The sequence below is a fragment of the Lynx canadensis genome, chromosome E3, assembly GCF_007474595.2.
Source record: "Lynx canadensis isolate LIC74 chromosome E3, mLynCan4.pri.v2, whole genome shotgun sequence".
In the NCBI taxonomy this organism is placed as follows: domain Eukaryota; kingdom Metazoa; phylum Chordata; class Mammalia; order Carnivora; family Felidae; genus Lynx; species Lynx canadensis.
Window position 1 is genome coordinate 24,131,602 of NC_044318.1, and position 69,637 is coordinate 24,201,238.

Consider the following 69,637-nt stretch of genomic DNA (forward strand, 5'->3'; position numbering starts at 1 on the left):
GACAACCTCTTCTAGAGACACAAAACCTGAGTGGGCCCCATAGGGGCACTTCCTGTCCTGCCCAAGGAAATAATAAAATAGTTATTTCTTTCTGGAAGCTGTACATCTTGAAGGAGGGTGAGAGAGAAAAGGACGTTTATTCATGCCTATTATGTTCCAGATGAAGTTACAGGTGATTTGCAAATGGAAATATCATTTGATATTCACAACTGATCTACAAGGTCACTTTCTTCTATTCCTGTTTTGAGTGGTATGAAGTAAGAGTCTTTTTATGCCTCAAGGCCTCTGCTTAGGATGGTATGGATTTTGTCCTACAGAAAAGCTAATTGGGGCAGAGTGAAATTCAGCTCCTGGCTGGGGCGCTTGGCTGGCTTAGTCAGTAGAGCGTGCAACTCTTAATATCAGGATTGTGAGTTTGAGTCCCAAATTGGGAGTAGAGATTACTTACAAAGGGAAAAAAATTTTTTTTAATTAAAAAAAAAAAAAAGGAAAGAAACTTAGCTCCTGCTCCTTTCCCCAAGGCTTCAGCCCTGCATTTGTCACATTGGCCTAGAGGAAGGAATGAGTTTCTCTACTTAGCACTGCAGGCTGGAAGTGGCCCAGGTCTGGTCTACAGCCCTAACACTATCCCTCCACACTGTTCCTCAGGCTCAGTGAACACTCCTGAGGGACATTTTCAGTTCTTCCTTCTGGATCTTGTAGACAGGGACCCAGCCAAAGTGCAAGGCCAGGACAAGAATTCAGTCAAGTTGTCTCCTCCCTCCTTCCTCTGTTCTCGCTGGATTTAGGCTGATAAACTCCAAGCTGAAATGTCATCACCTCAGGGAAGGATAACCCATTATATTCTACTCAATGCAAAACTAATCACCCCTCTCATCCTAATGGTCCCATTCTGTAAAATCCTTTTACCATCTTTGCTGTGCTGCTCTGTAAAAGTCAATTTCTTTTTTGTAATTTCTTTTTTGAATTGGTCAATATACATTCATAGTAAGAAATTAAAATATAAAAGAGGATCCAGGAAAAAGTGAGTTTCCTTTAAACACTTCATATATATAAAAAAAATGAAGAAATGGGGCACCTGGGTGGCTCAGTTGGTTCTGACTTCCAGCTCTGGTCATGATCTTGTGGTTTGTGACTTTGAGCCCCATGTGGGGCTCTGTGCTGACAGCTAGGAGCCTGGAGCCAGCTTCCAATTCTGTGTCTCCCTCTCTCTCTCTGCTCCTCCTCCTCCCCCGCTCTGTCTCTTTCAAAAATAAATAAACATTAAAAAATAAAAAAAAAATAGGGGGTCCTGGGTGGCTCAGTTGTTTAAGCATCCAACTTCGGCTCAGGTCATGATCTCATGGTTCGTGGGTTCAAGCCCTGCATTGGGCTTTGTGGTGATAGCTCAGAGCCTAGAGCCTGCTTTGGATTCTGTGTCTCCCTCTCTCTCTCTGCTCCTTCCCCGCTCACGCTTTGTCTCTCTGTCTCTCTCAAAAATAAGTAAACATTAAAAATTTTTTTAATTAAAAAAATAAAATTATAAAATAAAAAATAAAGACAAATGAAATTATTCCTGGTACACATGCCATGCAGATTTTCCTTTTCAAATTACCTTTGATATGGGTTCTAGAAGTTCCTTTGTAGGTTTGATACTTTTTACTACAGAAAAAATTGAGGGCTGTGCCCTAGGCTTTCCCACAAACTCCTACTAATTTAAGCCCTTTTGGTTCAACACCCTTCATCCACCCCATTGGAAGGTCAGTGTGACTCTGGAGTAAGACAAAGGGAAGTCCATCACTCATTCATTCATTAATTCTACAACTATTTACCAAGCACCTACAGTTTTCCAGGCACTGTTCTGGATACATTAGTGTGCAAAACAGATGAAGCAATTTGGTAACAAAACTAATATTTAATAATGATAATTTTATTTATCTTATTCTTCACAATAAAAGGTTGATGTGAGGATTGCATCTTGCAGATGAGCAAATAGGAACAGAAATGTCCAAAGCTATGCCCAGGGCTATACAGAAGGTAGCAAAGCCAGAAAGCCAGGTCACCTGGTCATAGTTCCTGCTCTTAACTTTTATGCTTCAGCAAACATGGTTAAAGCACTGCATAATATGTACTGAGCATGTGGCAGACTTGAGAGAGGAAGATGAAGAAGATCCAGTCCCTGAATCACAGAACTCCAATCAACATATTTCTTTTTTTTTTTTTTAATTTTAATGTTTTATTTATTTATTTATTTATTTATTTATTTATAGAGCATGAGCAGGGAAGGGGCAGAAAGAGAGGGAGACAGAATCCAAAGGAGGCTTTGCATTGTCAGCATAAGGCCCGATGTAGGGCTCGAACCCATGAATCGTGAGATCATATCTCAAGCTGAAGTCGGATGCTCAACCAACTGAGGCACCCAGACACCCCCTGATCAACATATTTCTTCCTTTTTTTAATGTGTATTTATTTTTGAGAGAGACAGAGACAGAATGCAAGTGAGTTAGGGGCAGAGAGAGAGGGAGACACAGAATCAGAAGCAGGCTCCAGGCTCTGAGCTGTCAGCCCAGAGCCTGATGCGGGCTTGAGCTCATGAGCCATGGGATCACGACCTGAGCCGAAGTCAGATGCTCAACCAACTGAGCCACCCAGGCGCCCCAACATATTTCTTAAAAACATCTTTGTGGGGGCACCTGGATTGCTCAATCGGTTGAGCTACTATGATTTGTTGTCTATAGACACCATATTGAGAAAAATGCTAAATGCCAATTGGAGGTTAGTAAAAAAAAAAAAAAAAGTAATATTTTTCTGTCCAAATTTGTTATTCCCTGGATGCTATTTTCAAACCCCTAGTGGGGACTCCAGGTTAAAAACTAGGTCTAGACAATCTTATCCACATTATGCCTTCAGCTCCCGGATGTGTATGTCCAGCCATGACCCTCTCAAGTTCCATGTGTGTCTCTTAATCATCTCCTGTCCAATTTTGTCAAGCAGATGCATCACACAAGATTGGAGACAGCAACCATTTGTGGGAAGTTCAGATATTCTGGCCAGCATAGTATCTCAAGCTTTTGGTCTGTCACAAGTAGCTCTTATGGAGGTTATAACATCCCTAGTATAATTTACGTCAATGGCATGAGGTGACAGCACTGGAATTTATTTCTACCGGAAAAGGTCTCTGTGGTGTCATTGGACCTTTGGACTGCTATGTGTTATTGGCTAGGAAGCATCCAGGCTTGATTTTGACTCTATCAGAAATGTGGTAACTGTCTATGACATTTTTTTTTTCTGCTTAAACTAAAGTGGATTATGTCATCTGCAACAAAGAACTCCCAATTTATACCACTGTCATTACAGGATGGTCTATATATCAAAATATTATAAGTCATCTAAGTACCTATCCATAGGGAATCTGGTCATCTTTATTATATGGCAAGGTTTCTCAATCTCAGCACTATTGGCATCTTGGGCCTTGTTGTGGCAGAACTACTCTGCATATTGTAGGGATATTTAGCAGCATTCCTGGCCTCTACCCATATTTTTAAAGTGTTTTACTTTTTTTCTCCCCCCCCCATTTTTTAACAGTTAATTTACATATTTTGAGAAAGAGAGAGAAAGAGCATGCATGTGTGCATGCTAGAGAGAGAGCAGGGAAGGGTCAGAGAGAGAGGGAGAGACGGAGAGAAAATCCCAAGCACTCCGGCTCAAACTCACAAACTGTGAGCTCATGACCTGAGCCAAAATCAAGAGTTGCTTAACTAACTGAGCCACCTAGGTGCCCCTCTATCTTATTTACTTATAGAGCATGTGGGGGCTGGGGAGAGTGCAGAAGGAGAGAGAGAATCCCAAGTAGGCTCCTCCCCGTCAGCTCAGAGCCCCACACCGGCTGGATCCCACCAACCATGAGATCACAACCTGAGCTGAAATCAAGAGTTGAATGCTTAACAGACTGAGCCACCCAGGCGCCCCTGTCTTGTTTTATTTAATACTTTAAAATTTACTTCTTTAGGCAAGGCTGCTTAAAATTCAAATTGCAAGTTAATTTGAATTTCACTTTTTGTCCTTGTACTCACAGGGAGTGAACAGGCTTCAGAGCACTGCAAAGTGTTCATTTAACCAACTAAAGCAGTGTTTTGTGGCTACAAAGACCTCTGCTCCAATCAGGTTAAACCTTTAGCCACTCTATAATCTGTATTGCACTTGGTCTTAGTCTCCTTTCTTGTCTATAAAATGGAGACACCTTTACCTTCTTCATAAGATTGTGATGGAAAAGCAGTTGATTACACTTTTTTTTTTTTTAAGATTTTATTTTTAAATAATCTGTACACCAATATGGGGCTGGAACTCACAACCCTAAGATCAAGAGTTGCAGGCTTCACCAACTGAGCCAGCCAGGCGCCCCTGATTGTACATTTTGAAACCACTTAAGCTCTATCTAAATATCAGTTATTACTGGATATTCCCATTGGTTCCTTGCTAGGGCTTCAAGAAAATAAAAAGCTCCGTATCAGTAGAAGGCTGGGAGACCGGAAACTAATCCCAACGCTCTCTGAGGTCCAGAGGGCCTGGGCTTTCTGGTCCTACCGCTAGTCAAGGGCAAAACCCTGAGGGTTTGGTGGGGTACCAGTGCTGGACCAGATTAGGACAACTCTATTCCTTCTTTCAGGTCAGCCGTCACAATCCACAAATCCTAGCAAGGACTAAGGAAATGCGACCCCGAAAGACGATGAAATCGAGATACAGGAAGGGAGAGGTTCGGTGTGTGTTTCGGGGGAGGAATGTTTGAGCCAGAGAAGGTTAGCGCCGGAGTTACCAAGCTCCTGGGGCAGTGGATGGGCTATAGAGCGCAAGAGCTTGCCATCCTGAGTGAAAGTGGGGCCCAGTGAAATGGGCCAGCCAGAAGAATTTCGGTTCCCGCCCCACGACTCCCGGCTTTGACTACAGTTGCGTTCGCAGACGCCCTAGGCTCCTTGCCCCGCCCCCAGAGGGTAATCAGACCGTATCATTATACCTTTATAGGGGTGAAGGTGGATAGTGGGCTAGTTCCACAGGGCGAGTCGAAGTGCTTTGCCAGAAAAAATAGGATTATATACGTTATTTGCAAGTTTCTTAGTTAATATGCCTCTCCTCTGTCTGTTCGGGCTCTTTATACTCCCTGAAGATTGGTAGGAATCCGGCCACGCTCCCCCCTTTCTTTCCAGCATTTGGTACATTCCTCCGCGGTACGTAGGCGGGGAGGACTACATAAGCCTCGACGCAGGAGGCGGGGCTGCTCAGTCCTCGAGGCGTCGGTGCTCTGTGGTGTTGGAATTTTGTTGCTTGTCGGCCTGTGCGCGCGTGCGCGGACATGGCCTCAAACGGTATGTAAGGGCGGGAGGCGGCGGTGGCGCGCCGGCGTGGGGCTTCGTTCCCTCCAGTTGGGCTTTTGTTTTTCGGTGGGACCCGGGCGACGATCGCATGTAGGGTCTTCTCGCACCACTGTGGCGGGAAGCAGCGAGAGGGGTGGAAGGGGGAGGCCGATGTCGCCATTTTGTTTCGCTCCTCTGGCGCCTTGTGCGGGGCAGGGGATTTTCCCTTCGTAGTCCCTTTACTTGAGGTGAGATTTGAGAGGGACGTTTTTTGGTGATTTGAAACGTGAGACACGGATGGAAATGCTCGGTCCTCGAAGCTTTTTTTCCTCTCATTCCCAGCCCCGAGCTCGGCCCCGCTTTGTCGCAGTGCTGCATCCGGGCATTCAGTGCGCGCACGCGCTCTGCTGGCCCCTCCCCCCTTTTTCGCGGCGCGAACCCCCTCCCGCCTCGTGTTAGCCCTGCTTTTTGTCGCGATACCCTCCGCTGGAGACTCCGCGGCGCGCGTCCGGTGTGGGCCTCGCCCCCGGGGTCCCTTGGGAAGGGGCGGGACCGCCTGGTTCCCGCCTCGGTTGCCACGCGGCCGGGGGCGGAGGCTGGGGATCGGGGCAGTGCGCCCGCTTAACGGTTTGGGGGAAGGCCTGGGGGGGGGTCGTCTAACGGACTTGGGACCTGGCCGAGGGTTTTCCCGCCTAAATTTCCGCTTTCTATGGTGGGAACCAAAGGAATGACTGCTTGAGGCCACACCCTCTCCCGGTCCTTTACCCTTTTCCTGCGGGGGAAGCGGCCTCGTTTCCTGTACTGAGGAGACGAGTTGATCTGCGCGTTCGGTGTGGCGGTTTAAAAGCGCTTTCGCTGTCTTTGGTTTTCGAGTCTCCTCACAGCCCCGAGGAAAGCAAGGTAGATGAAAAAACCGAATCGGAGCCACGGGACTGGGGACTTGGGTACCCAGATTGGGCTCCTAGGGAGAACTCTGATGATCTCTGTCATTTGGGGTCAAAGCGTTCTCTTGGTTACCTGGTTTTCCTCTAAGAGCCAACTTTGCCATTCTCCAAAATTGGGCAAAGGGTGAAGCTTGGCCTTGGTCGAGAGAGTGGGGAGGCCCATCCTGATCATTGCTGTCTCCTGCTTGCGTTAAAACCTGTCCCACTTAGGTAGATCTGTGACTTTAGTTTGACTACTGGTGATCCCTTCCTCTTAGAGTGGGTATGAAAATAAAACGTGTGTAGGTTTGTGCAGTTCCTGGCATCAGTTGAATTTGCAGAAAATTGTAGTGTTCCACCAAGATACTAGTTTATTCCAGTAGTCAAGACTTAGTGGTGTCTGTAAAGATTTGCTTTTTTTTCCCCCTTTCTTTTCTTTATTGTAAGTAAACTTGATTATGACCTGCCACCTTGTCCTTCCGCTCAACTAGTGTTTCATGAGGGAATTTCTGCCTTTTTCCAAACATAGTTGATATTATCTGGAGGCCCTAGGGGTTGAGTTAAGAGATTTAATTCCTTTCCACTCATGTAGGGATGGCTGAGGTAATGTAACTATATTTTTCTTTTGCAGACTATACCCAACAAGCAACCCAAAGGTGAGTGTCATTTCAGGGCTTTCAGGAGTTTGTACAGGGGCAGGGGAGGCTAAGGTATCTTTTCCTGATTGCAGTTTCTTTTTCTCCAGCTATGGGGCGTACCCCACCCAGCCTGGGCAGGGCTATTCCCAGCAGAGCAATCAGCCCTATGGACAGCAGAGTTACAGTGGTTATGGCCAGTCAGACACTTCAGGCTATGGCCAGAGCAGCTATGGTTCTTCTTATGGACAGACCCAGAACAGTGAGTCTCTTTGAGTGGGTTACCCTGCCTCTTCCTGCTCTTTTTGAATGTTGCTTTCCTTAAACTTAAGTGGTGCTCTAATGTTGGAATTGTCATATGTTTTTTTTCCCTTAACCAGTCTGTAACCCTTAAAACATTTTGGAGTCCGAATCTTTTCTTCTTTCTTTTCTGTTTTTCTTTCTTGGAGTCTGAATCTTTATTCAGAGTCCAGTCTTTTCAAACAAATACTAGTTTGTAATTCTGGTTTCTTTTTTTCACTTATTTTTCTGTTCATGGTCTACTTTTCCCTGTTTTCCCTCAGCACGACAGTGAAATGTGGGGGTGAGGATTTCCTAAAGGGAGAAAGTTTTAGGCTTTTCATACAGGGAGAAAATATTAAAAACACTGTTAATGAATAGGGATCTCTTGGGTTGTGGGTTGTGATTAGTAGTGGTCCTGGAAACTGGCTTTGGGGTAGGTGGGATGAGATGGGAACTCTGAAGCTGGTAGAAGTTAGTTATAAGCCTTAGGGTAGAAGGGGAAGGGCATCTTTGATTTAAAAGATTTGCAAGCAGCTTCTAAGAGGCTGACTTTTCAAGTATGGGTAGCATTAAGTGGTACATAATGATTCTTCAACCTATTACCTGTCTTTTTTCTCATAGTATTTGACTTCCTTTCTTTTCCTTGTTAGCAGGCTATGGCACTCAGTCAGCTCCCCAAGGATATGGCTCAACTGGTGGCTATGGCAGTAGCCAGAGTTCTCAGTCATCTTATGGGCAACAGTCCTCTTATCCTGGCTATGGCCAGCAGCCAGCTCCTAGCAGCACCTCGGGAAGGTAAGGTGTTTGGGGAGGGGGAGGCCTGGAATATGGTTAGGTGTGAATTGATAAGAATTCATTTCTCCCTAGGAGTAATGTCGGGGGGAGGAGTCTTTGTAACGGGGGTGGGTACAGGGAATGGAATGTGCCAAAAATGAAGTTTTGGACATACTGGCATTATGATTCTGTTTTTTTCTTTCTCCTTAGTTACGGTGGTAGTTCTCAGAGCAGCAGCTATGGGCAGCCCCAAAGTGGGGGCTATGGCCAGCAGTCTGGCTATGGTGGACAGCAGCAAGGCTATGGACAGCAGCAAAGCTCCTATAATCCCCCTCAAGGCTATGGACAGCAGAACCAGTACAACAGTAGCACTGGAGGTGGTGGTGGAGGGGGTGGTGGAGGTGAGGTGTCTTCAGTTTTGTCTCATGCCTGTTTTCTGTAGAGACTTCTGTTCTACCGTTTGGCCCCTTATCCTAAAAGGTTCTTAACATTTTGTTTTCTTGTTCCTTAGCTGTCTTTTTATTTCTGTTGTCTAAGTGTTGGCACTGTTTTTTCCCACTTCAGTTTTTTCTTTAAAAAATTCTTTCACTTCTGACAGGTAACTATGGCCAAGATCAGTCCTCCATGAGTGGAGGCGGCGGCGGTTATGGCGGTCAGGACCAGAGTGGTGGTGGCGGTGGCTACGGGGGAGGCCAGCAGGACCGTGGGGGCCGCGGCCGGGGCGGTGGCGGTGGTTACAACCGCAGCAGTGGTGGCTATGAACCCAGAGGTCGTGGAGGTGGCCGTGGAGGCAGAGGCGGCATGGGGTAGGTGTTCTTGTGAGCCAGGGAGTAACATCTCTTGGGGACTATGGAGGGTTGCATGAATATCCCTTGAAGCCCAGTTCCTTAGTGCATGATTAGTTTTATTCTAGGGATTTGTGAGGGCTTGGAGTTGGGGACACTGATGGTTTCTTCGTACATTCCCATTTTTTGGTGAGAATTTGGGAGGCTGAACTCTCACCCACACCTTTGAATAGAGATTTGAGTACTGAGGTTTTATTTTCAAAGAAAAAGGAAAAAATATGTGGGTGTATATGGACTGGAGTCATTGATATCCTAGGCAAGAAACATGGAAGTAAAGTCTTCTTTGCAAGGGAAACCGATGATCCCACTCCTGGTAGTAGGGAAACTTGTTAAATGTATTCCCATGTGTCCTCTAAAGGAGTTGTTAATGCTTAACCTGATGACTTTAGCTTCCAGGAATTGGCTACTCTTCCCGCATTTTGTAGTTATTTGAATCCATGTGCTTGATGGCAGTAATTTGACTGGCAGTAATGATTCTGTGTGTGACTTGGTTTATGGAGCTGTCTGAAGTGTGCAGACCTTTTGGACAAAATACGCTTGACAGTGGTATCCCATCTATTTGCTCCACTGTCCCCCTCCTCCTGCTACTTGTCCAGCTGGACCTTCTCTTTCTTCCCCTTCCCGCTGTAGTTGAAGTATAAAACCTTAGATTTGATGTTAAAGCATTGGTCAAATCTGTTGGTAAATATGTTTGAAGGACCTTCCTCTGTCTCCCTTTGAAAAGGGGAGGAATGTCAGTGTGTTAACTCCTTTTTTGGAAAAGTAGGGTTTTTAAATGAGAGTTTGCGTGTGGTAAGTATTCAGAGGTGGGTGGGGGCAATCTCAAAAACCTTACAAAAATAAGGAAAACACTGTTGTGTGCGTGTGTTTAATGCAAAACTTTGAAAAGAAAAACAACTGTTATGTGACTGTTAACTTGCTCTGCATTTTATGTGCCACAGGTATGAAAGGTGACATTGCAAAATACTCCGCTCTTCTCGCAGTGTAGAAGGGGTGACCCCGGGGGTGGGGGGAGATCAAAAACAGCTCAGTAGTTAGGATAGGGCTTAGCGAAGTTTGTCTTGCTTTAAGGGGAAATTGCCTTTGGTTTTGACTTTTTATGGAATGGGGTTGGGTCTGCTTGCTGCTTTCAAAGCAAAAACCACAAAAATGTGTTCAGGGCTACCCCAGCCTGGTGTGAAATGTCTTCTGGGTGAATTGGGGGGTAGGGTTTTTAAACGAACTACTGGGTTGTCAACCACTCGCGACAAGAGGAAAAAACATCTGCTACATCGGAAGAACGACCAAGGAAAATGGGTCATTTTTTTTTTTCCAGAGGAAATAGATACATAACCTTTTAAAGCAAAATCCTTAAAAACTGTGTCTGAGAAATTGCACACGAGTGTGTGACATGCTCAAAGGTCAGACAAGGGGTGGTCAGGAAGGGAAATGGATTTTAGTAGCCACTTGTATCTTTTTCCCAAAACACCAACTCACGTTTGGGGAATGTTAAACAAAATCAAAAAACGCCCTTTTGTAGCCGTTGGAAGCTTCATGTCCTTTCTTCTAACTTGTCTTCTCCAGCGGAAGTGACCGTGGTGGCTTCAATAAATTTGGTGGTAAGTGAACAGAGTTTCCAAAATTCCCAAATCCCAGCAATGCTTTGTCTGATTGTTCATTTGCAGATGTCTTAGCGTGTTTTAAATGTCAAAGGTATTGGAAGTGTCCAGAACCACCTCCAGAAAGGGGTGGGGTAGAATGCCACCTGCTGCCAGATGGGTGCTAACCTGGAGGCAGGCGGGGTAAGACTCAGCAGTCATCTGGTGCCAAATTGGTTTGACCCAGGTTAATAAGAGGTGTTTAGTAGGCCTCTGACAGGACTGTTGCCACACCTGGCACTTAGTGACCACCGTTATGTGAAACTGGAGAGTGTGTGCTGGAACACGTGGTGCCAACTTGGCTTTAGGATCCTTTTGATCAGTGTGTCCAAGGCTAGTGTGTGTGTGTGTAACAATCTCCAAATGTTTTAATTCTGGAAGGGGGATGTGAAATATTGCCCTGCCCTGAAGACGGTGAAGTTGGTATATGTTTATATATTAAATACTGAATGGTGTCAATGCATTTCTACATATATGTACTTAAACTCAATTCAGATGAGCAAATAGAAACTAGCTCTGGGAAGGAAGGTGTGGACTACTACAAGAAAGGTTGGGAGCATGTGTGGCTCATGGGAAATAACCAGGTCTTAACAGCACAAACTGAATTCATGGAAAAATGGCAAATTTGAGAAGTCTCCCAGTAAGCTGGAACTTTTCTGGTTTGGTTAACTAACAAAAGGTTTCTTGATTTGTCTCAACATTTAAAGCCAAAGGCTTGGGTTCATGATTTAGGTGTCATTGAGTGTGGGTACAATATTTATATATGGTGAATTCAGATAAACTTTGGTCAAAGATGGTCTCTGGAAAAAAAATAGAGGCTGCATTATGGAAATAAGATTTCTGGTCTGTTCCCTGGGACATGCTTTAAAAATACAATAGCTGTTATGTATGTTTTTTTATCTTCATGTGGTTGGGGAAACAACATGGTTTTAAGAATGGTTTTCTAAAGATGAAATTAAAAATTGTTCCACAAGGGATAAGTGTCTTTGGTGTTAAAGTTTGGAGAAACTGGATGAATGCATATCACATTGCTGGTGGTGAGCCCATTTCTCTCTGGTGTGAGAGAACAGGGCCAAGCTATGAGTTGGTTTTGTTAACTGCAATGGGTCTCATTCCTGGCCCCCCCCAGTCTGTGCTGAGGACATTTCCCAGCCTGAGCTGGGGGAGGCAGAATTTTCTGAAGTGTGGAGTTGTCCCTGTGGGGACTCAAGTTACATACAGATCTTATGTATGTGTGTCTTCCCCAGCCCTGTCTAGGGTTTTCTCTGGGTAGGTAACCCAGGACAGGGTTTGGATGAGGCTGTGAGCACTTAACCTGATAATTTTGCAAGAGTTTGGATTGGTGTTAATTTTGTTCCTTGTCTGTCTCTCCCTGTTGACTAACAGCCTCTCTTTCCTTGTTTGTTTTTTTTTTTTTTTCATGTCACTTAAGGCCCTCGGGACCAAGGATCACGTCATGACTCTGGTGAGTCCACAGTTGGCATGAAGGAATGGCTAATGTGGTGTCAGAACTTTTATTGGTTGTTCTTCAATACTTAAAGGAGTCTGAAAAAGGTCGGGTAGAGAAGAAGGAAAATGAAGGGAATTTAGGCATAGTTGTAGTTAGCAGTTATCTGTAAATAAATGAGCATATATCAGAAATACTTTCATGAGTGGTTTAATTCCCCAGCAATTTAGTGGGTCTGGGGGGAGCCTGATAATCTGCATTTCCAGTAAGTCTGAGGAGATGGTGATGCATCTGTGTGTAGATCATACTCTGGTACTGCTGATTTAAAGCAGTGGTTTTTACATATGTGGATCATGACTAAATTAGTAAATGAAAAGACCCATAAAGGGAAGGATTTAGTCTCTGTTGGCTGTGTGTTGGATTGTAGTGTAAAAAAGGTTTTTTACTTTGAAAATGGACAAACACTGTATACTTTGTAACCTTGGGCAGTAAACTCCTGAGCCCTGGTTTCTTTAATGCCTATTAACATGTTTCAAAGGATAGTTGTAAAACTAAATTTGTGAAATGGCTAGCATATAGGCACTCAAATACTAGAAGGGAGGTAGGTAGACTTCTGTCTTTTGCCTGACCTTAAATCAGATTGGTTTCTTTAGGATTTTTTTTCTTTGAGAGCTTAATAACAAGTATTAAAGTTGGGTTAAGAGTCACTGTCACCTTTTTTTTTTTTTTTTTTTTTACCTTTGCTAGTGTTCTCCATATTCACATTTCTTTTTTTGTTCAAGCAGAACAGGATAATTCAGACAACAACACCATCTTCGTGCAAGGCTTGGGCGAAAATGTTACAATTGAGTCTGTGGCTGATTACTTCAAGCAGATTGGTATTATTAAGGTACTGTGGAGCATAGTAGTGCTGTCTTTTCTGTCAGTGTTGGAAGTTTTTGGATTTCACACGTTAGTAAAAATAAAAGTCTTAATGGTTGCCAGCTTAATTTTTTGAGGAAAAAACATTAGCTGTTGCCATTTTCTGAAATACATCTTCACGCAGAAAGGCACAATTGAAAAAAGAGGGGGAGTGTCCTAAACTTTCGAATTTGCAGTTTATAATCTTTCAGTATTGAAGTGAGACATAATTGTAGTCAGTGACTTTAATTCAAGTTACGTGATATAGGAAATTGTAACTGGGAAGAGAGGAGCTGAAATATGGTTATGATCAGCCTCAGATTCTTGAAGAAAGGTGGAAGGTGGGTAATGCTGTCTTGTAAGATGTTATCTCATATTGCTTTTTTCAGACAAATAAGAAAACAGGACAGCCCATGATTAATCTGTACACAGACAGAGAAACAGGCAAGCTGAAGGGAGAGGCAACGGTATCATTTGATGACCCACCTTCTGCTAAAGCAGCTATTGACTGGTTTGATGGTATGTATGAGGAGGCTGGTGGAGTGTGTGGGATAGGACAGCTAGCCTTGGGAGATAAGTTACATTTTAATGTTTCCTTTTACATCTTCAATGCTGTTTTTTTTTTCTTGTAATGTTTATTTGTTTTTGAGAGGGTGAGTGGGGGAACGGGTAGAGAGAAGGGGACAGAAGATCTGAAGCTGGTTCTGTGCTGATAGCAAGCAGTGAGCCCAGTGTGGGGCTTGAAGTAATAATGAACCTTGAGATCATGACCTGAGCTGAAGTTGGATGCTCAACTGACTGAGCCACCCACGTGCCCCATGTCTTCAATGCTTTTTACCTGGTGCTTTAGTGTATATACAGTTGACTCTTCAACATTCTGGGGATTTAGGACTGCTGACCTCTTGTGCAATTACAAATCTACGTATAACTTTACTTCCCCAAAACTTAATTATCAGTTGCCTACTGTTGACTGGAAGCCTTACTGATAAGTTGATAAACACATATTTTGTACATTATATGTTACTAAGACAAGTGTAAAGAGAAAATACATTCAATGTACTGTACTGTGTTTATTAAAGAAATACATGTATAAGTGGGTCTGTGCAGTTCTGACCCATGTTCAAGGGTAAACTGTAGTATTTGGCTTCTGTCTCATCTGATGATAAACCTTTTTTAGGAAGGTGTAGAATCTTTTGATTGTACCAAACTTGCTTTTGGATTCATAGGTCTTAATAAAAAGTCTCATTTTAAACCTTTATTTCTTCAGGTAAAGAATTCTCCGGGAATCCCATTAAGGTATCATTTGCTACTCGGCGAGCAGACTTCAATCGGGGTGGTGGCAATGGTCGTGGAGGCCGAGGGCGAGGAGGTGAGGAGCTACTCCCTGCTGGTGGTATAAAGAGATGGGTAGAGTGGAGAGGATGGTAAGGGCTTGCATAGGAAAAGAAAGTTAGGTTAATGAAACTTGGAAGGGGAGCAGACTCCTACTTTTATCTACACTAGGACCCATGGGCCGTGGAGGCTATGGAGGTGGTGGTAGTGGTGGCGGTGGCCGGGGAGGATTCCCCAGTGGAGGTGGTGGTGGCGGTGGACAGCAGCGAGCTGGTGACTGGAAGTGTCCTAATCCGTGAGTGACTTTTTTCCTCAGTCCTGTTAAATGTGTGTCTTTTGATACTATGGCAGAGTTGGATATTTTCTGGACAAATGTCAAGGGTACAGTGATGGGGACAGAATTTGGTTGAGAGCTTACCTAATTAAGGTTGTTATAGTGGGAAAGATACTGCACTGGATTTAGTAATCTGTACTTTCTCTTCCTGGTTCTGTTCCTGAGAAGACTTTTTGCTTTTCTGAGGCCTCTGTTTCCTCGCTGTATCTCTAAAGTCACTAGAATCTTTTCCTAATTCTTGGGTCTTGTTTACTCCCACTTTTCCAAACTAATTGTTTGTCTTTTTCTCAGTATATGTGAGAACATGAACTTCTCTTGGAGGAATGAATGCAACCAGTGTAAGGCCCCTAAACCAGATGGCCCAGGAGGAGGACCAGGAGGCTCTCATATGGGTAAGAAGGGGCAGAACTGGTAATAAGGAGTTGGGATCACAGGGCCCTTAATTTTAAGCAGGGAGGTTAGAGGGAAGGTAGGGATTTGGGGGTGTATGATCTATCCTATTTCTTTTGTCCTAGGGGGTAACTATGGAGACGATCGTCGTGGTGGCAGAGGAGGCTATGATCGGGGCGGCTACCGAGGCCGAGGCGGGGACCGTGGGGGCTTCCGAGGGGGCCGGGGTGGTGGGGACAGAGGTGGCTTTGGCCCTGGCAAGATGGACTCCAGGTAAGACTCTTAAAAAGTAATTGAAGGGAGGTCATATGATAGGAAGGTTTCATTTTGAGAGCTAGATTGGAAAGCTGAGATTATAACCATAGTGGGGGTATGGAAGGAGAGCAGGAGGATTATATTATCTTGGAGAACTAATCTCTAGACCCACATTTATTTATACTCTATACTTGTAGAGAAGAGACCTCTCTTGTTGGTAGGTAGCAGGGGCAGATAGGATTTTGGGGGTTGGATGGGTGGAGAGGTTGGTAATTCAGACCTAATGGATACTCTTTCTTGCAGGGGTGAGCACAGACAGGATCGCAGGGAGAGGCCGTATTAACGTGGCTCCTGAGGTTCTGCAACAGCTTTTCTTCTTGTACCCAGTGTTACCCTCATTATTTTGTAACCTTCCAACTCCTGATCACTCATGGGTTTTTTGTGTCGGACTATGTAATTGTAACCATACCTCTGGTTCCCATTAAAAACCATCATTTTAGTTAAAATTTTTTCCTTCCTCCTCTTCACTCTACTGGAGGATTGATACCTGCCTGGGTCAAGAATGTGGGGAGTTTTTCTCTTTCAGATCATCCTGCTTAGCAGGAACTGGAATAATCTGTTCCTGTTTAGCAGGAACTGGAATAAAGTGTGTGATACTTAGTCCAGGGGAGAAAAAGTTAAGTGGCATCCTTGAAAGTAGAGATTCAAACTTTTCTGTCATGGCAAAAGTTGGATGTATAAATGGGATAAGTGAAACTTGTGATGTCATGACTGTGGCCCCAAAATATGTCCCACTATGTGGGGGTTTTTCTTTTACCACCTTATACCACATTTATTTATGTGTTGGTCTTGGTTTACTAGTCTATCCGTTTTACCCTTTTTAAGGACTTTTGGCTCTGTTGACACTTTTCTAAGGTGGGCTCAAACAAATTAGATTGGTTTTGGGGGCAGTATTCAAAGTAACCATGAAGGAGAGCACATAGCCAGCCAAATTGGGTCTTTTGTAGGAAGGAGTGTGTACCTGCTTATGTCAGAGCTTCTGTGGCCTCACTCACTCTATAGGCAGATGATGATGTGCATGGGGTTATGTGGCTCTCAAATCAGAACATGGTAGAGCCAAGATTGAGGCCTAGTTCTTGGAACTTCATTTTCATTTCTTAGCATTTTCATTCTGAAATCATTGTTCTCAAGGGGATAAACTAAAGCTTTTTTGTTTGCTTAGGTCTTAGGAGGATGCTAAATTTGAGGGAAGAGGGAAGGGAACAAGTTGATGGTAAGAGGGAAGGTTAGCTGGGAAAGGAAGGTAGAAGTAGCTCCTTATTATATTTTCAAGGTGAGTGGGGCCTCCCCCACCCTAGTTTTCCTGAAGGTGGGGCTTGGGTAGATAGGAGACAGGGTGTCACTTTTGTATCCTGCCTGCACTTAGAGGGCTAAGGTCTTGGGTATTTTGAGATTTTAGGCTTGAACCTTAATGATTGGTGGAATTGGTGGTGGAAAGCCCTCCCTTTTCCAGGGGGTGTGTTGGAGATAAGAAAGGAGTAGGGGCAATGAGTTGAAACCTTAGACAGTTCTCAACTTTACCGTATGCATTTCCTGACCCCTCAAACCCTTTGTTTTCTGTGTTTTTTTTGAAAAACTTTTTAATGTTTATTTTTGAGAGAGACAGAGTGTGAATGGGGGGAGGGGCAGAGAGAGAGAGACAGAGACAGAATCTGAAGCAGGCTCTAGGCTCTGAGCTGTCAGCCCAGAACCTGACACGGGGCTCGAACTCACCAACCGCTAGATTGTGACCTGAGCCGAAGTGGTACACTTAACTTGCACCACCCAGGTGCATCTCCATTTTTTTCAACTCTCAAATGGGAGTTTAGAAAACTTGCCTGTACCTGCCAATGAGTTGGTGAGTATGAATTTTAGTTAATATAGGACAGAAAATCACAGCCAGTAGAAAAAGGTATATTGCTGTCAGAAACACAGCTTGTGGAGTTCAGGGACTCTTAGTTTGGAAGTGTTTTCCTCTTTGTTTAGAGTTGTCGAGTGTGCTCAAGGCCTTCTCTATAGAAGGTTGCTTCACCAAATTTCCAAGACAGGGAAGTGGTGGCCTTGGAAGTAATAAATAATTGCTTTACTCTCCCTACTGAGTGGGGGGTGCTCAGTAACCAAGAGTAGGTTGAGATTGGCTGAGGTTCTCCCAGGCAATCCTTTGGCTTGACTGGAATTTGGTACATGTGAGAAGCCTTCATTTTAGAGCCAAGGATGTGGTAGTTCTCTTTGGTGTGATTGGGCTGCCTTTACTATTTCTTTGATCTGTTTTTTGAATCTGCTTAAGTGATTGATTTGAATACTCTTATTCCAAAGGAAGAAAAAAAAAGACTGATTCATGTTTCTAAAAAGTTTGTTTCTGTTTCAACTACTAGGGTTCTGGTGTTAGGGTTCAGTTGTGGTTCCTTGATCCTGCTGCAAGGGGTGAAGGAGGTTGGAGTTTTTTGTGAACTTGATTACTGACTGGGTCTGCTAGTATTACTATCTTATATCCTTTATTAGTATTTTTTAAAAATGCTACATGGGGCACCTGGGTGGCTCAGTTGGTTAAGCTTCTGACTAAAGCTCACATCATGATCTCATGGTTCGTGAGTTTGAGCCCTGCATCGGGCTCTGTGCTGACAGCTCAGAGCCTAGAGCCTAGAGCCTGCTTCGGATTCTGTGTCTCCCTCTCTCTTTGCCCCTTCCATGTTCACGCTCTCTCAAAAATAAACATTAAAGTTTCATTTCATTTGTTTTTGTGAGAGAGGTCGGAGAGGGGCAGAAAGAGGGAGACGGGATCCGATGTGGGGCTGGAGCTTATGAACTGTGAGATCAGGACCTGAGTCGAAGTCGGAAGCTTAAACCGACAGAGCCACCCAGTCTTCTATCCTTTAAAGGGCTTTAGCGATTGGCATTGCTCTTAAAGGAAATAGGGTCCCAGGTGTCTCAGATGTCTGGTTAGTAGGTAGATCCAGTTTGGAGGCTTTCCCAGGACAATGGATGAAGATGGAAATAGCAGAGAGAATGTTGGTTCTGAACATCTTGTTCTTTTTTTCAGCTTATTTTGAGAGAAAGTATGTGGGGGTAGGGGCAAGGGCAGAGAGGGGAGAGAGGACTCCAAGCAGGCTCTGCAGTGTCCTGTGGGGCTCAGAGCCACAAACCCTGAGATCATGACCTGAGCTGAAATCAAGGGTCTGGTGCTAAACCGACTGAGCCACCCAGCTGCCCCCTGAGCAGCTTGTTCTGATTGCAAGTGCATTGGTGAGAAGATGAGACCCATGGGGTTTTGGAATTTGGACCTTCTGTTCTTTGCTGCATTCCCTTGTAAAAGTATGGCCAGCAATAGCTAGTCATGTTTGGTGAGGATTTTTTTTTTTTTTTAATGTTTATTTATTTTGAGACAGACACCGCATGAACGGGGGAGGGGCAGAGAGAGAGGGAGACACAGAATCAGAAGCAGGCTCCAGGCTCCGAGCCATCAGCCCAGAGCGCGACGCGGGGCTCGAACTCGCGGACCGCGAGATCGTGACCTGAGCTGAAGTCAGACGCTCAACCGACTGAGCCACCCAGGCGCCCCATGGTGAGGATTTTAGACTAGTCCTTTTTTTTCTCCTAAAGAATACATACTGAAGTATTGAAAACAATCTGTCTGGAAGCAGGTGTCTGGCAGTTTTTGGATTGAGATTGGGGCAGGCTAACTAGGAAGGAAGGGAGAAGGGTAGGTGGTGAGTGGGGAAAGGTGTGCTGCAGATCTGTTTGCTGCCTTTTGATTTAGTTCTGTGTTAGTCTTCTGAGGTATTTTTTGCCATCATATGCTGCATCTGTCCAGGTTTGAGTACCTTTGGCATGGGGTGAAGTCATCAATGGGTAGGTAGACCGGGAATTAAGGTCTAGGGTGCAACCCTATGAGACAACACATTACATCTTTATGCATGTTTCTTCCCAGCCCACTCCATTCTGTTTGTTGTCCCTTGATCATCCATCATGGGTTTTGTCACCAGATCTCACTTCCACACTAGTCTGCAAGGGAGGCTAGACTCAAGTGTGAGCTGTGGGGTCTTATCTGCAACCATTCCTGCCCCAGTTTTCCAGAACTCAAATTGTTTCCTACCTTGGAGCCCTCAGTACTTAGCCTTTTTCCTTTCATCTTTATTATTAAAAAAAATTTTTTTTAATGTTTATTTTGAGAGAGGGGAAGAGAGAATCTGCTGTCTGTGCAGAGCCTGATGCAGGACTCCATCTCATGAATGTGGAGATCATGACAACTGAAATCAAGAGTCAGACGTTTAACTGAGCCAGCCAGGTGCCCCCGCTCATCTTTAGTTTTTATTTTGAAATACTTAAAATTTTTTAAAAATGTTTATTTTTGAGAGGGGGGATGGGCAGAGAGAGGGAGACACAGAATCTGAAGCAGGCTCCAGGCTCCAAGCTGTCAGCACAGAGCCTGACGTGAGGCTTGAACTCATAAACTGTGAGATCATGACCTGAACCGAAGTTGGACGCTTAACCAACTGAACCACCCAGGCGCCCCTTATTTTGAAATACTTTTAGACTTAGAATTACTTATTAAGTTTATTAAAATCATCTGTTTTACCTTTCCATGAGATAACAATCTTTATGGTACTGACACATAAGAGCTGAAGAAGTAATGTCAAGTAGATCTTGCCAACACATTTGACTTTAGGGCTTGGCTTGTTGAAATTATTGGGCCCGTAATCCCATGGTGTTAGTAGTTAGAAAAGCTTGTGGATGCTGTTCAATCTAAAATCCTGGTGTTGGGGCGCCTGGGTGGCTCAGTTGGTTGAGCGTCTGACTTCGGTTCAGGTTATAATTTTATAGCTTGTAAATTCGAGCCCCGCGTTGGGCTCTGTGCTGGCAGCTCGGAGCCTGGAGCCTGCTTTGGATTCTGTGTCTCCCTCTCTTTCTCTGCCCCTAACCCACTCGCTTTCTGTCTCTCTCAAAAATGAATAAACATTAAAAAATACATTTTTTAAAAATCCTGGTATTGAGGCAGGAATAAGTGAGGAAAGTATTTGCCTCATGAGCAGGAGTTTGGGTCTGGAAATCAGGCACCTTGCTGATGGATCCTGCTCTCTCAGCTCTTTGGACAATGGCTTTAGTCCTAAATCTTGGGGCTGTAGTGCCAGAGAGAAGGGTTCCTTTAACAGAACAATTGAGCCACTAGTGTGAGGAGTGCAGACAAGAGTGGAGCTGGGACTGCTGGATTAAGGATTTGGGATTTCCTGTGCTGTAGTGGGAACCAAATTAGATGGCTAAGTAGAGAACCCCCCAAGGAGGGTGAGTGGGATGGGTATGGGAAGAATAAACACTGAGGGGAGCAGGAGCCAAGCCTTCCAGGTAGCGTCCTGCACACACACCTCAGGGTGGCAGTGTTACACCGTTGTACGCATTCCCTGTAGCTTTTCATCAGTGTCCTGCAGGCCCTGTAGGGAGTGGGGACTTGTCTGTTAGATCTAGACTGACAGGGCTTTTATAACTATTTTTTTTCTAGAGTTTGAGAGAAAACTGGCCTACCCTGTTTACTGTCTCCGAGTGAAAAAGCACATCCAGGGGAGGCCTCTGCAAACCTCAGACTGAGATGGTGGAGCCAGTTCCTCTACAGCAGTGTCTTAAGTTGAACCCATTGAATCATTTGGGAATTTTGTTTGCATGTGGATTCTGATTGTGTAGGTCCAAGTGGGGCATGAATTCTCTGGCAATGTTGATGTTGCTGGTTCAACTGCACACTCAGATCTGTACTGTATAAAAACTTTTGCAGAGATTCCTTTTATGCTAGTTCACTGCACTTTCCACTTGTGAAGAGGAACTTGACATTGTGTGTAAAACATTCTACATAAATGGTGTTAGCTAGGAACTAAGCTAAATGTTCATAGAAGGTTGAGTCCAGCTTACAGAATTTTATTACAATTTTTATTTTATTTTGAAAAATTTTATACTTTTTAGCTATTTAGTTTTGAGAGCATGAGTGAGCGAGGGGCAGAAGGAGAATCCTATGAGGGGCAGAGGGAGAGGGAGAAAGTGTGGAGCCATAAGTGGGGTGTGAGATCATGACCGGAACCGAAGTTGGATGCTTAACTGACTGAGCCACCCAGGCGCCCCTGTTCTTATTTTAAAACAACTATCCTGGGGATAGAATAACAGTCATGGTACTAGGTAGGGGTATATTCAGATCTGCAAGGGTGTTAGTAATACTGTGTTGTTTTCCTTTAAGCTTTTTTTTTTTAATGTTTTTGTTTTTATTTTTGAAAGTACACGTGATAGGGAGGGATACCCAGAATCAAGCTGGCTCCAGGCTCTGAGCTGTCAGAACAGAGCGCGACATGGGCCTTGACCCACGGACCATGAGATCATGACCTGAGCTAAAGTCAGACCCTTAACTGAGCCACCCAGGTGCCCCTAAGATCTTTCTTTTACATAATCTACACCCAGTGTGGGGTTTGAACTTAAAAGTCCTGAGATCGAGATTCACGTGTTCTGCCAACTGAGCCAGCTAGGCGTCTCTGGTCTTTTTTCAGTCTTGGGATGCTTGGAGATTAAAGCAAAAGTTGATTGTTTCCGGTGCTATTTATGTTAAGTCATTGGGTAGGTTAGGAACAAAAACATCCTTTTTTAATTTTTAAAAATGTTTTATTTTTGGGACAGCATGATTGAGGGAGGGGCGGAGAGGGAGACCCAGAATCTGAAGCACAGAGCTGAAGTCGGATGCTTAACCGACTGAGCCACTCCAGGAACCAAAACACTCCAGTGGAGATACTTGCTAATGCTAATTTGTACTAGCTGTGGGCCAGTTACTGTTCCATTCCTATATCCCTATTTGAGAGATGGGGATGCTGAGGCACAAACTGGCCTAAAGTCTCATAACTTGATATGAAGTGGAGCAGGGGTTTGAGTTTATGTCCTTTGGCTGTAGAACTTGTGTCTTTGACTACTATGTTGTACCGTGCTTAAAGACTTCAGGCAGGGGGTGCCTTGGGTGCCTCAGTTGGTTAGGCGGCAGATTATTGATCTCGGCCTAGGTCATGACCTCGTGGTTTACAAATTCGAGCCCCAAACTGAGCTGTACCTGAGACCATGGAGTCTGCTTGGGATTCTGTCTCCCTCTCTGCCATTCTCCACCTCAAAAGTAAGTATTAAAAGCATTAAAAAACCAGACTTAAGGCAGGATTCAGTTCTCCCATGCTTCTCCCTGGCACCCCAAGGGGAAAAAAAGCTCTGGAGAAATTTTGACTTCAGGAGCAGTTTCTTAGAACCATTTCTTTTGTCTCAGGCTTGCAGTTTTTTTTCTTTTTACTATTTGAGTAGAGAGCAAGTGTGGGGGCGGGGGGGGAGGGAGAGAATCCCAAGCAGGCTCAAGTCCACACGCAACCCCACACAGGGCTCAAACTCAAACCGTGAGATTATGACCTGAGCTGGAAAGCAAAAGTTGGTCACTTAACCACCTAGGCACCCCTGTGCTGGTTTTTGTAACTTGTTTTTAAGGATCTCTGTTGTGCAAGCAAATGCTAGCTATGCTCCCATCTGCTGAGACTCCTTAGGTTCATGTGGAGTTTTAGAACAAACCCTCTAGAGATAAACAAGCTACCATTTATTACTTTCTGTATGCAAGGCACTTGTTGGAAAGCTGTCTTTTTTATGGAGGGGGGGGGTCAGTCTAATGGGAGGATCTTAAATAAGAACAAACCAACATGGTTTGCTTTACCATAGTGACATGGAAGAGCTACTGGAACGCAGACAAAGGCATGCCTGTGGGCATGCTAGGACAGGTAGAAGTTTCAAGGTGTCATAGTTAAGGGACCAGCGTGTTCTAGGGATATTTTTGGGATCATGGGATATGTGAAAGGGAGATAGAGGTTGGATGGAGTCTTGAAGGGCCAGGCTGGAAGAGTTTAGGTGTCCTAATGTTAGAAGTGAAGCCATCATCTCCATGATCAGTTTTAATCATTCCAGCCCTTGAAGGTAGACTAGAGGTAGAGAGCCTGTCGCAGGTGAGATGTTAGGCATAAGCCAGGTGGCAGCAGTGAGGTTGAGAAGGCGGTTGGATGGATGTAAGTTAGTCTTGGATTTTTTTTTTTTTTTAACATAGTCTCCATGCCCAACATGGGGCTTGAACTCATTACCTTGAGATCAAAAGAGTCGCATGCTCCAATGACTGAGCCAGCCTTGCCCACCTGGATGTTAGTCTTGGAAGAGCTAGTAGCATCAAGCAAGACTAAATCTGGACTTTTATGGAACATGCTAGGATTTCTTGTTTTCTTTTTACGCTGATACCACCTTATGTCAAGATCCAGGGATGGTGAAAGGAAGACCACTTCAGTTTGAACATGGTGAGGTCCTTGCAGAACATAAGTGAACACATCTCAGGGTTGAGTATGGAATGGGGACCATTAACATTTATTGTATGGGGGGTAGCTGGCTTAAGAATGATGAGCCCACAGGAAACTGAGTGTTAGGGCTGATTGCTGCTTTGGGAAAGCTCTGCTCTTCTGGAGTCCCAAGTAGCATTAGGAACAGTCAGTCCCATGTGACTGGGTGGCCCTGACAGAGGCCACATCTTAGCTTGGTAGCTTCTTATAGCCAACTACGTACTTGCTTTCTCCTGTTGCTCTGGTGATCCAGTAGATCAGGATAGGGACATGTTAATACAGACTGTTCAGGATATTGTGCACACACCTCTGAGGGAGTTCTTGTGTCCTCTAGGTGAGGGTATTCAGAGTGAAGTCTGCACAGCTTTTCATTGTGAACTCGTGTATCATTGTGAGTGGCACAGAAGCAGCCACATTGTACCCGCATACCTGGATCCTGTGTCTGATGATCTAACCGCTAAGAATGGGATACTGGGCTGGTGTGCCAGCCTGTTGTGCTTAACCTCCCCCATCCTGTCTCAAAGCCAGAATTTGGGTGCAATGTGTACTTAGGGTGTAGTTCTAGGATCCTGGTTCCCTGACAGCCTTTGAAGAAGACTCCTTAAGTGTGGTTTCCTAGAGAAAAATATATGTTCCTCTGTAGGCAAAAATTCAATGAAAAGAAGAAATGGCTACTAGAACTCACTTCCGAAGTCTTGCTTTTGTGGTTGGCATGTTTTCTGGGCAAAGTGTAATCTTTAACCCCTTCCTCCAAGGTGGGGAGGGAACAGAGGGGGCAATGAAGCCTGCTGAAGGCCGTGCCAGTCCCAGAAGGAACCCTAGAATTATGCTTGATTTCTTGTGCTCTTCTGTGTTTTGTTTTGATTTTTTTAATGTTTATTTTTGAGAGAGAGTGCCTGAGTGTGCGCAGGGGAGGGGCAGACAGGAGACAGAATCCTAAGCAGGCTTCATGCAGTCAGTGCAGAGTAACGTGGGGCTCAAAACTCATGAACTGTAAGATCGTTACCTGAGCCAAAATCAAGAGTTAGATGCTTAACTGAGTCACCCAGGTGCCCCATTCTATCCTGTTTAGAGGATACTCTGTCTCTGCCCTTGAAAAGTGCTCTAATTTTACAGTATTTTTTTCCCAAAGGAAAACATGAAAGAAGCTATTGTAGGCTAGTCTGCTGATAAATGTCTCTGACAAGGCCAAACCGTTTCAGTTTCAGACCCTTTGTACACACCTCTCTTAACTTTTAGACCTTGGCCGCAGGGCTAACTGTGACCTCAAGGACAGACTCTGAAGAGCACTGGAGGAGCTACCAAATGGTCAATGAGGGGTATTTCATGGTGACTGAGGCAGGAAGGATGAAGTGTTTGGGGAGCCGGCTGCCCTAGGAACAGGCCTTCACTTGGCCTCTGTGGCATTTATAAAGTAGCTTAGCTCTGCATGTACCTTCAGGCTGGGAGTAGGAAAAACACACAAGTACGAGCTGGATTTTCCTCTATTATGCATAAGAAAAATCATAAGGGGTAAGTTGGCTGGAACTGCCAGGGGTTGTACATGGGGCCACTGCTGGCGAAGATACCTCAGCTTTGCTCCAGGTCAAGCACCAGGTAGGGCTGGGTGTCCCTCAGGGCCTGAAGGAGCAGATCTTTGCAGGTCACGTTCCAGGCTGGAGTGAAGCTGAAGAGCTTCCTCATCTTCAGTGCATTGGTGGGCTCTGCTCGCACTGCCTGGTACAGCTCCTCTGTCAGGACCTTTCCGTACAGGGCATCCAGCACCCCGTCCACATCTGTGACCCGTGTGATAAGGGCCATCCGATGCTGGTCCACAAAGTGCATTGCTGGGGGCAGGATGGAGGAAAGCAGATGAGCCAGTTCCCAGGGCAGATACTGGGGCCTGTTTTGTTGATCTCTCCCTCCCTTGAACCCCCTCCCACCAGAGGTGGCCAAAGGGGCATGTAGGTGAGTGGGAAGGGTAGGGCCCAACCTTCTTCAGTGTTCCTGGCTGTGGGATACAGCTGCAGGCCTGCAGGGGTGGGGGTGTGTGGTGGGGTGTGGCTGGAAAGGTTGGGTGTGGAGGCCTCACCTGGCTTGGCTGCCTTCAGGTGAGAATCCTGGATCCCAGCAGGTGCGGCTGCCTGGTCTGTAAGGAAATTAGTCAAGTGGTCCCCTTTGCCTCCTACCTTATCTCCAGTCTCTGGCAGGGGCCCCTTGGTCAAGAAGCCAAGATCAGGGCCAAGCACAGGAGGTCAGGACGAGTTTTTGCAATTTTAGTCCGTAGGAGGAACAGAAAGCGAAAGAACCCAAAGGGGCAAACGTTCGAGTGGGGGTGGTGTAGTGTGGGCATGTAGGAGGCCCAGCGATTGGGGCCCCTCCAGAGCGTGGAGGGAGAGTGCTCACCTTTGCGCGTGATCTGTTGCAGCCGCTCTGATAGCTCTTTCATGCCAATGTCGCGCAGCACGAGCGCCGTGAGCTCTGCGCCGTACTCTTCCAGATAGGAAGAGACCAGCCTGTCTGTGAGGTCCATGGCGTCCATGGACAGCAGGGGCCCCCGCGGGATGCGCCCATAGCCTTCGCGCAGGGGCACTGAAAGCAGCTTCAGCTTGAACTTCTTGAACTCCTCTGCAGTCAGGTTCTCCAGTGCGTCCAGGATGGCGTCGCGAGTGCACCCCATGGCTCCCGGGTCCCCTGCTGCAGTCGCTCTCCTGAATTGTCTGCGGACCAGGAAGTCTGCTCCGGGGCGGGACCTGGAACTCCCCGCCTTCTCCCAATAACCGCCTTTGCCCCAGCCCGATACCCTGGGGCACAGAGTGCCGGACTACCCCATTGGTTCCTACACACCAAGGCCTGCAGACTGTAGCCTGGCCATTGGGGGGCGTCAGGATCGCGTCCTCCAGCTGACGCGCGAGGTGAGACCCCGGAGACTGGCAAAGAGAGGGGCTCATGGGGTAGCGCCTGCATCTCCAGGTTTGCAGTAGCTAGCACCGACCAGGAACCTGGGTTTTTGAAGCACCAAGTCTTACAATCTTGGAATTCTAGAACGCTAAAATCTCCACGTTTCCCTGAATCTTAACATCCTCTCTTACGTGTCATAGAATCTTTAGAATCATAGAACCCTAACATCCAGAACCATGTAGCTTACCAAATCCCACATGCTGGGGAGAAATGAGATGTAAAAAAAAGGGGTAGAGAATAGCTGTGTGTGCTTTTTCTGTATGTGCCTCAGTTTTCTTATCTGTAAAATGGGATAACACGCATCCACTTAGTAAGTATTCCAGCATAACATGGGCTACTTGATGGCCTCTCAAACCTTGCCAAATGCTGGGGCAGCCAGGATTTGGTCTCAGGAGCTGAATTTCTAGGGAAGTGATGATGAGACACTTGTGATGAATAGTTGAGAAAATTCATGAGGGAAAGTCATAGGTGGAGAGCCACTCTGGGCCCAGGGGGCTTGATCTAGAAGAGCAAATGAAAGGTGGCATGGATAGGCATCGGAGCCCAAGCTATGCCCCAAATCTTTAAGTTGCCTTTACAGTGTCTGGGAAGGCCCTGCTGGTCTGGTGCCCGCAGACCTCACTAGCCTTGTCTTGTGTCACACCCTGCTCTCCCTCCATCTCTGAGTTTCAACCATATTGGCCTCTCAGTTCTTTAAATGTGCCAGACTCCTTTGCTTCTACAAGCCTTTCATGTGTTGTTCCCTGTCTCTGGAAGTCTCTTCCTTCACTCTTTGCCTTATAAATTCTTGAGACTTTAGGGCTCCAGTTAAATGTCACTTCCTCTGGAAGGCCAGGTTTGGAATCCCTCCCAGACTAGTTCATAACACCTGCTCTCATAGCAATTGTGACTAAATTGTAATTATGTGGATTTGTTTAGCATCAGTCTTCTTTGCCAGTCTGTAAATCATGCTTGTGCAGACACTTATATCCACAGCATCTAAGACAGCGCTTGGCCTATGATGGTTGTTCGATAAATCTTTGTGGAGTCAGTAATGAATGAAGGGGCCTTGTGGCTAAAAGGAGGATACTGGTAACTGGAGGGTGTGCTTTGCATCTAAATGTTCAAAGGGAGGCAGCTGCTAGGAGCTAAAAGACCATGGACTTGAAGCTGTACAGTTCCTAGTTTGAATCCTGGCTCTCCTTCTTAGGTGGATGTTGGAATCCTTCATTTTTCCATTTCAATTCGGTTGTAACAATCACCTTTCCTTTTACTGATGTGACCCTGACATGTACATTTATTCATTTATTGGACATCCATCTCCCCATCAGAATGTGAGCTCAGTGAGGTCAGAGACCTTGTCTGTCTTGTTCATTGCCGAATCCCCAGCATCAAGAGTACCTAGTAGATGCTCAGTGATGACTCGCTGAATGAAGGGATAAATGAGGCCATTGTTACCTGCAACACGTTGTGTTCAAGACTTTCCAGCACAGTAGTAGGGTCCACTCTCCATCCTCGTGCATGTTGCACTCACATGGTCTGGGTGTATTATGTGCCATTATCCTCACCATGGCTGGCACTTGTGGCCCAATAGCCAGTGTTCCTTGGCTGATGGCTGTTTATTTTATTTATTGTATTGTATTTTTTAAAAGTTTATTTTTGAGAGAGAGAGAGAGAGGGAGATAGAGTGTTAATGGGGGAGGGGCAGAGGGAGAGGGAGACACAGAATCTGAAGCAGGCTCCAGGCTTCGAGTGGTCAGCACAGAGCCCGACATGAAGCTAGAACCCATAAGCCACAAGATCATGACCTGAACCGAAGTCAGATGCTTAAATGACTGAACCACTCAGTTGCCCCTATTTTTTAAAGTTTATTTTATTTATTTTGAGAGAGAGAGAGAGAGAGAGAGAGAGAGAGAGAGAGAGAGAGGAAGTGAGCAGGAGACGGGCAGAGAGAGAGGGAGAGAGACAATCCCAAGCAGGTTCCTCAATGCAGCATGGGGCTCCATCTCACGAGTAGTGAGGTCATGACCTGAGTCAAAATCAAGAGTCGGATGCTTAACTGACTGAGCCACCTGACTTATGGCTGTTTATTATTGTTCTTCTTCACTGGTCTTTATCTTTTCAGAATATCCAACTCATTTTAAAAAAATGTTTATTTTGAGAGTACGTGCATGGGAGAGAGTGGGGGAGGGGCAGATAGAGGGAGAGAGAGAATCCCAAACAGGCACCATGCTCAATGAGGAGCCCTATTTGGGGCTTGATCTCAGGACTGTGAGATCATGACCTGAGTTGAAATCAAGAGTCAGAGTTGGAGGCTTGACCGACTGAGTTACCTAGGCGCCCCTCCAACTCATTTTGTACACTGTGGCCCAAAGGCTACATCTTCCCAGCCTACACACTGATCTTACCCCTCTTGCTCAGAACTCTGTGACTCCCTAGTGTCCTCAGAATCAAGTCCAGGCTCCTCAGCTTGGCCTTCAAGGCCCTTGCTAACCGCCTCAGCTGCATCTTCTATCTTTTTGGCCTCTGGACTTCTCTCCACATGCAGCACCTGTTCTCTGCTTGGCCTCTTTTCTCATCTGATCTGCTTGATGAGTTCCTGCTTGTCCCAACATTCATCAGTAGTCACTTTTTCAAAGAAATAACAAAATTTTGAGAACCGCTTTAGGTTGTGATCATACGTTATTTCTAATCCTGACAACAATCCCCTTGGGACAGGGGCTAGTAGCTCCATTTTACAGGTGAGAAGACTGAGGCTCAGAGAGGTTGAAGGACTTGCCCAAAGTCATATAGCTGAGGGGATCATATAGCTTGTCTGTCTAGCTTCTGAATTTGTCCTCTGTCTACTCTTCCCTGTTGATTTTTCTATCATCTCTGCACAAAACTAATTATTCCTTTACGTATCTGCAGGATGCCTTTATGGTGCCTTTATCATACAGTGTGTTCACTCTGTTTTCCCACCAGAGTGAGAGCTCCTTGAGGACCCTCTGTGGTCCCTGGCACCTACCACAGGGCTTGGCATAGTTCTAACCATTATAAGCTTTTATAGAATGACAAAAGAATTCTGGAATCTAGAATCATAGAAACCTGCTCTTTTCACATTTGTTAGAATCTTTAATGCTTTGGATTTTTGAACAATGGAATTTTAAAAACGATTGCCTGATTCAACCCCTACATAGAGCAGGGATCCTCTTGACCACATGGCCATTTGACTGTATCTCTCTTTTTTTTTTTTAAAGAAAGCAGTTACTTTTTTTTTTTTTACGTTTATTTATTTTTGAGACAGAGAGAGACAGAGCATGAACAGGGGAGGAGCAGAGAGAGAGGGAGACACAGAATCTGAAACAGGCTCCAGGCTCTGAGCTGTCAGCACAGAGCCCGACGCTGGGCTCGAACTCATGGACCGTGAGATCATGACCTGAACCGAAGTTGGATGCTTAACCGACCAAGCCACCCAGGCGCCCCTGACTGTATCTCTTAAACCCCTGTTTGGATGGGATGGCCTTGGCTTTAAGTAAACTTAATGTAACATATTCCTTTTTTTTTTTTTTTTTTTTAGTGTTTATTTTATTTTTGAGAGAGAGAGAGTGCGCAGGTGAGCCCAGGGATGGGGAGGGGCAGATAGAGAGGGACACAGAGGATCCGAAGCAGGCTCTGCACTGACAGCAGAGAGAGCCCCATGCAGGGCTCGGACTCCTGAACCTTGAGATCATGACCTGAGCTGAAGTCAGACCTTAACTGACTGAGCCACCCACGTGCCCCCTCCATGTAACATATTTCAATGGAAACTGTGGGGCTGCAGGAAATTGCTTCTGGGGGAGTATGAGTTGTGACTAGGAGTAGAGGGTGGGCTTCTCACAAGTGGCTTTTTTGGAGGTGATCAGATTGAGGATGTGTGTCATGGTGGTGTGACATTTTGTCCTTCCCTTGTTCCTACATGTGACTACCCAGGACCCTTTTGAGCCCAGCTTGTTCCTGGTGTCCAACCCCAGTCATGTTTTTGCTTACACACACATTCTGCCTGGGACACAGAAGATCCAGGCTGTGATTTTCACCCAACGTCTCTTCAGAGCAAGTGTTAGCCTTTTGGTGTGATGTCATAGGGAAGGAGAGGAGGGGCTGGAAAAACAGCTATTCCTCTCCTAGAACTGGAAGTCTCGCTCCTTCCAGTGGTTTCAGGCTGGAGCTCAGTGAGAATAAGGACACTTTTTGGCAGGTGGATGTGAACTCAGAAAGGAACAAAGTTTTTGGAGAATCTATTTTACTCTAAGATGTATTAAGCATCTACTAGATGCACAACCACATGGTAAGTGCTGGTGGGAGGCAGTAATAATTGTAATAACAACTTCCATTCTTTGGAATTTACTATGTTCTAGGCACTGTGCTAAGCACTTAACATACATGATCTCATTTAAACCTCCAAACAGCCCTGTGAGCTGTGTGTATTTACCTGCTTTGCAGAGGAGAAAACTGAATTTTTCAGAGTAGTCACTTTTTCCAAGAAATAATAAAATTTAAGAAATTAATTTTTTAATTTAGAAATTTTAATTAAGAAATTAATTAAAATTTAAGAATTAAGAAATAATAAAATTACTCTGGAAGCTGACAGTGGTAGTAAACAAGGAAACACAGATTGAACCATCTGACCCATAGTCCCAAATTCCAACCACCTAAAAGTCCTAAAAGTCTCACTCCCCTCAAAAATTGATAAATGGCTTGGAGAGATTATGTATATGGAAATTTATTCCTCCTTTGGACTGTTAATAATGATATTAACTTCCTCCTTTTTGCAGGAAGCTCTAGAACTAGTACATTCAGAAGATTGTGGAATAGTGGGAAAAGCAGGAAATGAGTGGTGTCAGACCCACTCAGATTCAATTCCCAGATCCTCTCTTAGCTGTGTGACTTAGGGAGGTCACAGCCCGTCTCTGAGGTCTGCGATCTGTAACATTAATGCATTCACCTCATCAGCCCATAGGGAATCAGGACCCTGAGAAGGGCAATGACTTGGCCAGGGTCCCCCACAGAGATAAAGGCAGAGCCCACTTGTCAGGGTGATTTCCATCTGGGGAGGTGAGGAATAGGTGAGGATTTCTCTGGGAAGCCATGATAATCTCTTCTCCCTCAATACCTCCTTTTCTGGGGGAAGTGCTCAAAGAGAGCTCTGAGCTTTGTTCTCTGGCAGGAAAGAACCTCCAGGTCTTACCTCAGGCCCACTCTTGCCCCCTGGACTAGAGCCAGAGCTATTGGTACTGGTAAGGTGCCTCCTGGGTGTGGTCCGCCCCCCCCCCCCCCCCCCAGCCCCAACAAAAGTGACCTTTGATTGCTGGAACCAGATTGCTTCTTCTGCAGCCAGAAGGACCATAGACTGCTAGAACATTATTAATCTTGTGCCTCATTGCTTCCTTGTAAAATAGGAACAATGCTGGGGTGTTACAAGGTTATAAATGAAGTTATGAGGTTATAAATGGATTAAGAATGGTAAAGCACTTGGAACAGGCTTGGCACATGGTAGGTGATTTTGTCATTTTTTTTTTAAATTTATTTTTTAAAATTTACATCCAAGTTAGTTAGCATATAGTACAACAATGATTTCAGGAGTGGATTCCTTACTGCCCCTTACCCATTTAGCCCACCCCCTTTCCCACAACCTCCCCAGTAACCCTTTGTTTGTTCTCCATATTTAAGAGTCTCTTATGTTTTGTCCCCTCCCTGTTTTTATATTATTTTTGCTTCCCTTCCCTTATATTCATCTGTTTTGTATCTTAAAGTCCTCACATGAGTGAAGTCATGATATTTGTCTTTCTCTGACTAATTTCGCTTAGCATAATAGCCTCCAGTTCCATCCATATAGTTGCAAATGGCGTGATTTTGTCATTGTTAAGGTTTCTGAGCCTCACTTCCCCCAGTCTCTGGAGTAGGGATGATGTTATTGGCCTTACAGGGTTGTAGGGAAGATTCATTGGAATACTTAGTAATAATAATTGTAATATCAATAGCCAATGTTTACTGAACATTTCCTATGGGCCTGACATCGTTCTGAGCGCTTTATATGAATTAGCTTGTTGAATCTTCATAACAATCCAAGAGTCTTAATAAAAATCCTTACATGATTCCCATTTTATAAATGAGAAAATCAGGTTAAATGACTTGCCCAAAGTCACATGAGGAAAGAGCAGAGTCAAGATTTGAGTCTGGTGGTGGCAGTCACTGCCTCCTAAGCCCCTGGGTGCCAGCATACTGTCCCTGGCGTTTTAATATAATATCTGGTTTAATCCTCATAACAACCCTACAGGGATGGTATTATTATCCTATGTATCCTTATATTGTGGCTGAAGGTGTTGGAGCCCAGAGAGGCAGGCGATCTTCCTGGGGACGCCCAGCATGAGTCTGTGATATCAGCATTCAGGACCTGCTTCTGCCCTGGCCCTGATTGGGGGATTTCTGCCTTCTTTCTGCATTTATCCAATACAAGGAGGTCTTACCTCTGATGGCATTTATGACTTCAGCCATTGGGAAGCTCCCCTTAGGGCAAGCTGAAATCTGTCCCCTCTGAGCTCTGGGCCCCAGGGACCTCACAGAGCTTCTTAGGGTTAGCCATACAAGTCCTTACTTCTTCCTCCTCTAGATATTGTTTGTTCCTGGCCCCTTCTTATCCTCCAAACTGCTGTAGACAATCAATGTCTACATTGTCAAATCTGGCCCATTTATGAAGAGGGATTGAGTTGACTGTCCTCCTTGTCCTGGGCACCAACTCCTATTGACCAAAACCTTTAGCCTCAGCCTGGCAGTGATGAAAACTCCAGGTGAGATCTATATTCAGTATGTTGACTTTTTATTTTTGAGAAAGAGACAGAGTGTGAATGGGGGAGGGGCAGAGAGAGAGGGAGACCCAGAATCTGAAGCAGTCTCCAGGCTCTGAGCTGTCAACACAGAGCCAGATGCAGGGCTTGAACTCACGAGCTGAGTGATCATGACCTGAGCCGGAGTTGAATACCTAACCAACTGAGCCATGCAGGGGCCTCTTGACTTTTGAGTGGAAGTAAAGTGGTTTGTGGTTTTAGAGACCAGCTCCAGATATGCTCTTGTTCCCCACCACCCCCCCCACCCCCCCACCGCCCCGACACACACCTCCTGTTTGGGGAAATCAAACTTCCCTGGGTTTCTCAGCATTCTCATAAAAAGCCCTGGTAGCTTCTTAAGACTTTTCAATACCTTGAGGGTAAAATCTGTAGTCATCTGTGTAGTCAATTGCTATGATCCAAAAGATAATAAAACTTCTCTTTCTGAGAGGCCTAAATGATTATAGCCTGTATAATGTTCCTAGGTTAAGCCTCTGAGGTGCCAGGAAGCCTGGGGTATCTTCCTAAGTGGGCCAGCATGTAACATGCAAGCACTTCAAGTATTCAAGAAAAAATGAGCCTCAGAGCTTGGAGACAAGTTCAAAGACTTGTCATATTTAAGGTTTACTTATGCTTTTGCGACTGCAATTCATTGTTTATCTGGACACTGCTTTGGGATTTAAGAAATTATTAAAAGGAATGGGAGTTTCAGTTCATAAATAAAACTTTTGTAGGGTGACAAATACAAGAATGCTCTGCTTAAATAACAGTTCTTTTTTCTCCCTAAATTCTGCATTTTCTTAGGATTTTGATCAAGCACATAAGCACAAATCTATAGTTAATCAACAAGGCTTAATAAGACAATCTTTAATATTCATCTATTATAAGATCATTGAGATTATAGAGCTGTGCTATCCCATTTGATAGCCACTATAAACATGTGGCTCTTGAGCACCTGAAATGAAGCTATTCTGAAATGAGATTTGCCCTACGTGTAATATACACACTTGATTTCAAAGACTTAGTATGAAAAAGAGAATGTAAAATATTTTGTTAATAATTAATTTTTTTAATGTTTATTTATTTTTTGAGAGAGTGTGAGCGGGGAAGGTGCAGAGAGAGAGGGGGGCACAGAATCTGAAGCAGTCTCCAGGCTCTGAGCTGTCAGCACAGAGCCCGACATGGGGCTCGAACCCATGAGCTGTGAGATCATGACCTGAGCTGAAGTCGGATGCTTAACCTACTGAGCCACCCAGGTACTCTTCGTTAATATATTTTTAAAAAATTTATTTATTTTTGAGAAAGAGAGAGAGAGAGAGTGTGACAGAGTAGGGGAGGGGCAGAGAGAGAATTCCAAGCAGGCTCCAAGCTGTTAGCACAGAGACGTGGGGCTTGAACTCATGAACCATGAGATCATGACCTGAGCTGAAATCAAGGGTCGGACGCTTAACTGATTGAGCCATCCAGGCACTCCAATAAATTTTTTTTAAAGTTAGCTCTATGCCCAATATAGGGCTTAAACTCACTACCCTGAAATCAAGAGTTGCATGGTCTATGTCAGTAGGATGCCCCACATTAATAATTTTCAAATTGGTTACATGTCAAATGATAGTATCTTGGATACATTAGGTTAAATAAAATATATTCTTGAAATTAAAAATAAGTAAATAAAAACAATCAAACAGGGGCGCCTGGGTGGCGCAGTCGGTTAAGCTTCCGACTTCAGCCAGGTCACGATCTCGCGGTCCGTGAGTTCGAGCCCCGCGTCAGGCTCTGGGCTGATGGCTCAGAGCCTGGAGCCTGTTTCCGATTCTGTGTCTCCCTCTCTCTCTGCCCCTCCCCCGTTCATGCTCTGTCTCTCTCTGTCCCAAAAATAAATAAACGTTGAAAAAAAAAATTAAAAAAAAAAAACAATCAAACAAAAGATGAGCTGAGATGGGCAGGGATCTACCTGGCTTCTGGGGAGACTTATTTACTTGGCAAAGAGTTGCAATAAAAAGATCTTCAAGGAGGGGAGGGGAACAGTTGATTTCTACTCCTTGAAAGGAATTCTTCCTTGTTGCTCACATATAAGGTGTCTGGCTACCCTCATGGGAAAATTGACCTGGCTCTCATCCCATCATCCTATGGCACAGTACATTTACTGTTTACTGGGAAATATTTAATAACTCTGTCTCTTATTAAAGAACACCTCATGTGCACATTTGGGATAAAATTAATAAAAATGAACATTAAAAACCCAAGAGGCAAAAAGAGAGTCCAAAGGGGAGAGTAAGACTGAAACATAAGCAGAAACTCAGATTAAGACAGAATGCCATTGAGGGAGAAATGAACAAATACAGGGAAAAGCTGAGAGAAAGTGACTGCGAGGCCAAAAGAAAAGGACCCAGTGAGCTTGTGTGTTTATTCATTCATTGAGTATTTATTGTGTACGTGCAGTGTGTACACACTTTATTCTAGGTTGGAGACAAGCAGTGTAAAAAATTTATATTCCAGTAGGAGGAATCAGACTTTCAAGAGCCAATAAGTAAAATGTTGCTTGTCAGATGGTAATAAATTTTATGGGGGAAAATAGAACAGGCAAGGGAAATGTGAGATTTAAAATCAAGGAGTTAGGAAAAGCCTCACTGAAAAGGTGACACCGGGTAATGATCTGAGGCAGAACAGGAAGGAAACCAGCTGTACAGGAGTTTGAAAGAGTGTTCCAGGCAGAGGAGACAGCAAGCCCAAAGGCCAAGGCTGGAGTGAGCAGGTGGGGAGGGGTGAGAGAAGAGTAACATAGGGCCTTGAAGGGCTCAGTGAGGACTTTGGTTTTCATTCTGAATGATACATAAACTGAGAATCGAAGGCTAAGCATGTAAAGGCCTGAAGCTCTCAGGGCAGAATCAACTTCTCGGCTGCAGGCCCTGGATTCAGTTCATTAATTCATTCAACTGTCCCTCTAACATTCATTTCCCAAGCACTTAGGGAAGCCGGCTTTGCCCCAGGGATTCTGCTGGGCACTGGAAAGACCAGCAGGGAAAAGCCTTTCTCCTCAAGTCTGGAGGAAGAAAAGCTTTCAGGGTGGGCTGAAGTCCTGTCCTCCTGCAGTGTGATCTTGGAGAGCCATAAACTTGGGGAGTAAGTGGGTGACAAACTGGGGAGGGACCACAGGCAGAGAAGGGGGAGGCTAGAGAGTGTGGAGGTGGGGGTGGAGGAGAAAGGAGAGACTCCTCCCAAACATGTTCCTGTTTTTTTTTTTTTTTTTTTTTTTTTTTTTTTTTTTTTTTTCTGTGGTATGACAGGCCCTGCCTCCCTGCTGGTTGTGATTTCTGGCTCCAGGCTGAGCCAGGGAAGGGACAGTGGGATGGGCCAGGACAGGTGGCCTTGACATGTGATGCTTGTCCCCTGACCACTCAGTCCTCACTTTTAGAACGGTTTCCAGAAGTGATGGGAAGGGGTGGGCAGGGCAGCTAAATATAGTCCTGGGGCCAGGGCTCAGTCTGGGAGGGTCTGTCCATTATTCACTGTGTGCCTTCCCGGTGGTGTCCACTGTTAGCTGCCCCTGTGAGTTCCCGTCCTTGCTCTGAGTTTGCGGCTTGCCCCTTGCTTGTCTTCAGACACAGCTTTGACTCCCTGTAAGGTTAGGCCTGACCTTGACGGGGCCTCCTGGGAGTCTCTTTTTGCCCAAGATCTCCATCCAGACCTGTGAGTCCTATGGGTCCTCGGGAGGCCTGGAGATGTGGGGGAGGGGAGGGCTGGGGATCCTGGAGAGGTGAGTGAAAGAATGGTAGGGCCTGGGGGCTCTGGGGAATTTGGGGCTGGGGCTGGGGCTGAGGCCTGGAGTTAAGACAGGGAAGGACAGTGGGTAAGACTGCAACCGGAACTCGGGTTTAGGACCTGGGATTGAGACAAGGTCCCTCTTAGAAGCAATTTTGGGGGCTGAAGCTGAGAAATGCAGCCGAGGCTGCTTTGGGGATTGAAACTGAGTCCCTCTTCCCCCTTGCCCAGAACTAGAGTCCTTTTGTGTATGAGATGTGGGGTCTTTATAGGCTGGGGATCCCCCCTGTCTGGGTCTGGGGCCGGGCCTAGCTCGCGGCTCCGCGGAGCCTCCCTGATTGACCCCTCCTCTCCTCAGGTCCGTCATGTCGGCCGCGCCCGGTCTCCTGCACCAGGAGCTGTCCTGCCCGCTGTGCCTGCAGCTGTTTGACGCGCCTGTGACGGCCGAGTGTGGCCACAGCTTCTGCCGAGCCTGCCTGAGCCGCGTGGCGGGGGAGCCGGCGGCGGACGGCACTGTGCCCTGCCCGTGCTGCCAGGCACTCACGCGGCCACAGGCGCTCAGCACCAACCTGCAGCTGGCGCGCCTGGTGGAGGGGCTGGCGCAGGTGCCGCAGGGCCACTGCGAGGAGCACCTAGACCCGCTCAGCATCTACTGCGAGCAGGACCGCGCGCTCGTGTGCGGCGTGTGCGCCTCGCTCGGTTCGCACCGCGGCCACCGCCTGCTCCCCGCCGCCGAAGCCCATGCGCGCCTCAAGGTGCGGGGCTCGGGAGGCCTCAGGCGGCAGTGGGGGGCGGTGGCGGGGACCGGGGTGGGACGAGGTTGTTGGCTGGAGCGGAGTTTGGCCGATCTGGAGGTCACTGCATGGACCTGGATTCTGAGCTTCAGGGCCCAGGGCGCCTGGAGTTTCGGGGGACGCGGGCGGGGCGAGGCCGCTCGGGAATGCGGGCTGAGGAGCTGAAGGCGGAGCCTGCCGGGGCCGAGCCAGGAGCCTGGAGGAGGCGCTCAGGGGCTGCGGCCCAAACGTAGATTTTCCGGGCTTAGCTACTGGAGCGCGCCCAGAGACGCGGGGGCCACCGCCACCAAGCCGAGTTGGGTGGAGGCCCGGGAGGAAATGACTAGATGGGCGGGGCTTGGGGCCAGGTCAGGCGGCTGGGGGCCTCCGGCTGAGGCGGCTAGGCTGCTTCGCCCACGTTCTCCTCGGAGCTGCAAAACTTGTGCGGGCCTAAGGGTCACAATATCTGGCGGGGAGGGCAACGCAGGTCTGTGCGCAGGCCCCCTTTGGCACCGAGACCCCAAACCAGGTTGTTTTTCTAGATGGAGCTGGAAGTCTAGAACGCTTCCAGAGCCCACACACAGTTGTGGGCACCCCAAGGTTTGCAATTGCCACGGGTGCCCAGAAAAGACACCCAGACATTAGCAAACAGAGACGCAGGCTCACGCTGGTTCGTCCATGTCAGACGTGTGCCACATCTGAGGGCATGTAGCTGAGGGAGAGTATGTGTCTACACAGGCCCCTCAAGGTGTCATGAAGCATTTGTTGGGCTGTGGAAGAATAAAGGACAGCTGTGGGGAGCTGGAAGAGGCGGGTTCTGGAGGCAGGCAGCGGTCCTTCCTCCCCCGCAGTGAAGCTGCCATTGTCTTCTCCTGAATGAGGAGTTGGGTGGGATTCTGCGGATTATCTTTGCCCACAAACATCAGCATTGCACTGCAGCGATTCTGCTTGGTCCCCAGACGACGACGACTTCCTCCTCCTCCTCCTCCTCCTCCTCTTCTTCTTCTTCTTCTTCTTCTTCTTCTTCTTCTTCTTCTTCCTTCTCCTCCTCCTCCTCTTCCTCCTCCTCCTCCTCCTCCTTCTATGTTTATTTTTCAGACAGAGAGAGAGAGAGAAGGTGGGGGTGGGGGTGGGCACAGTATCCGAAGCTGGCGGGCTCTGTGCTGACAGTAGAGTGCCTCGTGCAGGGCTCAACCCATAAACCTGAGATCATAAGCTGAGCAGAAGTCTAACGCTTAACTGACTGAGCCACTCATGCACCCCAGGCCCCCAGACTTCTAAAAAGGGTAGACCACCTCCTCAGGCTGATATTCGAGGCTTCCAGACTCCTCCAGGGAACCAGCCTCACCATTCCTCCAGCTCCTGCCTTGCCCAGTTCTGTTCAGTGCTGACTGGTGGTCCCCTAGATCAGTGCAGGAACTTCCTCTTCCCAGGAGCCTTCCTAATCCAGGCTCACCTTTGCTGTTAACCCCAGAACTCCCAATCTGGTCGAGAGAGAGAGAGAGAGAGGGAGAGAGAGATCTGCAAAGAGAGAATAGAGAGAGAGAGGGAGAGAGAGAGAGATCTGCAAAGAGAGAATAGAGTCTGCAAAATGGAACAGAGCACCAGGTGACCCAGGAGCCTCGAAAGGGCAGGTGGGGCAGGATACATTCCTGTCAGGGTATGCCCTGGCCGCGTGGAGGGGCTGGCAGGAATTCTGAAGAAGGGACGCCAGGAAGAAGTCTGAAGGAGGAGGGAGACAGGAAGGCTGGGGCGTGGCTGAATGCCTGGGTCCCTGGTGATGAAGAGGGACTGGGTCCATAGACCATGTGTCCTCAGGACTCAAGAGTGGTTGAATGGGATCTGCCGGGACTCACGCCATCCCCTGAAACCTTGCGGTCTCTTCTTGCATACCGATGTCGCGCAGCAGGACTGCCTTGAGCTCATAGTCCTCGCGGCAGAGGGTGTCCAGCTTGTAGGTGAGATCACAGCACGTCGAGGCCCAGCAGCCCAGCGACCCGGGCGGGATGTTCTGAAAGCCTTCCGGGAGCGGCTCCTCCCCTCGCTTCAGTTTGAACTTCTTGAGCACATTGGGAGTCAGGGGTTCTGGTCGCACTTCTGCCTCATGGCTTAGCCCTGCCGCCTCTGAACCTCTGACGGCTCCATGCTGAGAGCCACCAGGCCCTCTCTGTCCTGTGCAGGCGGGGCCATTGCCCAGGAGGGCGTCCCAGGAAGGAGACGGACCTGGCGCCTGGCCAGGTGACCATGGTCTCCATGGTCCAATCCTGGGGCTACCGCCAGCCGTGGACTCACGCGCAGATAGAGCCTAGAAAGTCTCTCAGTTTCCCTTAGGGGGAGTTGGGAGAAGGCCGCCAATTTGTCATAACCACAGGTGAGGTGAGGGTGACTGCTCACATTCTGCAAAAGAGGAAACTGAGGCTGGAAGCCATGGAAGCAGGACTGGAGCCTCAGATTCTCCTTGTGGAGAAGAATGACTTTGGCTGGAGCTATTAGGAGTTTCCCTACACTTGCGTTTCAGCACTCACCAACTGACAGACCTACAGATGTGTTTAATTGGCTGATACAGCAGACTTTTTTTTTTTTTTGTAACATTTATCCCCCAAGGTGGGGCTGGACTTCACGACCCTGGAGATCCAAGAGTCTCATGATTTATTGACTGAGACAGCCAGGTGCCCCAACGCAGCAGACATTTTTATTAAATTGCCACAGCCCTCAGGTGTGCAGGAAGGCCGATTGGGGTGTTTTGCTAATGTTCTGCTTTTAAGGATAGGGTAAAGCCCAGGGAGAGGTGGAGGCCGTATTTCTTCTTCATACAACCTACACTCACCCTGTGAAGCCTGCTGTGTGCCACCACTGTACCCCTGTTTGGTGGAGGACCCCACATTTGTGTTTGCACTCTCACAAAGACCTGTGCTAGGGGTGCTGACTGCTGAGGGGGTGGGATCAGGGAAGGCAAGGCCATGGGGAACTTCCTTAAATACACAATGGGAGGGTAAGCATTCTAGACACTGGCAAGATCTGCACATGAGTTTGGGGAATGGTAAGATGTCAGCCTGGCTGGAGGAGGAGCTGGCATTGAGGCTGAGCCAGAGATGGCAGGTTTAGGGTGGGAGGTGAGGGTTTGGTTGGGGGGGGGCGACAGCAGCATCACTTCTTTATGCCTCATCCCCCCCAGACGCAGCTGCCACAGCAGAAGATGCAGTTGCAGGAGGCGTGTATGCGCAAGGAGAAGAGTGTGGCTGTGCTGGAACATCAGCTGTTGGAGGTGGAGGTGAGGGGCTCAGCATGGCAGACCCTGGGGACTGGGCATCCAGGCTGGGGGTCCCAGCCAAGGGATTTTGCCTGTCTGCTCCCACAGGAGACGGTGCGTCAGTTCCGGGGGGCTGTCGGGGAGCAGCTGGGCAAGATGCGGGTGTTCCTGGCTGCACTGGAGGGCTCCTTGGACCGTGAGGCAGAGCGCGTGCGGGGTGAGGCAGGGGTTGCCTTGCGGCGGGAGCTGGGGAGCCTGAACTCCTACCTGGAGCAGTTACGGCAGATGGAGAAGGTGCTGGAGGAGGTGGCGGACAAGCCACAGACTGAGTTCCTCATGGTGAGCACTGGATGACCTTCCCTTTCTGCCTCTCAACCAGAGTTCAGGACCCCGAGAGGGACAGGGACAGAGTCAGGGTCATGCATCAAGGAGGGGTGGTCCCCAGGACTGCTGTTATGGTTGTTTAGGCTAGACGCTGCACAGACACTGAATCTTAGTGGGCACCATTCCTGTCATAGACATTGGAGGTTTGTGTATTTATTTGGATAATCTTCTACCAGGTGGAATCGGTTTCTTCTTTTTTAAATTTTTTAATGTTTATTTATTTTTGAGAGAGACAGAGAGAGAGAGAGAGAGAGAGAGAGAGAGAAGAGGCACAGAAAGAGAGGGAGACACAGAATCTGAAGCAGGCTCCAGGCTCTGAGCTGTCAGCACAGAGCCCGATGCGGGGCTTGAACTCACAGACTGCGAGATCATGACCTGAGCCGAAGTTGGTCGCCTAACCAACTGAGCCACTCAGGCGCCCGGGAATTGGTTTCTTGAAGAAGGCGGGGTACATTTTTTTAATTCACACAGAGGTAAAGGGCTAGGGTTGGCTTCGAATTCTGGGTTTCTTTGGGCTTTTCTGAGTCTTCCTGACACCACACTCAGCATTCCTGCTGGTCCACCCATTCTCATAAGTCTCCAGTGTCTCCCCTGCCTGCTTCACCTCCGTTCTCTTTTTCTCTCTTTCTAGAAATACTGCCTGGTGACCAGCAGGTGAGACCAACTTGTCTCTTCCCCTTTTCCCAAATTGCCCTAGTCTTCAGGGACACTGGCCGGCCAACCCTCTAACCACAGGAAGCTCACACACCCCCATTCTGTCCACCTTGATCTCCCTGCATTTGCGTTGAGCACAGAAAGGAACCTGACCTGGTCCTTCTCCTCAGGCACCTCCCAGACTGGCACTGGGGACAGATGTGGGCAGGGACACAGCTTAGTGCTGTGTGGCAGGAAAGGGGTGGCCGGGGAAGGCTTCCCAGTAGAGTGCACATTTGGTGGGCCACTGGAGGAATGACAAGGAGAGGTGAAGAGCTGGGGGAAGAGGTGCTACAGGCAGAGGGAACAGCAGGTGCCAAGACTGGTAAGAGGGAGAGAAGACAAAGTCGGTGTGGTAGATGGGAGCAGACTAAAGGGCTGAGGAGTGTGGACCTTATCCCAACAAAAGGTTCTTCTTAAAAAAAAATTACGGTATAATATGCATGATATAAAATTTTCCATTTTAACTATTTTTTCTTTTTAGTGTACATTTTAATTTTAGCGGCATTAAGTATGTTGCCACCACCTCTCTCCAGAACATTTTTGTCTTTCCAAACTGAAACTCTGACAGAGTGTTAGGGCAGGGTATGATGCAGGAGAGATCCTGGGACTCCACACCATGGCCCCTGTCCTCCTCTCTTTGGGATAACATCTCTTGGCCCCCCCCACCCCCACCCCATGCCTCCTCCAGGAAGTCCCCCCACAGACACCTCCCCCCACCTTTCCCTCCCCGCTCCAGGCTACAGAAGATCCTGGCGGAATCACCACCACCTGCCCGGCTGGACATCCAGCTTCCTGTCATCTCAGACGACTTCAAATTCCAGGTGTGGAGGAAGATGTTCCGGGCTCTGATGCCAGGTACTGGGAGGTGCTATCTCCGGGTTTCTGTTTGTAACTGTGTGGTTGAGGGGAGGCTCCAGCTACACACAGAGAAGCCTCAGTCCCAACTTGGGGAAGTCATCAAAGAAGGTACCCATTGCCCCGTTACTTCTGGGGTTTCCCCTGAACCCTCGTAACATGTGCTCAGAGAAGGAACTTTGAGGGCATGGGGTTTACGGGTGGGTGACTGACATGGGGAGGACTCTGCCTACTAAAAAGATGCTGCTGCTGGCAAGGAGGGGAGGCTAGGGCTGGGGGTTGAGCCTTGGTGATCCCTGGTCAGTTCCTGCCCCTTCTGGACAGTGGAGATGATAATCCCTGCTAGTTGGAGGCTGAGGATCTGCATTGCTGGCACCCTGGGGGACTGGCCAGGGCCAGACACTGACTCTGGTGGCCTGTGGCTGGGGAGGCTCAAGGGCTCTCTGCTTCCTTTCCGTGAGAGCCAGATTGCTGTGAGGTGCCATAGATTGTAGAACTCCAGGACTCATATACATGGCTGGCTCAGCCCTAACTGCCTTGAGGGGAAGTGGGAATGGAGGCAGGTTCTGTTTTATCCAAGGCAAGACTAAGGCCCAGAGACTGGCTCAAGACTGACTGAAGTCACACAGCTGGGTGAGGTGGGGACTGACCTAGGACCAGGCTTCCTGACTCTCTCCTGCTTTGTGACCTGGGCCTCAGATACTGACTTAAATGCCTTGCATCCACATACTGACTTAAATGCCTTCCTACTGTGGAGGAAGTCAGTTATGGCTTTGTTTTTCAGCTGAGCAGACTGAAACTCAGAGAGGTACAGTCTTTGGCCCAGGCCAGAAGCAGAGAGGAAGGGGCTCACTAACCAAAGATATTGGGGGGATTAGAGCAGACAGGCCCCTAAATTGGTTGGGAGAAGCTCACAGGAGGCAAACATGTAAGGGTCTGACCACTCTTCCCCTGGCAGCTATGAAGGAACTGACCTTTGACCCAAGCACGGCCCACCCGAGCTTGGTGGTGTCTCCCTCTGGCCGCCGCGTGGAGTGCTTGGACCAGAAGGCGCCCCCGGCCGGAGAGGACCCGTGCCAGTTCGACAAGGCCGTGGCGGTGGTGGCACACCAGCTGCTGTCTGATGGCGAGCACTACTGGGAGGTGGAAGTGGGCGATAAGCCACGCTGGGCACTAGGCGTGATCTTGGCCCAGGCCAGCCGCCGAGGCCGGCTGCACGCTGTGCCCTCGCAGGGCCTCTGGCTGCTGGGGCTACGCGAAGGCAAGATCCTGGAGGCGCATGTTGAAGCCAAGGAACCGCGCGCGCTGCGCACCCCGGAGAGGCGGCCGTTGCGCATTGGGATCTACCTGAGCTTTGGCGATGGCATCCTCTCCTTTTATGATGCCAGCAACGCTGATGCCCTCGAGCAGCTCTTTGCTTTCCACGAGCGCCTGCCCGGCCCTGTGTACCCCTTCTTTGACGTGTGCTGGCACGACAAGGGCAAAAATGCTCAGCCGCTGCTGCTTGTGGGGCCTGATGGTGAGGAGGCCTGAGCTGCCTGCCGGACTGGGGAGGGGTGCAAGGTCCTGCAGGCCTGGAAGGAGATGGGTGGGCAGGGGACAGGTTGCGAGGGCTGAAGGCAGGGCCAAGGGGGTTGGGGACTGGGAACTCGGGACTCCAAAATTTCTGAGAAGTTAAGGGTTTCAGGGGCTGGGTGGCTGTGGGGAAGGAAGATCTAAAGTCAGGTCAGTGAGGAAATTCCAGTTTGGGAACCAGGAAGCCCAAGGATTCCAGGAAGAAATTGAAGTTCAGGGGAGGAGTGAAAAGGGCAGGAATATGGGGGAAGGGGGACTGAAGAACTCTGTAGAGCAAGGAGCCCCTCGCATTCCCCTCACATTCCCCTCCTTCTTGGTGGCCTTGGGGCAGGGGTTCCAGATTCACCATACAGAAAGATCTTTCACTTAGTGGTTCTCCAACTTGGCCAGGCATCAAAACCACATTTTCAAAGCATGTAACAGTGACTTGTTAAAGCAGAGTGTTGAGTTTCTGGTTCACTAGGTCTGGGGGCAGACCAAAATTTAGTTTTTGTAACGAGTTCCTAGGGTGATGCTCTTGCTGCAGGTTACAAGTGGGGTCACCTGGAGAACTGCTGACTTAAGACACTGGTCTCTTCAATCAGCTTCCGTTATACGGAGTCAGTTATCGATAACTATTAGCTCTCAGGCATAGGAAAACCACAATATATTCCTCTGGAGATCAACAGCCATTTGAAAACTGCCAGAGCCCATGCGAGTGAATAAACTGATCCCCAACTATTTCTCTCTGACTCTGGAATATATTTACTGAGTGTCTTGGACGTTGAAGAAATACCCCAAGTTGCCAACCAAGAGGAAAAGCCTGATGTTAACTCCAGCCTGGGCCCTGCTGCTTGTGGAGAATAGAAAGCTATTCCCCTATCCCTCCACCCATTGGCCCCTCACTGCTTACTTCCTGGTTCACACATTCTTTGGTTTTAGCTCAAAGGCCCATTTCTTGGACTCTGGAGTAACCACTGACGCCCAGAGAGTCCCTCTTACTTGGAGAGGCCTTGGGGGACTCAGGCAGGTGGGATTAGAGGCTACTGCCCCTCCTGTCATGAGAGAAGTTGATGGTGTGGGGCCATTTGCTCTCCCAGGTCAGGGATGCTGCTGCTGATGTGTGAAAGGGCCTGGGGAGTCCTGGAACCTGGTGCCAATATGGGAATTTTCTTGGGGGTTAGAGAGAAAAGAAAGTGGGTAGGATAAGGGAGGCCTCAAGGTCTGGCTGTGTCTCCCAGAGGAATAGGTCTGGGGAGAAAGGATTAATTTGAGAAGTTGTTTCATGATAGAAAGTAAAATAAAAGGGTTAGTTGGTTGTCAAATCCAGTGGCATTAATAGAGATGATTATATTCAGACTCTTTCCCCATTAAATCTGTGTGAAAGACAGATGACCTATCGCCAGGCCTAGTAACCTCCTTATTGTCCACCTGGCTTTCATTCTTGACCCATTTAATATTTCTTTAATTTTTTTAACGTTTATTTATTTTTGAGACAGAGAGAGACAGAGCATGAACGGGGGAGGGTCAGAGAGAGACACACACAGAATCCGAAGCAGGCTTCAGGCTCTGAGCTGTCAGCACAGAGCCTGACACGGGGCTCGAACTCACGGACCACGAGATCATGACCTGAGCCGAAGTCGGACGCCCAACTGACTGAGTCACCCAGGCGCCCCGACCCATTTAATCTTTCTAAAAACACAAATGTTGTCCTATGATCCAGTTGCTCAAAACTTTCAAAAACTCCTTGCTGCCTGCAAGAAAAAGCCCTAGATATTTGGCCCTGCATCTGAGATACCCTGCTATTCTCCAGCCTCATCTTGTGCCACTTTCCTGCATACATCTTCACTCTGGCCCTACTGAACTCCTGGGGTCCCTGCAGCACCAAAGCACACAACTATCTGTTAGGAATGCCTTTTGCCTCTCACTCACCCTACAGGAATTTCCCCCAAACCACCTTCTCCTATCCTCTCTTGACCTCAGCACGTCTTTGCAAGGTGCATTCCATTGCACTCCCTGTCATGAGCTGGTGATGTCCAAGAGCCCAAAGCCACTTTCTGAGGAATTGGGTACTTTGAGAAACAGATGTCAAGACAGCATTAAATGTGCAAGGATTTTATGAAGGAAGATGCCCATGTGGGAGCAAATGGGGCTGTCAGATTGTGATGCCAGTCTGACCCTGAGTGAAGGAGAGACAGCAGGAAGGTTGGGTGGCAGTGTCCTCAGTAGTTGTGGGGGTTTCTCTACAAGCTACCTGTGCAAGGAGGCTGCGTGTGCTCAGAAGGGGCCTGCCTTTGTGTCCCTGCCATGCTCTGTTACTGCTGGGAGCAGCCTATGGGATGGCTGTCACAGCTCTTCAGCTGCTGCCCTCAGTCTTTGCTCCCCTTTGTTGGAGTTCTATCAGGAAAATTTCTTTTCACACCCTCCACAGGTTCCTTCTACATAAAGTTACCCTGGCTTGAGCTTGTGCATTGAGGGAAGTGACCTTGTGACATGGTCTGTGGCTGCCTGAGTGAGAGAGGGGGTCCCCGAGGCAAAGGCTGTCATGATGGGGCAAGTTTGTGGGAAACTTTGCCTAGTTAGAACGTTCCTTTTTGAGTGGTGGCCACCTGACCCATCCAGAATCTCCCTGGTGATGTTGGAAGGTAAAATGGGAAACCAGAACTGGGTCCCCCCCGTACTTGTGTCTCAAAAGATCAGAATCTTCTCCTTTAGTACTCCCCGCTCATGGAGACTCTGGAAATCCAGAGCAACTGGCTGCTGAGAGGTTTCCTGAGCCTCGTGACTTCTTGTGTACAAGAACAAACTGGCACCCATCAAGGCCATGCTAGACTGCAAGCAAAACCCTTTATCAAGAGCTTGTTACTTGATATGTGTCCTCACAGCACTAGGCTTCACAATGACAAATGCCTGACCAGGCTCTGTTGCCTCTTTCCCCAAAGTTCAAGTAACCCCTGGGAACATGATGATATACCATGAAAGACCCAAATCCACAGGTACATGATGAATCTTGGAGTATCAACTTTACACCAAGATTATTATTCTTTTTTTAAAAAAATGTTTATTTTTGAGAGAGAGAGAGAGAGAGAGAGTGGGAGAGAGGCAGAGAGAGAGGGAGACACAATCTGAAGTAGACTTCAGGCTCTCAGCTGTCAGCACAGAGCCTGACACAGGGCTTGAACTCACGGATGGTGAGATCGTGACCTGAGCCGAAGTCAGACGCTTAATCGCCTAAGCCACCCAGGTGCGCCAAGATTATTATTATTCTTGGTATGGTGGTGGTGAGAAAGTTGTGTAATTTAACCAATAAGTAAATATTGCAGACATCAGGTTTGTATTAAAACAAACATATATATACTTCTATTCTCAAGTTAGTTAACATACAGTATAGTCTTGGCTTCAGGAATAGGATCCAGTGATTCATCACTTACATACAACACCCAGTGCTCATCCCAACAAGTACCCTCCTTTTTTTTTTTTTTTTTTAGTATATGTGCTGCCAAAGCCAGCACCCAAGAAGTGCCCTCCTTAATGCCCATCATCCAATTCTCCACCATCAACCCTCAGTTTGTCCTCTGTATTTTAGAGTCTTTTATGTTTTGCCTCCCTCTCTGTTTTTATCTTATTTTTCCTTCCCTTCCCCTATGCTCACCTGTTAAGTTTCTCAAATAAAACAAACATATTATGGAGTACAGAATTGACATGAATTTTTGAGATTAAATAAGAGATATTCACAAACTTTTGCATTTGTACTGGCTGTTGGGATCTAGATCCTCAGGGATGTAAATTCTTAAAATTATTTTTAAAAATTAAAAAAAATAATGCACAAATGTACTTAAGAGTATCTTACAGACAAGGGGAAATTTCTTCAACCATGTTCCCCTCCCCTCCCCATTCCTAATTACTTCTCTTCCTCCCTCATTAGAAATAATGTCTGTTGTCAATTTGGTGAGTAGTTTTCCAGGATTTCCTGTACATATATATGTTTCACAGAAAATATACAGTATTATGCTATTCTTTCTATATAAATGATGTTATATTCTACATGAATATGACATTTTTTTAATTTTAGAGAGAATGAGAGCACAAACAGGGGAGAAGGGCAGAGAGAGAGAGAGAATCTTTAGCAGGCTCCATACTCAGCACGGAGACCAATTTGGGGCTCGATCCCATGACCCTAGGATCATGACCTGAGCTGAAATCAAGAGTCAGATGCTCAACTGACTGAGTCACCCAGGTGCCCCATGTCTGCAGCTATTTTTAGAATGTGGGGCAGTGTTTCAAACACATGCTGTCCTTAGCTTTGGGGCTTTAAACAAAAACTGTACTAATTTACACTCTAAACAGCATCATGTGAGATATAGTTTCCCTAAATTTTCTCCAGCACTCAATATTCTCAAACTCAAATTCTTTTTTGCCAATGTGATGGAAAATAGATAAATAGTATCCCGTTTTTCTTTTACTCTAATTTACATATTTCTCACTATATCCACTTATTGACCAGTTATAGTTTCTCTTACAAATTGCCTATTCAGGGGCGCCTGGGTGGCGCAGTCGGTTAAGCCTCCGACTTCAGCCAGGTCACGATCTCGAGGTCCGGGAGTTCGAGCCCCGCGTCAGGCTCTGGGCTGATGGCTCAGAGCCTGGAGCCTGTTTCCGATTCTGTGTCTCCCTCTCTCTCTGCCCCTCCCCCGTTCATGCTCTGTCTCTCTCTGTTCCAAAAATAAATAAACGTTGAAAAAAAAATTAAAAAAAACAAATTGCCTATTCAGGGTGCCTGGGTGGCTCAGTTAAACGTCCAACTCTTGATTTCAGCTCAGGTCATGATCTTGCAATTAATGAGTTGGAGCCTCACATCGGGCTTTGCCCTGATCCTGTGGAGCCTGCTTGGGATTCACTGTCTCCCTCTCTCTTTGCCACCCCCCCCCCAACTTGTGCTCTCTCTCTCTCTCAAAATAAATAAATTTAAAACATTGCCTGTTCATATCACTTGCTTATTTTTATTAATGAGTTATAGTGACTTTTTACGTATTCTGCATATTTATACTTTGTCTACTACAGACATGTATAGTAAGTATTGTCTCCTAATCTGACAGCTTATCCTTTAACTTTATGGAGTTCTTTTTCGTGTGTGTGTGTGTTTTAATGTTTATTTATTTATTTATTTTTGAAAGGAGAGAGGCAGATAGAGAGGGAGACAGAGAATCCTAAGCAGACTCCATGCTGTCAGTGCAGAGCCTAACATGGGACTCAAACTCATAATCTGCGAGATCATGACCTGAGCTAATATCAAGAGTTGGACACTTAAACGACTGAGCCACCCAGGTGCCCCTTTTCTTGTTTTTTTTTTTTTTTTTAGAGGAAAAGTTTAAAAATCTGTGGCCTAAGTGTCATCTGAACAGGGCATTCAGGCATCTAAGTGCCTGAATGATGACACATGCTTCTCTCTGTTCTATGAGTTCTTCTCTTGGGTCAAGGCTTATGAATTTTGAGCTTCCCAACATGTGCTCTACCACTCTGCCTGGTAGAAAGATTCCTTGTACCTAAAATATTTCTTTCTTTTTTTTTTTAATTTTTTTTTCAACGTTTATTTATTTTTGGGACAGAGAGAGACAGAGCATGAACGGGGGAGGGGCAGAGAGAGAGGGAGACACAGAATCGGAAACAGGCTCCAGGCTCTGAGCCATCAGCCCAGAGCCTGACGCGGGGCTCGAACTCCCGGACCGCGAGATCGTGACCTGGCTGAAGTCGGACGCTTAACCGACTGCGCCACCCAGGCGCCCCTATTTCTTTCTTTTTTTAATGTTTGTTTATATTTGAGAGAAAGAGAGAGAGAGAGAGAGAGAGCAAAGGCACAAGCAGAGGAGGGACAGGGAGAGAGGGGGGCAGATGATCCGAAGTGGGCTGTGTGTTGACAGTAGAGAGCCCGATGTGGGGCTCGAACTCACCAACCGTTAGATCATGACTGCAGGTAAAGTCAGATGCTTAACCGACTGAGCCACCCAGGTGCCCCCTTGTACCTAAAATATTTCTAACTAGAGTTTGAACTTTGAAGCCTAACTTATTTAGAGCATCTCAATTCCTAATTTTTTTAAAAATGTTTTTATTTATTTTTGAGACAGAGAGACAGAGCACAAGCAGGGGAGGGGCAGAGAGAGGGAGACACAGAATCTGAAGCAGGCTCCAGGCTCTGAGCTGTCAGCACAGAGCCCAACGTGGGGCTTGAACTCATGGACCATGAGATCATGACCTGAGCTGAAGTCGGACGCCTAACCGACTGAGCCACCCAGGTGCCCCTCAATTCCTAATTTTTGTTACAAAGGGACTGCTTTAGAATTTATTAGTTTAATTTATTAAATTTAGTAATTTAATTACAGAGTGCTTTCAAATCTATAATGTTATCTGATCCTCTTGGAGGGCTGGAATAATGTCTCCATTGTGAGAAAACTGAAGCTCTCAGTAGTTCCCAATGGTAATTGAATCATGCTGCCAAGCCTGAAGCCCTAGTCTGTTCCTTCCAAACTGTGGCCTCTTTTGGCATGGTCTCCTACACAGCCATTATTTAATCCCCATCTTAGAAGAATTCTGAAGAATTTTCCAGGAGGATGTGATAGGTACTTTGAGATTCTCAGATGGCACAAAAACAGACACATAGACCAATGGAATAGAATAGAAACCCCAGAACTAGACCCACAAACGTATGGCCAACTAATCTTTGACAAAGCAGGAAAGAACATCCAATGGAAAAAAAGACAGTCTCTTTAACAAATGGTGCTGGGAGAACTGGACAGCAACATGCAGAAGGTTGAAACTAGACCACTTTCTGACACCATTCACAAAAATAAACTCAAAATGGATAAAGGACCTGAATGTGAGACAGGAAACCATCAAAACCCTAGAGGAGAAAGCAGGAAAAGACCTCTCTGACCTCAGCTGTAGCAATCTCTTACTCGACACATCCCCAAAGGCAAGGGAATTAAAAGCAAAAATGAACTATTGGGACCTTATGAAGATAAAAAGGTTCTGCACAGCAAAGGAAACAACCAACAAAACTAAAAGACACCCAATGGAATGGGAAAAGATATTTGTAAATGACATATCGGACAAAGGGCTAGAATCCAAAATCTATAAAGAGCTCACCAAACTCCCCACCCGAAAAACAAATGACCCAGTGAAGAAATGGGCAGAAACCATGAATAGACATTTCTCTAAAAAAGACATCCGGGTGGCCAACAGGCACATGAAAAGATGCTCAACGTCGCTCCTCATCAGGGAAATACAAATCAAAACCACACTCAGATATCACCTCACGCCAGTCAGAGTGGCTAAAATGAACAAATCAGGAGACTATAGATGCTGGAGAGGATGTGGAGAAATGGGAACCCTCTTGCACTGTTGGTGGGAATGAAACTGGTGCAGCCACTCTGGAAAACAGTGTGGAGGTTCCTCAGAAAATTAAACATAGATCTACCCTATGACCCAGCAATAGCACTGCTAGGAATTTACCCAAGGGATACAGGAGTACTGATGCATAGGGGCACTTGTACCCCAAGGTTGATAGCAGCACTCTCAACAATAGCCAAATTGTGGAAGGAGCCTAAATGTCCATCAACCAATGAATGGATAAAGAAATTGTGGTTTATATACACAATGGAGTACTACATGGCAATGAGAAAGAATGAAATATGGCGCTTTGTAGCAACGTGGATGGAACTGGAGAGTGTGATGCTAAGTGAAATAAGCCATACAGAGATAGACAGATACCATATGTTTTCACTCTTATGTGGATCCTGAAAAACTTAACAGAAACCCATGGGGGAGGGGAAGGAAAAAAAAAAAAGAGGTTAGAGTGGGAGAGAGCCAAAGCATAAGAGACTCTTAAAAACTGAGAACAAACTGAGGTTGATGGGGGGTGGGAGGGAGGGGAGGGTGAGTGATGGGTATTGAGGAGGGCACCTTTTGGGATGAGCACTGGGTGTTGTATGGAAACCAATTTGACAATAAATTTCATATATTGGAAAAATAAAATAAAATAAAATTAAATTAAAAAAATAAAAAATAAAAAAATAAAAAAGTTAAAAAAAAAAAAAGAATCAGCATGCCAGTTAAAAAAAAAAATACTGGCATCTTAATTGAGATTACTTTACATCTATAAACCAGTTTTGAATAAATGACATTTTAACAATAAAAAAAAAGAGATTCTCAGAAGGAATACTGTGTTAGTAAAATTGAAGGTCATCATAGACAATCTAAGTTGTTGCTATTGTTTTTCTAGCTTTTTCCTGACAGGAGATGCTGAGTAGAGAATTTAGCAAGGCTGGGTGGAGCTGGCCCTTTTAGGAAAGGACTTGAGAACTAGGAAACACCTCTTGCTTAGTTGCCCAAAGCCTGGCTGAATAGAAACAGCTCCATGGTGTAAATATATTTCCTTTTCCTTCAAATAATTGTGAAACTTTGTGAGATATAATAGTGAGGAGTTTTTAATGAAATGGGAAATATTCATGTTACGAGTGAGCAATGAGAAATAAAACATTGTATCAAACTATGTAACCACCATGGTTGCAATTATGAGAAAAAATTTCTCTGAAAAACAAACAAACAAAAAGATGAAAGAAATACCAAAACATTCTTGGTGATTTAGTTTTTCTTCTTTTTATTTTTATTATTTATTTATTTATTTATTTATTTTAATGTTTATTTATTTTTTAATTGAGACAGAGTGTGAGAGGGGGAGGGACAGAGAGAGGGAGACACAGAATCTGAAGCAAGCTCCAGGCTCTGAGCTGTCAACACAGAGATGACGTGGGACTCAAACTCACCATGAGATCATGACCTAAGCTGAAGTTGGACGCTCAACCGACTCAGCCACCCAGGCGCCTCTGATTTTTCTTCTTTTTATTTCTCTGCAGTCTCCTGATTTTTGTTAGTGAGCAGGTGCCATCTGAATGTCTACGAGGTGGAGGAATGAGGGCTCAGAGAGAGAACGATGGGACTGCTCTCTTAGGAGTGTTGTTTGTTAGGTGGGAACTATCAGTGTTGTTTTCTCTTTCAAACCAATGAAGATACTGATACTCAGAGAAGGTAACACAGATAGCAAGTGGCAAAGCTGATTCGAACTCAGAGCTGGTTTACTGCTCAAGGATATGAAGTAAGTTCTGTCTCTGGTAGGGATGGTCTACCAATTATAAGTTGGTTTTACTGGGACAAACTTGGCATTCATCAGTGACTGACACATGAGAATGTTATTTTCTTTTTGGTGCTTCCATAATCCTGCTGATTCAGGTCAGAAGAAAGTCTCCATTTGGGATTTAGCACCTCTCTGACACTCTCTTACACCTTAGCACTTCTCTGACACTCATTTTTGTAACAGAAAGAACACATCTTAGGCTCAGACCCTTTAAAAGCAAAATCTTCTAGGAATTTAATTTTTTTTGTATTTATTATATTTATGTTTTACCATTACCTTCTATTCTTAAACAAGTGATAATGGTTTTTAGTTATAGTTTTGATATAACATTAACTTCTAAAATATATGTATTAGAGGGGTACCTGGCTGGCTCAGTCTGTAGAGCATGTGATTCTTGATCCCAGGGTTGTTGAGTTCGAGCCCCATGTTGGGTGTAGAGAGATTACTTAAAAATAAAATCTTAGGGGTGCCTGGGTGGTTCAGTCGGTTAAGCATTTGACTCTTGATTTTGGCTCAAGTCATGATCTCAGTTTGTGAGAAGGAACCCTGAGTTGGGCTCTGTGCTGACAGCATGGAACCTGCTTGGGATTCTCTCTCTTCCTTTCTCTTTGCCTCTCTCCTGCTTGCATGCACCTGCTCTCTCTTTCTTTCTCTCTCTCTTGTTCAAAATAAATAAATGAACTTAAAAAATACAATGTTAAAAAAAATGTATTAGAGAAAATACACATATGCACACTTGTATAGTCCAAGATTTTCTTGGGAAGGAGATATAAGAAACTGGTACTATGGTTTTGGGAGGACTGGGAGGGAAACTTTTCACTGTGTACATTATTGTACCTTTTGAATCTTGAACGATATGAATATATTATGTACTAAAAATACATTTTTTGTTTAAAAACAGAAATTAACATGGAAAAAGGAAATTTAAGTAAAAATGAGTCTATTAAAATGTATTAATTTACATTTATCATGATGAGCACTGAGTAATGTATAGAATTGTTGAATCATTATATTGTACTCTTGACACTAATGTAATACTATATGTTATTTATACTTGAATAAAAAAATAAATTAAAAGTAAGAAGGTGGATGGGGGATGGGCTAAATGGGTGATAGGTACTAAGGAGGGCACTTGGGATGAGCTCTGGGTATTATATGTAAGTGATGAATCACTAAATTCTATTCCTGAAACCATTATTACACTATATGTTAAATAATTTGGATTTAAATAACATTAAAAAAGTATGAAAAAATAAATTAAAAAGTATATTAATTAAATAGTACTGGTGGTAATGTGGGTATGACAAGGATAAAGAGGACATGTGGCTTGTGGCAAAAACTGTGAAGGTAGTATGTGAATAAATAAAATCTGGAAAACACTACTTAAAGGATTTGAAATATTTTGGCAAGTTCTCTTTCAAGTAGAGGTGGCCATGTGGGTGGAAAGTCCATGGTGATGACTATGTGTTGGGGGAACAGGTCATCTTTCCTCTCCGGGTCTCAGTCTCATCTGTAGTGGGAAAGGGCTGGCCTAGAGAATTCTCTGAGATCCAACTGTCTTCATTGGGTTCCCCCAGAAGTGGACCTTAAGGCAAAGATCTTAGTGAAAACAGACTTATTTATGAAGTGCAGGAAACACCCAAGGGTTGTGGGGAAGCCATCCAGGGAGCCAGGGAAGGTGCATTATGAAGCAGGTTAGCACTGGTGGGGAGGGGTGCTCCCTCCTGCTGAGAAACAGGGAAAAGCACTCCCCTCATCCCACATGGGGTTAAAGAATTTGGGCACTTAGACACTGACTCCTGTCAGTCCTGGTGGAGGGTGCCCCCAAGGGGTGATAATTCCCTTGCACTTCCAGCCTGCTTTTCACAAGGGCAGGTCATTTTCTGAGCCTTGGGAGAGAGTCGTCAGGCAGGGAGAAGCAGCTATGGTGGTGACAAGTTCTGGAGCACAGAGAAATGTGAGGCCCCAGCCAGCAGCCAGCATCAGTCACACCCTCCAACTCTGACTGGCTTAGAGTCTCTGTGCTTGGAGGCTCCCGAAAAAGATGGAGGCAGTGAAAGGGCTGGATGTGGGCTCAGTTCCTGGATGTGAGCAAGACAGGAGAGAGGCAGGAGGACACATGAAACTGGCTTGGGAGGAACACAGTAGCAAAGCAGGTTCCCTGAGTATTTCCTGTTTCAGGCTGAGTCACCCCTGCTGTGAGGCCAAGTTACACTCTGACCCTGCCTGCACCTGGGAACAAACATTTGGGCCTGGGGAAGGTGGTGTGTAGGTGGCTTTGTGAGCCACCAGGCCTTGCCCTGGTTCTACAGTTACTGAAGGCTGAATGGATTTCCCAAGAATAATTAGAGGCTAGGCCAGGGTGTCTGGGTTTCTGGGTGGGAAGTAGGAAGGGGGAGGGGGAAGGGAGGTTGAAGGGGCAGATGTTGGGTTTGGGAACATCAGGACATGGACTCAGCACTTGTTCTACAAGAGAGAGGAACCAGGGAAGAATGAAGGCCAGACCGAGGGTCCTGGAAGGTGACTGGGAATGGAGAAGTGAGGCCCTGGGGGAGGTTGTGAGGGGTGAGGTCTCTCTGCTGTGGGGAGGGGCTGTAAGCCTATTGCCAGAGAAGCCTGTTGTGTTTTGCCTCTTGGCCCAGTATCTGACCATCCTTTCTGTCTTAAAAGGAGCTTCAGCAACGGTTTGGCCAAATTGCTTATTCTATAGGTGAGGAAACTGAGCTAGCCACAGGAATTAGTTTCCAAAGCAATGTGGCAAGTTAGTGGCAGAACAAAGGCCAGGAGCTCTCTTTCCCAATTCCTAGTTCAGAAATCTTTTTGAGATACTACTCCCACTTTTGGAAGTGTAAGATCCATGGTACAGAAAACATATACTGTACTTATTTTGGGTTAAACCTCAGGTGCACGGAATTGGATTATGTGCAAGCCTTCATTTGTACACTATTATCAGTTGGTCTATGAATGCCTCTCTTGTATTCTGTAACTTATGTATTGAAAAACCTGAGCAACCATGAATCCAGTATCTAACCCAACAAGTAGATTTTTTTTCAAAGAATTTACTCATGAATGGACTTCTCCCCTATCCCCAGAGGTGACAATTCACCTGGATTTGTTTTTCATTTTTCCTGCTCCTTCTTTTAATTATCACATATGTTGTTAGTTTCATTTGACTTGTTTTTGAGCTATATGAATGTGGCATGAAAACATTCTGTCTTCTGGGAACTGGCTTGTTTATTAAAATTTTTCTTATTGTTAAAATTTTAATCCCACAAAACAGAGAGAGTAGGAATATCATGAACCTCAATATGCCCATCACTCAACTTCAACAATTATCAAGATTTTGCCACTCTTGCTTCACCTATCACATTTTTCTTTCTTTTTCCTGGAATATTTTATGTATTTATTTTAGAGATTTTATTTTTAAGTATTCTCTACACCCAACATGGGGCTCAAACTCACAACCTGTGTATCAAGAACCACATGCTCTATCGACTGAACTAGCCAGGCACCCTTTCCCTGGAATATTTAAAAAAATTTTTTAAATCTTTTTATTTATTTTTGAGAGACAGAGAGAGACAGAGCACGAATGGGGGGAGGGGCAGAGAGAGAGGGAGCCAGAATTTGAAGCAGGCTCCAGGCTCCGAGCTGTCAGCACAGAGCCCAACATGCGGCTTGAACTCAAGGACTGTGGTGAGATCATGACCTGAGCCGAAGTCAGACACTAAACCAACTGAGCCACCCAGGCGCCCCTGGAATACTAAAAAGAAAAGGTTTATTTATTTATTTTGAGGGAGGGAGAGAGAGAGAGAGAGAGAGAGAGAAAGAATCCCAAGCAGGGTTCACCGTAGTCAGCGCAGAACTCACGAACCCTGAAATCAGACCTGAGCCAAAGTCAAAAAACTGACTGAGCCAGACACCCCTCCCTGGAATACTTTAAAGCAAATCTTAGAAATCTTATTACGTTTCACCAAAGCCCTAGTTACTGGGGATGTAAATTTGCAAGGCATGTGTTAAAGTAAAAAGCTACCTTCCCATATTAGGAGACACAAGTTTATAAAAATAACTTTAATAAAGGCTATAATTCAGCTGTCAGAAAAAGTGTGCTTGTTGTGGGTAGGGCGATGGGTGAAATAGGTGAGGTGAAAGGGATTAAGAGTAAACTTATTGTGGTAAACACTGATTAATGTATAGAATTGTTGAATCATTATATTGTATGCCTGAAACTAATAAATAACACTGTATGTTAATTACACTTGAATTAAAAAATAAATTAAAAATTGTACTTCTACATACAGTCACTTATACATACTTCAGTACTCATTTCTAAAAACTTTTGAGACTTTTACATAATCGCATTACTATCATCACACCTAACAAAATCAGCAGTTACTCAGCACCATGCAATACCAGGAACCTGATAATTTGACTTAACGTTATGTTTCTAGGATTCATCGATGGTGTTTCATTTGGCTGTATATATTCTATTTATACATTACATCTGTTCATTCTCTTATCACAGACATTGGATGATTTTTTTAGCCATTATAGATAGTGTGAATATGAATATTCTTACATTTGTCTTCTGGTGCGTATGTGCTAGATTTACCTTGACAAATACCTAAAAGTAGAATTGCTGGACAAGTTATGCAGTGTTTGAGCCTGTGTTTCAAAAGTTGTTCCATCAGTTTTCACACTAACCAGCAGTGTATTAGAGATCCCATCGGTTCGCAACTCCCCTAATACTTGTATGTATGGACTGAGTTGTAAAGTAAAATTCAGTTTTTTACTATAGTTACATACAGAAATGTTTGAAGAAGCTTGGCTTAAGAATCAAATGGTTATACAAGGTTTGTCACAAAAGCTACAGTCCCTTGGTCCCCTCCCCTCCCCCCCCCGCCTCAAGCCATCACTTTTGCTAATTTTGGCATTTATTTTCATAACTGTAAGCAACATCCATATAAAGTGACTACTCAACTTTTAGGCATGACCTATTAGGATTTCCTGCTATGGAAGGTGGGCTTTCTCCTGTTTTACCACTCCTCTCTTCTATGCTCCCAATACAGTGAAAGCTTTATTTTTGATTAAATTGATGACTTTGTTATCTATTATGACGGTGTACATGTTATTCATGGCCAAGCCATCTAATGTTCTGATTTGTTTTTCTCTCTTGTGTAACTTTTGTTTTCTCTATAGTTAATAATCGTCTTTTTTCTTTTCTTAGTTTTCTTAGTGGTTACTATTAATTCAGTTACCAACCTCTTTGCGAGTTGTCTAAATCTCTTGGGTATGTCCACACATATGTCCTAAAGGTAGATACTCTATTCAGTGATCTGTGCATCTCATCTATCTCCCTGTCTTCCCTGGCCACATGCCCAAGGCCATCACTGCTTCCTCTTCCTGGTGTGGAGACCATAGTTACTTTGTTTTGTTTCTTCAAGCCACAGCAGTCTGGTTTCCACATGCCCCACGGCTCTGCAGTGACCTTTGTCAAGGTCAGGTTTGTGTTGCTAAATCTGATGGGCACTTTTCTTTTTCATCTTTATGTCTCAGCTGCATTTCACACCCTGGACATTGGACTTCCTTGAAGCAGTTTTTTTTTTTTTTTTTTTTTAATCATCTGTATCTACCTTGGGTTGTGTTCTTCCAGAAGCAGACCCTGAGGAAAGATTTGGGTAAGGGGGTTTGTTTGAAAGGTGTAAGGATTACTCGCAGAGGGTCATAGAGGAAAGGCAGATAATAAAGGGTACATTAAGATTTTTTTCCTCCAGCTTTATTGAAGTATAATTGAGAAATAAAAATTGTATATATTTATAGTGTACAGATGCTTTTATATATGTGTATGTTGTGAAATGATTATCACATTCAAGCTAATTAAAATTTTCATCATCTCACATAGTCATCTTTTTTAAGTTTATTTTTATTTTTATTTTTTATTAAAAAAATGTTTTTAAGTTTATTTATTTATTTTGAGAGAGAGATAGTGCAAGCAGGGTAGGGGCAGAGAGAGGGGAGAGAGAGAGAGAGCCTGACATGGGGCTCAAACCCATGAACTGCGAGATCATGACCTGAGCTGAAGGCAGATGGCCAACCAACTGAGCCACCCAGGCACCCCTAAAGTTTACTTATTTAAGTAATCTCTACACCCAATGTAGGACTCAAACCATTACCCTGAGATCAAGAGCCACATGCTGTTCTTACTGAGTACCCCTCACAGTTATCTTTGTGTGTGTGTGGTGAGAACATTTAAGATTTACTCTCTTAGCAGATTTCAAGTATACAATATAGTATTATTAACTATACTCACTTTATTGTACATTAAATCTCCAGAATTTATTCATCCTGTATAACTGAAACTTTGTACACAGGGTGCATTAAGTCAGTTACCTTAGTGGGTGACTGGACCTTAATCCAGAGGGGAAATGCTGGGAAACAATGAAAAACATACCTCAGAATTATGCCACGTAAGATATGAAGGACCGAGGGCATTTATATACCAACTTCTGAAAGTTATTGGTTGAGAGCTGCTTTTGGGGTGAGGTGGGCATTAACTTCTCTGCACTTCCAGCTTAATGGGTTGCAGCCCTAGCAGCCTTCTGGAAGTTGCCCAGTGGGTTTGAAGGGTGTTAGCATCTGAGGGATTTGAGGATAGGGATCTGACCGTGTCTGCTACACTCCCCAACTACAACTGACCCTTGAACAACACAGGTTTGAATTACATGGGTCCACTTACACCCAGATTTTTTTCAATAAATATACATATAGTACTGTAAATGTATTTCCTCTTCCTTATGATTTTCTTAGTAATATTTTATTTTCTCTAGTTTATTGTATTGTAAGAATACAGTATATAATACAAATAACATACAAAGTATGTATTAATTGTTTATGTTGTCAGTAAGGCCTCTGGTCAACAGTAGGCTATTACTAATTAAGTTTTTGGGAAGTGAAAAGTTATACATGGATTTTTGAGTGCATGGCAGTCAGTGCCCCAACCTGTGTATTGTTCAAGGGTCAACTGTAGAACATAAGGTCTAGGAGGGCAGGGATTTTCCATGTTTTGCTTACTTCTAGATCTCTAATGTTTGGCACATAATAGTTGCTTAATACATGATACTGAATTTTAATGAACACATGAATGAATGAGGAATTCATGGATTCAGTTGTAAGGGTTTAGCAAGAAGCTAAAAACTGTACAGTAGATGGGTTCCTGTGTGGCTCAGTCAATTGGGTGTCTGACTTCGGCTCAGGTCATGATCTCACGGTTTGTGAGTTCGAGCCCTACATCAAGCTTGCTGCTGCCAGCGCAGAGCCCACTTCAGATCCTGTCCTTTTGCTCTCTTTGTGAAAATAAACAAAACAAAACAAAACAAAACCTGCAGCAGTAGATATTGAGGAAGCTAAACACTTTAGGCAAATGAGCCTCATATACACATGGAAAAGAGGAAGCAAGGGGAACCCTTGTAAAGAGGAAAACTTGAGAATAATTCAGTTTAACATAACCATGGAATTAAAATAAAATGACATGAAATCACTGGGTTCTTGTTTTTACACTTTTATTTTTATTTATTTTAAGGTTGAGGAAGATTTTAAAACTTTATCATTATTCTAACTTTTTAAGTAATTTTGACATCCAACATGGGGCTTGTTATCATGGTCCTGAGATCAAGAGTCATATGTTCTATTAACTGAGACAGCCAGGCACCCTGGAATCACTGAAGTTCTTTTTTTTTTTTAATGTTTATTTATTTTTGACACAGAGAGAGAGAGACAGAGACAGAGCATGAGCAGGGGAGGGGCAGAGAGCGAGAGGGAGACACAGAATCCGAAGCAGGCTCCAGGCTCTAAGCTGGCAGCACAGGGTCCGATGCGGGGCTGAACTCACCGACCGCGAGATCATGACCTGAGCCAAAGTCGGACGCTCAACCGACTGAGCCACCCAGGCGCCCCATTGAGTTCTTAATAATGCCACTGAGCTGCTGAGTACCCAACTCTGGAACCCACCTCTGGGTTTGTTCTGTGATATGATACACTGGTTAAGGTTTGAATTTGTATCTCCGTTATTTGTAGTCCAAAGCATCCCGACAGACATAAGCACTGTTGCAAAAAACTTGGTATATAATTATATATAACTTTTATGTGCTTCAGTTTCTTCATCTCTAAAGTGGGGGTTATAATATCTTCTTCATAAGATTTCTATGAAGATTGGAAGAGTTAACACACTTTGTCCTATGTTATTAAAATGTTCAATTTTCAGAATTTGGCATTTTTCTATTTTTGGTATTTTCTATTTTTACCTTAATGTATCATGATCAGAGAATAGGGCATTATTTCTGCTCTTTTGTGGCATAAAATTGGAATGGTTTTTGTAAAATGTGCTTCAGTGTTTAAAAACTATATTCTATTTCTGAAAATTAATCTTTAATATATGTCTATTAATGCTGCCTATTAATTCAGATCAATCAGTTCATTCCATGTCTATAACTAAATCTGAACTTGTCCTACCTTTTCTACTTTCTAAATCTTTCCAAGATTCACCTCTCCCTTCCAGGTTCTAAATGGACATTATTCCAACTTCTTCTCAAATTCCAGTTTGTTTCTAGACTCAGTGCTTTACCTTTAAGATCTTTGTGTTCTATACTCTTAAAATAACTTTCATTATCAAGATTCTGGAAGAAGACTTGGAGCTATGGCTTTTCTAGCATCATTAGTGGACCCCATTTTATTCTTATTTTTATCTATATATTTATTTTGGACCCCTTTTTAAACCACACTTCTTTTTGTTCTGTTTGTGAGCAGGAAGTGTCTGAAACCAGATGTTCCTCCTTTCTATATGCTGTCAAAATTTAGCCTCCTTCCCTCCCCCCACATTGTTCCGGGCATTCAGCTTTTGGCCACATTATTGCTCCAGTTCTCTGTTGCAATGGTTCTTACACTTTTATATCTGCAGACTAATTTTTTTGAGAGCAGAAGACATTATGGAACCACCCACTACAGCTTATCTAGGCTTCATTGACATTTTTATGACCCAGGAAAGGAGTTTTCAGTGTGAGCTAAAGAGCTAAGAGTGAGACCAGTTTTACAATAATATCTTTGGTACTTTTCCTTACTGTTTCCTTTTTTCTTACTCCTTATTTGCAACATTCTTTGTCTTATCCTGAATTGAAGTTTAAGTTATTATTTATTCAATCAACATTTGCTAAGCTCTATTTAATGTGTCATGTACCATGCTTAGTCTTGAGTATATACATTTGGATAATTAAAAATTGTTGCCTTCTTGGGTCATGATCTCATGGTTAGTGGGATTGAGCCCTGTGTTGGGCTCTGCGGTGACCACAGGGAGCCTGCTTGGGATTCTCTCTCTTTCCCAAAATAAACATTTAAAAAAGTCATTAAGAATTTTAAAGAATTTAAAGAATTAAAATCCAACCAATAGAGACATCAACATAAAGCAGCTGGTAATACTGCTGTCTGTCTATAGCTCTTTTGTACAAAGGTCTCAGTGATGAGTCTTCTACTGGAGTGCTATGAAATGAAAACAAATCTTTTTTTCTTTTTAAAAAATTGTTTATTTATTCATTTTGAGAGAGAAAGAGAGAGCCCAAGTGAGCTGGGGAGGGCCAGAGGGGGAGAATCTTTATTTCTGCTCAGATCATGATCCCAGAGTCCTGGGATCCAGTCCCAAGTAGAGCTCCACGTGGAGTGTGGAGCTTGCTTGGGATTCTCTCTGTCTCTCTCTCTCTCTCTCAAATAATAATAATCATAAAGTAGAAAAAAATTTTATTTGCTCATATTTCAATATTTCTAAAAATCACTACTTTCTAGATTCTTTGCCAAGGAAATGCAATCAGCAAATACTTCTTGGGAAGATAGCTTTAGTTCTTATCTTATGTGAATTATGTCTAATGATACACAAACATGTACATATAAAATACAATTAAAATACTTCTTAAACATGTAAAAATTTGTTGCCTTCAATAAGCTATAGTGGGAGAAATAATCTCATAAACACTTAATGAGAATACAGTGTAAGAACTGCTAATAGAGCTGTGAACAAGAGAGCCTGGGTCTGAATAGGGAAATCAGGGCAAGCTTCTCAGAAGAGGTGAGTTTGATTGACCTTTGGAGGAGTTTCTAGCAAGTTTCTAGAAGTAAGAGTTAATAACAAAGAGAGGCAGAAGGAAGGCATTCTACATGTGTTCAATGGTAGGTTGTAGTTACATAAATCTTCCAAATAAATGACTCCAAACTGAGTGGCTTAAAGCAACATTAATCATTGCTGGTGGACATGCAAAATGGCCCAGCCACTTTGGAAGACAGTTTGGTGGTTTCTTACAAAATTAAATATACTTTACCATACAATGCAGCAATCATGCTCCTTGATATTTAACCAAAGGAACTGAAAGCTTATGTCCACACAAAACCCTGAACATGGATGCTTATAGCAGCTTTATTCATAGCTGTCAAAACTTGGAAACAACTGAGATATCCTTCAGTAGGTGAATGGATAAATTGTGGTACACCCAGACAATGGAATATTATTCAGTGCTAACAAGAAATGAACTATCAAATCATGAAAATACATGAAGGTTTCTAAACATTTGTTATTAAGTGAAAGAAGCCAGTCTGAAAAGGTTACATACTGTATAATCCCAGCTCTATGACATTTTGGAAAGTACAAATCTATGGAGGCATCAAATATATCACTTTGGTGGAAGATGCTGATAATGGAGGAGGCTAAACTCATGTACAGATAGGAGATGTATGTATTCTATCTTCCTATCAATTTTGCTGTCAACTTAAAACCGCTCTAAAAAATAAAAGCTTTCTCAATCTCCCCCCCCCAATAATGATTTCTTCCATGATTTATGTGGGTCAGGAAATTGGGGATTGTGTGACTGAGCAGTTCTGACTTAGTGTCTCTCATGACGTTGTGGTCAGATGTTAGCCAGGGCTGCAGTCATCTGAAAGCTTGACTGGTGTTGAAGGATCTATTTCCAAAGTAGCTCACTCACATAGAGGGTGAGTTGGTATTGGCTATTGGTGCGAGACCTCAGTTCTTCCCCATCAGGGCCTCTTTACAGGGTAGCTTAAATGTCTTCACAGCATGGTGGGTGGCTTCCTCCAGAGTCCGGAGCTAGCAATCCAAGGGACTAAGGCAGAAGCTTAAATGCCTTGGAAGCCACACACCTTCACTTCTTTTGCATTTTATTAGTTACCCAGGCCAGCCATAATTCAATATGGACGGGGTGTGAATATTAAGAGAGGAAAATCATTAGGAGACATCTCGAATGCTGGCTACCACATACGGCATGCTAAATGTAACTGATGCAGTGAGCTTGGGTTATGTAAATGGTTAGGAATGAGGCTGAAAGTTATCTATGTACTAAATTATCAGGGGCTAAGGAGTTGGCTTTTAACAGTTGGTGGTAGGGAAATATTGAAAGATTTTAAAGAAGGCACCTCTAGAGGGTTGAACTGTCTCTTCTTATCTGAATTTGTCAGCAAGGTATCCAACACATTTAAATAAGCTCCAAACCTTCTCTACTTTTTCTTTGGCCTATTTGAAAATTCACATAGATTTACATACATCCCATTGTTTAACTTGTGTTAGGCTGATATTTGGAAACTGTTAGTTTGTATCATATGCCAGCTTGGATATTCTTCCACTATGTAAAACTTAATATCTCTGTATTAGTTGGGATACTTACAGTTGCAAATAAAAAATTCTACTCACAATGACTTAAGCAATAAAAATAATTTACTGGCTCATGCAACTGGAAAGTTCAGAGATAGAGAGGATTCCAGATGTGGTTTGATCCAGAGTTTCACATTTTCAGGAGGCATCTGGCTCTGTTTCTATGCTGTGTTGCTTTATCCACAGGTGGAATTTCTTAATGGTAGCAAAAATGTCTGCAGTGGTTCCAAGTTTTATATTACACTGGAAAGAGAAAAAACTCTTTGTCCTCAGATCCACTTTGATGAGTCTGGCTTAGGTCACATGCTCACACTTAAACCATTTGCTGAAGTGAGGGGTATGGAATATAAAGATTGGCTTAGTTTAGTTCATATGCTCCACCCTTGGAGCTGGAGAGAACCTTACATCACATAGTTCTCTAAATGGATATTAAGAGTTGCTGGGAAGAGGGAATTGGATGCTGGGAAGGTTACACGGATGACGGGGATTAAGGAGTGCACTTGTGATGAGCACTGGGTGATGTTGGAATTGTTTAATCACTATATTGTACACCAGAAACTAATATTACACAGTATGTTAATTAACTGAAATTTAAATAAAAACTAAGAAAAAAAGAGTTGCTGGGAAGATGGAAATTGGATGCTGGGGAGGCAACCACAAGTGTCCAATACAAAATTAAACTGTGATGTGGTTCATCTAAACAACATTTCCTGAGACCCAGCAAAATATAGTGTTGGGTCCTGGGATAGAGCCATATTGTACACATACAATATATGTGTATATATTCACTACACCATATAAGGTATATTTCTAGCTCAAGGACTACAGTGACAGGGGTGTGATCTACTCTTTCATTCCTCTTTCTTCTCTTTCCTCTTCTTAAATTTTTTTAAATTAATTTATTTTTTAGACAGAAAGAGGGCATATTTGCAGATGACATGATAGTCTATGTGGAAAACCCAAAAGACTCCACCAAAAAACTGCTAGAACTGATACACAAATTCAGCAAAGTTGCAGGATATAAAATGAATGTACAGAAATCAGTTGCATTTCTATATATCAATAATGAAGCAGCAGAAAGAGAAATCAAGGAATTGATACTATTTACAATTGCACCAAAAAACATAAGATAAAAGATCTGTACGCTGAAAACTACAGAAAGCTTATAAAAGAAATTGAAGACACAAAGAAATGGAAATATATCCCATGCTCATGGATCGGAAGAACACATGTTGTTAAAATGCTGATACTACCTGAAACAGTCTATACATTCAATGCAATCCCTATCAAAATAACACCAGAATTCTTCACAGAGCTAGAACAAACAATCCTACAATTTGTATGGAACCAGAAGGACCCTGAATAGACAAAGCAATCCTGAGCAAGAAAACCAAAGCTGGAGACATCACAATTCCAGACTTCAAGCTGTATTCCAAAGCTGTAATCATCAAGACAGTATGGGACTGCTACAAAGACAGACACATAGATCAATGCAACAGAATATAGAACCCAGAAATGGACCTGCAAATGTATGGCCAGCTAGAAAGATTATCCAATGGAAAAAAGATAGTCTTTTCAGCAAATGGTGTTGGGAAAACTGGACAGCGACATACAGAAGAATGAACCTGGACCACTTTCTTACACCATACACAAAAATAAATTAAAAATGGATGAGACACCTACATGTGACAAAGGAAACCATCAAAATCCTACAGGAGAAAACAGGCAACAACCTCTTCGACCTTTAAGAGTCTCTTATGGTTTGCCTCCCTCTCTGTGCCCCTTTGGATCAGCATTTTTGTATCCTTTGGATAAATATGTAGTAGTGCAATTGCTGGGTTGTGGGATAGTTCTACTTTTAATTTTTTGAGGAACCTCCATACTGTTTTCCAGAGTGGCTTCACCAGTTGGCAGCAACTTCTTACTAGACATGTCTCTGGAGGCAAGAGAAATAAAAACAAAAATGAACTATTGGGACCTCATCAAGATAAAAAGCTTCTGCACAGCGAAGGAAACAATCAACAAAACTAAAAAGCAACTGACGAAATGGGAGAAGATATTTGTAAATGACATATCCGATAAAGGGTTAGTATCCAAAATCTATAAAGAACTTATCAGACTCAACACCCAAAAACCAAATAATACAGTGAAGAAATGGGCAAAAGACATGAACAGACACTTTTCCAAAGAAGATATCCAGATGGCTAACAGACACATGAAAAGATGCTCAACACCACTCATCACTCATCATCAGGGAAATACAAATCAAAACCACAAGGTTACCATCTTGTCATAATGGTTAAAGTCAACAACTCAGGAAACAACAGATGTTGGTGAGTATGTGGGGAAAGGATGCACTGTTGGTGAGGATGCAAACTGGTGCAGCCACTCTGGAAAACAGTATGGATGTTCCTCAAAAGATTAAAAGTAGAACTATCCCATGACCCAGCAATTGCACTACTAGGTATTTAACCAAAGGATACAAAAATGCTGATCCAAAGGGGTACATGCAACCCAATGTTTATAGAAGTGCTATCAACAATAGCCAAATTATGCAAAGAGCCCAAATGTCCACCGACTGCTGAATGGATAAAGAAGTGGTATATGTACACAATGGAATATTACTTGGTGATCAAAAAGAATGAAATCTTGCCATTTGCAACAATGTGGATGAAACTAGAGTGTATTATGCTAAATGAAATAAGTCAGAGAAAGACAAATACCATATGATTTCACCCATATATGGAATTTAAGAAACACAGCAGGTGAACATAGGGGAAGGGAAGGAAAAATAAGATAAAAACAGAGAGGGAGGCAAACCATAAGAGGCTCTTAAATACAGAGAACAAACTGAAGGTGGCTGGAGGGGAGGTGGGTGGGGGGGTGGGCTAAATGGGTAACGGGCATTAAGGAGGGCATTTGTTGGGATGAGCACAGGGTATTATATGTAAGTGATGAATCACTAAATTCTACTCCTGAAACCAATATTACATATATGTTAACTAACTTGAATTTAAATAAAAAAAAGCAGACAGAGAGAGAGAGCGAGAGAGAGCAAAGAGGGGCAGAGGGAGAGGGAGAGAGAGAGAATCTTAGGCTCCACGCCCAGTACAGAGCCTGATGCAGGACTTGATCTCATGACTGTAAGATCTGATCTGAGCCAAAATTGAGTCAGCTGCTTAACCGACTGAACCAATCAGGCTCCCCACCTCTTTCCTCTTCTAATTGTAGCTCCAAGGTGAGACACTGGGAGAAAAAAATTGGAGAGATGAGGGGCGCCTGGGTGGCGCAGTCGGTTAAGCGTCCGACTTCAGCCAGGTCACGATCTCGCGGTCCGTGAGTTCGAGCCCCGCGTCGGGCTCTGGGCTGATGGCTCGGAGCCTGGAGCCTGTTTCCGATTCTGTGTCTCCCTCTCTCTCTGCCCCTCCCCCATTCATGCTCTCTCTCTCTGTCCCAAAAATAAATAAGCGTTGAAAAAAAAAATCAAAAAAAAAAATTGGAGAGATGACAGAGGGTTCCTTACATGCCTGGCTGGCTATTGTAGTCACCTCCTAATCACTCTGGTGCAGGCTGCCCCTAGTCTTCTCCCTTGCTCATGGTTTTTGGGATCTGAGGTTTAAGGTGTTCTTTGGTGTGATATTTAGCTTTACTATGGGTCCTTCCCTGCTGAGGAGTCCCTTGGAGGGGGAAATGCGCAACTCATTTTGCCTCTCTAGGATTAGCCTATTTCCTAACACGTGTTTATTTGGAACCATGAAGTCTCCATCTTCCTGTTTCTTGGTCTTATTTAAGCTGCACATAACTTTTCTGGAGGAAGAATCTTATACATACAGACTTTCCCCAAATCTCAATGTCTGTAAAGCCCTGAATATGGAGACCCTGAAGCTGAATGCGACAGTAATGATACAAGATCAGGTTATTTGTCAAACTGTACCAGATGTTCTAACCAGAGGAATGATAATGATAATATGGCAGAGAAAGCTGGTTGTCTCCTGGTATCTATTTTCTTCTTCTTCTTTAAAAATTCAACTCCAAATTTTATTTTATTTTATTTTTTTCTGATCAGTAAGCGATAGTGGTTTTTATTTTTATTTATTTTTATTTTTTTGTTATTAATCTTTATTTTTTATTTTTTATTATATGAAATTTATTGTCAAAATAGTTTCCATACAACACCCAGTGCTTATCCCAAAACATGCCCTCTTCAATGCCCATCACCTCCCCTCCACTCCCT

General features: G+C 44.8%; 3 protein-coding genes and 1 long non-coding RNA gene across 9 annotated transcripts in view; 3 read left to right on the forward strand and 1 right to left on the reverse strand.

Moving 5' to 3' along the window:
• The first annotated feature begins 5,248 nt into the window (after positions 1–5,248).
• On the forward strand, positions 5,249–15,587 carry FUS (FUS RNA binding protein). 3 transcript variants are annotated; one of them, XM_030300541.1, is made up of 15 exons: positions 5,249–5,339; positions 6,882–6,906; positions 6,996–7,147; positions 7,818–7,962; positions 8,152–8,342; positions 8,540–8,747; positions 10,350–10,384; positions 11,856–11,888; positions 12,656–12,759; positions 13,160–13,289; positions 14,038–14,139; positions 14,274–14,397; positions 14,728–14,828; positions 14,952–15,099; positions 15,385–15,587. In XM_030300541.1, the coding sequence occupies exons 1-15, from the start codon at positions 5,327–5,329 to the stop codon at positions 15,422–15,424; spliced, it is 1,551 nt and encodes a 516-aa protein (XP_030156401.1). In that variant the 5' UTR covers positions 5,249–5,326; the 3' UTR covers positions 15,425–15,587. The 3 variants fall into 3 exon arrangements, with proteins under 3 accessions (XP_030156401.1, XP_030156404.1, XP_030156402.1); XM_030300544.1 differs by having other exon boundaries at positions 8,152–8,318; XM_030300542.1 differs by having other exon boundaries at positions 7,821–7,962.
• Positions 15,588–24,952: 9,365 nt separating this feature from the next.
• On the reverse strand, positions 24,953–26,181 carry LOC115504055 (apoptosis-associated speck-like protein containing a CARD). Of its 2 annotated transcripts, XM_030300713.2 has the most exons (3): positions 25,872–26,181; positions 25,558–25,614; positions 24,953–25,312 (listed from the first exon to the last, which is right to left on the reverse strand). In XM_030300713.2, the coding sequence occupies exons 1-3, from the start codon at positions 26,143–26,145 to the stop codon at positions 25,056–25,058; spliced, it is 588 nt and encodes a 195-aa protein (XP_030156573.1). In that variant the 5' UTR covers positions 26,146–26,181; the 3' UTR covers positions 24,953–25,055. The 2 variants fall into 2 exon arrangements, with proteins under 2 accessions (XP_030156573.1, XP_030156574.1); XM_030300714.1 differs by lacking the exon at positions 25,558–25,614 and having other exon boundaries at positions 25,872–26,161.
• A 119-nt stretch (positions 26,182–26,300) lies between these two features.
• Positions 26,301–45,261, forward strand: TRIM72 (tripartite motif containing 72). Of its 3 annotated transcripts, none has more exons than XM_030300709.1 (7): positions 26,301–26,380; positions 37,365–37,761; positions 40,955–41,050; positions 41,138–41,368; positions 42,045–42,067; positions 42,846–42,964; positions 43,923–45,261. In XM_030300709.1, the coding sequence occupies exons 2-7, from the start codon at positions 37,372–37,374 to the stop codon at positions 44,495–44,497; spliced, it is 1,434 nt and encodes a 477-aa protein (XP_030156569.1). In that variant the 5' UTR covers positions 26,301–26,380; positions 37,365–37,371; the 3' UTR covers positions 44,498–45,261. The 3 variants fall into 3 exon arrangements, with proteins under 3 accessions (XP_030156569.1, XP_030156570.1, XP_030156568.1); XM_030300710.1 differs by lacking the exon at positions 26,301–26,380 and adding an exon at positions 34,465–34,503; XM_030300708.1 differs by lacking the exon at positions 26,301–26,380 and adding an exon at positions 36,544–36,934.
• A 13,902-nt stretch (positions 45,262–59,163) lies between these two features.
• Positions 59,164–69,637, forward strand: part of LOC115504387 — a 12,620-nt gene continuing 2,146 nt past the window's right edge. Inside the window, exon 1 of the long non-coding RNA XR_003965677.1 lies at positions 59,164–59,380. This is a non-coding gene — a long non-coding RNA (uncharacterized LOC115504387). The remainder of the gene's footprint in view (positions 59,381–69,637) is intronic.

Excerpts from the sequence above, each read along its gene's own strand:
- FUS (XM_030300541.1), top strand. Across the intron at positions 7,963-8,151 it reads CCTAGCAGCACCTCGGGAAG|TTACGGTGGTAGTTCTCAGA; the intron begins GTAAGGTGTTTG and ends CTTTCTCCTTAG. Across the intron at positions 15,100-15,384 it reads CCTGGCAAGATGGACTCCAG|GGGTGAGCACAGACAGGATC; the intron begins GTAAGACTCTTA and ends TCTTTCTTGCAG.
- LOC115504055 (XM_030300713.2), bottom strand. The coding sequence starts at position 26,145 with ATGGGGTGCACTCGCGACGCCATCCTGGACGCACTGGAGAACCTGACT. Across the intron at positions 25,615-25,871 it reads GCAACAGATCACGCGCAAAG|ACCAGGCAGCCGCACCTGCT; the intron begins GTGAGCACTCTC and ends ATTTCCTTACAG. Across the intron at positions 25,313-25,557 it reads CCTGAAGGCAGCCAAGCCAG|CAATGCACTTTGTGGACCAG; the intron begins GTGAGGCCTCCA and ends TCCTGCCCCCAG.
- TRIM72 (XM_030300709.1), top strand. The coding sequence starts at position 37,372 with ATGTCGGCCGCGCCCGGTCTCCTGCACCAGGAGCTGTCCTGCCCGCTG. Across the intron at positions 41,369-42,044 it reads CACAGACTGAGTTCCTCATG|AAATACTGCCTGGTGACCAG; the intron begins GTGAGCACTGGA and ends CTCTCTTTCTAG. Across the intron at positions 42,965-43,922 it reads GTTCCGGGCTCTGATGCCAG|CTATGAAGGAACTGACCTTT; the intron begins GTACTGGGAGGT and ends TTCCCCTGGCAG.